The sequence below is a fragment of the Aythya marila genome (assembly GCF_965140915.1).
Source record: "Aythya marila genome assembly, contig: HAP1_HAP1_SCAFFOLD_153, whole genome shotgun sequence".
NCBI classification, from domain to species: Eukaryota; Metazoa; Chordata; class Aves; order Anseriformes; family Anatidae; genus Aythya; species Aythya marila.
In genome coordinates, this window is record NW_028137334.1 from 3,119,870 (window position 1) to 3,190,067 (window position 70,198).

The window sequence follows — 70,198 nt, forward strand, 5'->3', positions numbered from 1 at the left end:
GACATTCCTTGGGCATGATGAGGATGTGTAGGAAAAAAAATAAATTAAAAAATCCTAGAAGTCCTTTCAGCCCTCCACATTTCTTTAGGCCTGTTAGGACACCAGCCTATATGCCCTTCTGCATTTTTAGTGATTTTATCTGACAAATTCTGAAAATATAACTTGGAGCCCCTGCCATGTTCTGATGTACCCAATGCAGAGGGACAAGACTGCTTCCTCCTGAGCCAATAGGCAGAGGTCCCTGATCCTTAAGGATCACATTGAACATCATTAAATATCACTCATGTAGCTGAATGAAAAGTGAGGGAGTGTGGCAGGGAGAGGGTCAAAGAGCAATGGAGTCAATTTCAGACTGGGAAGCCAGTACTAACTTGTCACTGTTTTTTCCATCTTGAAAGCTCCCCAGGCCCAGAGGCAGCAGATGTCCAACAGCAGCTCCATCACTGAGTTCCTCCTCCTGCCATTTGCAGACACACGGGATCTGCAGCTCCTGCACTTTGCGCTCTTCCTGGGCATCTACCTGGCTGCCCTCCTGGGCAACGGCCTCATCCTCACCGCCGTAGCCTGCAACCACCGCCTCCACACCCCCATGTACTTCTTCCTTCTCAACCTCTCCATAATTGACCTAGGCTCCATTTCTACCACTCTCCCCAAGGCCATGGCCAATTCCCTCTGGGATACCAGGGACATTTCCTATGAAGGATGTGCTGCACAGGTCTTTCTGATTGTTTTCTTCTGTTCAGCAGAGTATTTTCTTCTCACCATCATGGCCTGTGACCGCTACGTTGCCATCTGCAAGCCCCTGCACTACAGGACCCTCCTGGGCAGCAGAGCTTGTGCCCAGATGGCAGCAGCTGCCTGGGGCAGTGGGGTTCTCTATGCTGTGCTGCATACTGCCAATACATTTTCCCTGCCCCTCTGCCAAGGCAATGCTGTGGACCAGTTCTTCTGTGAAATCCCTCAGATTCTCAAGCTTTCCTGCTCAGATGCCTACCTCAGGGAACTTAGACTTCTCACATTTAGTGGGTTTGTGTTTCTGGGGAGCTTTGTTGTAATTGTGCTCTCCTACTTGCAGATCTTCAGGGCTGTGCTGAGGATCCCTTCTGAGCAGGGCCGACACAAAGCCTTTTCCACGTGCCTCCCTCACCTAGCTGTTGTCTCGATATATATTAGCACTGCTATGTTTACTTACCTTAAGCCCCCCTCCATCTCTTTCCCCACCCTAAATCTAGTGATGGCAGTTATGTACTCAGTGGTGCCTCCAACACTGAACCCTCTCATCTACAGCATGAGGAACCAGGAGCTCAAGGATGTCATTTGGAAAGTGTTTTCATAAATGTTTTTTAGTGCTCATGAAGTTCTTGTCTCAATTCCCAAATGACTCCCAATATATCTTGTTCCAGGTTTGTGTGGTATTGCTTCCTTAACAATATTTGCGTATTTGATATTATTTATTGTTTTATTCTTTATTTTAGTATTTATTCTTTTGCTGTTCCTAGAAAAATACATGGTTTCCTCCCACTGATACTGAGGAATGACTTTGTATTGTCTCACCTGAAGCCTGTATCAAAGTCTGTCTTAAAGCCTTTCTCTGACTGGACTCTCCCAGAACAGCTGTGTAATAAAATGGGATGTCCTCAGTGTCCTGCCTGAAGTCTGGGCTCTTCCTCCAAAGATGGTGCCAGCAATAGGCCTAAATACTTGCTGTTTCTCCCTGGGTACAAGACCATTGTCTGCAGTGACAGCAGAGATGGTGAATGGTCACTGCATTACATAGCCACATGTGACTTCCAGATGATATTCTTCAGAAGAAGAATCTGAATTTGCTTCGAGATCCCATGGGGATCTTTATGGACAGTGTGTGCATGGGGTGGGCAGTGACTGGGCCCCAACAGAGTGAGAGGTCACAATAGGTGGGGTCACCAAAGGGAGAGTACTAAATCCAGGTATCTTTGTGAATAAAGTGAGTTCTAATCTGAGGTATTTAGAAGTAAACAAGGACTATGCAGCCCCAGAGGAGAAAGTGGGAACCCAGCAGGTACAGGGAAGGAGGACTGGCAGTAACTCATGTCATTGTTAGTGAAGTACCAACTGGCCACACCTAGAGACACTGAATCATAGAATCATAGAATCACAGAATCACAGAATCACAGAATGGCCTGTGTTGAAAAGGACCTTAAAGATCATCTAGTTTCAACCTCCCTGCTTTGAGCAGGGTTGCCAAACACTAGAGCAGGCTGCCCAGAGCCACATCCAGCAAGGCCTTGAATGCCTCCAGGGATGGGGCATCCACAACCTCTCTGGGCAACCTGTTCCAGTGCCCCACTGAGTGTAAAGAGTAAAGAGTAAAGGGTGTTTTACACCCTCTGAGTGTAAAACTTTCTCCTAATTTCCAACCTAAATCTCCCATTTTACTCTAAAACCATTCCCCCTTGTCCTATCACTACCAACACCTGTAAACAGGCATTCCCCTCCTGTTTATATGCTCCCTTCAAGTACAGGAAGGCTGCAATGAGGACTCTGTGGAGCCTTGTCTTCTCCAGGCTAAACAAGCCCAGTTTCCTCAACCTTTCTGCATAGGAAAGGTGCACCATCATCCTTTCAGTCTCCTGCCACATCCACAGGTCTTGGGGAAGGGGATTAACAGCAGGGACCCCCAGCTGGCAGGGTCTGCTTCCCATCCGGACCAGCACAGCCATGCACAGTCACCCCATGGGCACCACAGCAGAGCAGCACTGCCAGCTCCGGGCCTGCAGGGAGCACAGGGAGGGCATTCACCACTGCCCAGTTGGGAGCTGGTCCTGGAAATGTGCCTGGCTCCTTCTTCCTGCTGGGATCTGTGCCTGCACTGGGGAATGACCTGCTGTGTCACCCATGCCCAGACCCCAGCAGACCCTAGAGTGGGGCAGTCCATGAGCCCCTGTGTGAGACATGTCAGGGGCTGGTCAGGGGGCTGGCACTGGGGGAAGCAGCCAGACCAGGAGGGCTGTGGGAGGACAAGGCACCAAGCTCTGTTATGGGGACCATGCCAGGGGGACATTTCCCAGCCCTGATGCCCACTGCCCCAAGCAGTGCCTACACAGAAGGGCCGTGGGACTGTGTGTGGGGCAGTGGTGCTGGGCCAGCCCAGAGTCAGGCATGTGGACAAGAGCCACAGCACTGCAGCAAGTTCTCATACGGCCACCACTGCAAAACTATTGCCAGGCCCCAGCCAGGCCGGCCTCTCCCCTCAGTCACAGTTTTGGCCGCAGGGACCAAGAGACACCTGGAGCAGGATGTGCGGGTGGGCAGCACCAGCCCCAGCATTCCTGGCAGCCCCTCTGCAGCCAGAACAACTCTCAAAGGTCAGGACAGGACCCAGTGCCGCCCACAGGGCTGGGGGACTCTGGTGGCTGCAGGCACTGGCAGCACCTGCTGGGAGACCCCAAAGCCAGGGCTGAGCGTCAGCGCTTGGCACCACAGCTCACAGTGGCTCACAGTGGCCCCAATTCTGGGCTCTCCAGTACAAGAGGGACATGGAACTGCTGGAGCTAGTCCAGAGGAGGTCTACAAAGAAGATGAGGAGCACCTGTCATACGAGGACAGGTCGACAGTGCTGGGCCTGTTTGGCCTGGAAAAGAGAAGACTGAGGGGAGACCTCATCAATGTGTATAAATATCTGAGGGGAGGGTGTCGAGAGGATGGAACCAGATGCTTTCAGTTGTGCCCAGCAACAGGACTTCAGGCAACGTGGCACTAACTGAAACACAGGAAGTTCTGTCTGAATATGAGAGGGCAGTTCTCAACTGAGAGGGTGACAAAGCATTGGAACAGGTTGCCCAGAGAGGTTGTGGAGTCTCCCTCACTGGAGATATTCAGAATCCACCTGAATGTCATCCTGCACAATGTGCTCTAGGTGATCCTGCTTGGCAGGGAGATTAGACTAAATGATCTTCAGAGGTTCCTTCCAACCTTGGCCATTCTGTGATTCTTTGATAAAAACCTCCCCCTTGCCTTCTCTTCTCCAGGCTGAACACTCCAGCTCTCTCAGCCTCTCCTCATCTGAAGACTTTCCAGTCTCTAAATGATCTTTGTGTCATTTACTGGACTTACTGCACTACATCCAGGTCTTTCGTGCACAGGGAAGCCCAGAACTGGACACTACACACAGGGTTTGGTCTCAGCAGAGGTCAGTAGAGAGGAAGGACCAACTCCCTGAATGTACTGGCAACGTTTGTAATAATGAAGCCCAAGGTGCTGGTGGCCTTCTTTGATGTAATTCCACATGGCTGGCACCTGCTCATCTTGTTGACCACCAGAAAACCCAGGTCCTTCTCTACCAAGCTGATTTCTAGCTGGTTGGCCCCAAGCAATGTCTTTGTGCATAATGTTATTCCTGCAGGAGCATTTCACTTTGTTGAATTTCATGTGATTCATCTTTGCCCAGTTTTGGCTGCGAGGTCCCTCAGAATGACGGCAAAACCATCTTGTGTGTTAGCCACTGCTCTCAGATTCATATCATTTGCCAACTTGCCCCATTGTACAAGTCATGAATAAACTTGTTAAATAACATTGGTCTAGTATTGACTCCCTGTTTGCACAGTACTGAAAGACCTCCAGCTAGAATGTGTATATCTGGTAACTACCCTCTGAACCCAGATGTTTAGCAAAATTCCAGTCCATATCATCCACACAGGATCACAACATTAAAGAATGGCTGAGGTTTGAATGGACAGGATAGGTCCCAATATTGCCCCTACAGTGTCCTCCTTGTGACTGACCTCCAACTAGACTACATGCCACAGGACTATGAGCCCAGCTGTGCAGGAACTTTCCAGTCCACCTCACTTCCTCCTCATTCTGCCTGGACTTCATCAACTTCTCTATCAGAATCTTATGGGAAACGTGAAAAACCTTTCTGAAGACAAGGCAGACAGCATCCCCTGCTCTCCCCTCATTTACCAAGGCAGTTTTTTCATTGGAGAATATTATCAAGTGGTTAAGTCTCAACAAACCCATGTTGAATCCATGCTGACCACTCCTGATCACTTTGTTATCCTCCATGTGCTTGGAAATGGTTTCCAGGATTAGCTGCTCCATCACCTTCCCACAATCTGAGGAAAGGCTTTCTGGCCTCTAGTTCCCTGGGACCTCTGTCTTGCCTTTATGCAAGATAGGAGTCACATTTGCCTTCCTCAGTTGTGCTCTGGGCCTCTTTCTAAGGCTGTGCTCTGGGTTTCTGGGTATTGCTTGGAGTCTGGCACATGGAGAGCCATGGTGCTATGCAACTGTACACCCCATAAAGATTTGGCCAGCTCATAAAGAGAAAGGATGAAAGGGAGGTCCTAGCAGGTATGACCATGGGTCGACAGCAAAGAGCTAAAGGCAGGACCTATCCAACCCCTCTAAGCTTCATTGCTTTCTGCTCAATTTAGATCTGAGGTGGAGATGTGCAATGTGCCAATGCATGCATGTCCTGGGAATACAGTTTCACTATTTAAGGTTTTGGGAAGGAACATGTTTGGGAAAACGTGTGCAAATTTGGGTGAGAATTCATAGACAAGCCTAAAAATTCTGAAAATTAGTGCATTTCATTTGTTTTGTCTCTTGGCTTCCTTCCGTAAATCAATAGAGCTGAATAGAGGGCTTAATATAGAGCTGAAGAGTGTCTTTTATTTTTTACTGGACTGTGTCTTTTATTTTTCAATGCTGTCAATTAAGATGTTACCTTTAGTGCCTGCATGTAGCTCATTCTCTGAGGAAAGCAGATGGGAATTGGTGCCAAGGGGCTGGAAAACATTCCGATGCAATGCTAGTGGAAAAATCTCAGAGCTTATCGCAGCTGTGTCAGTCCCAGGAGGTTGATGAGAGAAAGGGTGAGGCTGAGGAGTAGGGATGAAGACTGTGCATAGAGTGCCTGGCAGAAAAGGTCTTGATTTCCCTGCATGCTCAGAGTCCCTTAGCAGACATTCAGGATCAAAACCAGATGGAGATTGTTGATATCACTTTAACTGTAGGCAGACAACTAAAGAAACAGCAGAAAGAAGAAATCCTTTCCTATAGTTTGTATTATTCTTGAAGTCTGTCCCTTTAAGGAGACTCCTGGCATCTCCCTGATGAACCCCCTAAGAATTGAAGACTTAGAAGAATTATGCCCGGAGCCTTGGCTTGTGAGGGAGTTTTGCATGTACATTCGCCCTCTGCTGCCAGGTTCCTGAACTGCAGATCCTGAAAGCTTGAGCAAGGCTCTCAAGAAGTAAAAGACAGAAGCAAGCCTGCAAACGTCTGAAGGTCTTGGCCAGCCCCACTGAGGGCCATCCCAGAAGAGGCTGCGAGGGCAACAAGGAGACAAGGTGCCCATCCCTGGGAGATGGTGGAGGAGGAAATCAGAGGCACTGGTTACAGGTGGAAAATCAAGTGGGGAGGTGGATCTGAAAGCCCTTGATGTGTTCAACCAAGGGGGATGGCCAAGGCCTGAGTACATCCCCTGGGAAGGGGGATCCTGCATTTCCTGGGCTGCTCGGGGCTCTGTCAGGGGCAGTGTGATGTGGGGTGTGCAATTCCGAGTGTAGGACACTGGTAGGACACTTGCCAGGCTCTGTGGGATTGAGGAGGTAACAGGGTCCTGGGGCTGTAAGGGACCAGTGTCCTCTGGTGGGCCTTAGTGGAAGAGGCTGCAGCTGTAGCCCTGAGGCCATCCACTGAGGGGCCTCCAGCCCCACTATGGCCCTTTGTCATCCCCCTCCACAGCCTGTCCTACATTTTCCCATACCTGTGCTTGCATCCCTGCAGATTTTTACCATACACTCACTTTTCCAGCTCATTCTTGTCTGATGATTGCCAAAGATGTCCTAATTTCTATGACAAAGTGACATGCTTGGTGGATGAGGGAAAGGCTGTGGATGTGGTCTACCTGGACTTCAGCAAGGCTTTTGACACCATCTCCCACAGCATTCTCCTCAAGAAACTGGCTGCTCTTGGCTTGGACTGGTGCACGCTTCGTTGGGCTAGAAACTGGCTGGATAGCTGGGCCCAAAGAGTCGTGGTGAATGGAGTCAAATCCAGTTGGAGGCCGGTTACTAGTGGCGTTCCTCAGGGCTCGGTGCTGGGGCCGGTGCTCTTTAATATCTTCATTGATGATCTGGATGAGGGCATTGAGTGCACCCTCAGTAAGTTTGCAGATGACACCAAGTTAGGTGCGTGTCGATCTGCTCGCGGGTAGGAAGGCTCTGCAGGAGGATCTGCATAGGCTGGACCGATGGGCTGAGGTCAACTGCATGAAGTTCAACAAGGCCAAGTGCCGGGTCCTGCACCTGGGGTGCAATAACCCCAAACAAAGCTACAGGCTGGGAGATGAGTGGTTGGAGAGCTGCCAGGCGGAGAAGGACCTGGGAGTGATGGTTGATAGTCGGCTGAATAGGAGCCAGCAGTGTGCTCAGGTGGCCAAGAAGGCCAACAGCATCCTGGCTTGCATAAGAAACAGTGTGGCCAGCAGGGCTAGGGAGGTGATCGTCCCCCTGGACTCAGCTCTGGTGAGGCCGCACCTCGAGTACTGTGTTCAGTTTTGGGCCCTCACTACAAGAAGGACATGGAGGTGCTCGAGAGAGTCCAGAGGAGGGCAACAAAGCTGGTGAGGGGCCTGGAGAACAAGTCCTACGAGGAGCGGCTGAGGGAGCTGGCCTTGTTCAGCCTGGAGAAAAGGAGGCTCAGGGGCGACCTTATTGCTCTTTACAGGTACCTCAAAGGAGGCTGTAGAGAGGTGGGGGTTGGTCTGTTCTCCCACGTGCCTGGTGACAGGATGAGAGGGAATGGGCTTAAGTTGAGCCAGGGCAGTTTTAGGTTGGATGTTAGGAAGAACTTCCTTACCGAAAGGGTTGTTAGACATTGGAACAGGCTGCCCAGGGAAGTGGTGGAGTCACCATCCCTGGAGGTCTTTAAAAGCCTTTTAGATGTAGAGCTTAGGGATATGGTTTAGTGGGGACTGTTAGTCAGAGGTTGGACTCGATGATCTTGAGGTCTCTTCCAACCTAGAAATTCTGTGATTCTGTGATCCTTATGAGTCCTGCCCAACTTGAGATATAGTATGATTCTATGATTTTTGCACCAACTCCTGCCTCCCTTCCTCAGACATCTGGCTGCACATAGTTTTTTGTTATTATTTTTGTGTGGGGGTGTCTTTTTTTTTAATATTTACAAAAAAAGTATATTAAAAAGAAACAAACACCAACAAAAATAAAAAAAAAGCAACCAAACAAAACCCACAGTCCATAACTGTGAGTCAACTCTAACTTGCCTCTAATGAGGTGCACCATCCACAAGGGATAACTGTACAAGAAATTTTTGACACAGATATAGGAAATGGTAAAAGAGAAATACAGAATTGGCTACAGGGATGATGAGAGGGACGACTGAAATACAGGCAAGTTCAACCTCCCCAAACTCTAGAAGCAACTGCATATATGAGAAGTATCTAAATGAACAAAGAGCAAGAGCAAGTGGAGGGGAACTCTGCAAAAGAGTGGAAAATGCACATGTCCACACACTCTGCTGGAAAGGTGATTTCCAGCATGGGCTGTTTCGTAAGGTCAGATGGAAATACCTCAAAGACTGAGGAGATGAAGTGCAGTGCATAAGAGAAATTCTGGCAATGCAAGTGCAGGGGAAGATATATATACATATATATCTATATATACATATTTGTATTATCTGCCTTTCTTGGTGGGAATATTCACATCTTTCTGTCTGTATAGTGAAATATATTTGTATAGCCCCAGCTGTATTTGTGTAGCTACAGCTATATGTGCAAGTAAAGGTAAATGTATATACAGAGTTAGATGTGTACACATAGATAACTGGGAGAGAGACGGGCAAGTGGCTGGGAATCATGGGTTTTACATCATCTGAACTATCAGGAAACCAACCCAGCAGTGCTGGGAGCTGGGGAGAGGGGAGAGGTGGAGGAAGGTCCCAGTGACACGGCTGGGAGGTGGGTTGTGATGCCATTCCTACTGCAGTGACCTGACTGCCTGGTGGCAGGCAGGCAGACACAGTGATGTCATCGAGTGCATCACAAACCCCATGGGACACGGGGCAGCTCAGGCAGGGGACAGCTCTGTCAAGCCACCATGTCTGGGCTGCTGCTGATGAGGTCACCTCCTCACAACATTGTGATGGGCCAGGAGCAGGCAGGCCTCAGGAGGCCATCAAGAACAGCAGCTGTGGAAGCTGCAGACAGATGCCTGGGCCCTGGGGAGGGCTGTCCTGCAGTGATGCCAGCTGGACATGGGGTGGGAGCCTGTGGGACAAGGCATGGGAAAGTGCTGGATATGACAGAGCACAGTGTGAGAAGGGAGAGAGTACAGGCAGGGCTGTGAGGGACAGCAGCATCTCATATGCCCTTGGTGGGCAGAGATATGAGCAATTGCCTAACAGCCATTCCAGCCTTTCCCAGCTTCCCCCCAATTCTCCCAACTCCCTGCTCTCTGCCCACCTCCCTGTCCTCTGCCCAGCCCAGCCCAGCAGCCCAGGCTGGGGTGACCCCAAGACAGTGCCCACCACAGGTTGCTGCAGGGCTCTGGGCACTGCCACCACAGCCCCAGCCCCTCTGAAGGACACAGCAGCTCCTGGGGGCACAGAGGGCTCCGCCTCACAGAGGGGAACATCCAAAGCAGAAGCATACAGAGGTCAGTGTCCCCTGCTGTGTCCCCTGCTCTCCTCAACAGCAGATCCCCAAGAGGCCTGCAGACCCTCTGTGCCATCCCTGGGGGTCCTCAGGAATTCCCTTCTGCCCCAGGGCCACGGCAGCATGCCCCGAGCTGCTGCAGCCAGAAAGGGGTTTGCTTCCGGATCAGCTGAGAGTGGGTCTCAGACAAAAAAGTTGCTGTAGGTTCATTTATTTCATTTAAATACACAGACAATCTGGCTCCTCATTTATGCAAAGCCTCAGGGTCACAAAACATATGTTGGTACAAGGGGATGAAGAACAGCATTTCTTTGTGGAAAATAATATCACAAGGGGAAAATGAAAAACAGGATAAAATCCCTCCAGAAGTTAAGCTTGTCCTATCATTACATAAACTGAAATTCATCTGAGGAAGAAGAAAAGAAGCAGTTTATAGCTGCAGAAAGGTCCAGTCAGTTTCCTCAGCACATCCTTAAATATCTCCATGAAATCACTTTCCTAATGGCATTCTTCAGCTCCTGGTTCCTCATGCTGTAGATGAGGGGGTTCACTGCTGGAGGAACTACTGAGTACAGAACTGCCATCACCAGGTTCAGGGATGGTGAGGAGATGGAGGGGGGCTTCAGGTAGGCAAACATGGCAGTGCTGAGAAACAGGAAGACCACGACCAGGTGAGGGAGGCACATGGAAAAGGCTTTGTGTTGTCCGTGCTCAGAGGGCATCCTCAACACGGCCCTGAAGATCTGCACATAGGAGAAAAGAATGAAAACAAAACACCCCAGAAAGAGAAAAACACTAAATGTGAGAAGCTCAATTTCCCTGAGGTAAGAGTCTGAGCAGGAAAGCTTGAGGATTGAGGGGATTTCACAGAAGAACTGGTCCACAGCATTACCTTGGCAGAGGGGCAGGGAAAATGTATTGGTAGTGTGCAGCAGAGCATAGAGAACCCCACTGCCCCAGGCAGCTGCTGCCATCTGGGCACAAGCTCTGCTGTCCAGGAAGCTCCCATAGTGCAGGGGCTTGCAGATGGCAACGTAGCGGTCGTAGGCCATGATGGTGAGAAGAGAATTGTCTGCAGAAAACAAGAAGAGGAAAAAAAAGAACTGTATGGCACATCCTGTGTAGGAGATGGACCTGGTGTCCCAGAGGGCATTGGCCATGGCTTTGGGGACAGTGGTGGAGATGCAGCCCAGGTCGAGGAGGGCGAGGTTGAGGAGGAAGAAGTACATGGGGGTGTGGAAGCAGTCGTCGCAGGCTACGGCGGTGAGGATGAGGCCGTTGCCCAGGAGGGCAGCCAGGTAGATGCCCAGGAAGAGCGTGAAGTGCAGGAGCTGCAGCTCCCGCGTGTCTGCGAATGGCAGGAGAAGGAACTCGGTGATGGAGCTGCTGTTGGACATTTGATGTCTCTTGACCTTGAGGCCGGTCTAAAAGGAAATAAAAACAACATTTGTGGAGACATAATATATAAAGGAACTTTTCATCATTGTTGCAGAAATTCACTCAACTGCAGAATAGCGCTTGGTGTATGGTGTATGTTTTGTGTATTTTTTTGTACTTGTCCTACACACCTGAGAAGTTTTTAAGGTAGAAATCCTTGGTGTACTGCCCACCAAGTAAAATCTTGGGGATCCTGCAAGGCAAAGGGACTGTCTCTCAGGGCAGAGTGAGGACAGAAGTTGTATCAATCAGTCCTGGTCTCAGCTGCCGAGTGCAGGCACCTCAGGAGGTTGGTCACACTTAGGTGTTGCTCTGACTTGACCCTTAATGCTACTGATAGCAGAGGAATCCAGGTTCAAAGTGCGCATCTCCAAACCCCTCACCCAACTCATCTGAGGAGGATCTCAGCACTCTGTTTTTCCCCAGGGACACACAGGGATCACAGCAGCTGCCCATATACAACCATTCAGCAGCATTTCTATGGCCTCAGGACTGACGTGTCTTCTCCATGGCACTGCTAGATAACACAGATCTGCTAGGGCAGAGCTGTGCCCTTCTGCATGGCAGCCTGAAGCCCAGCAGAAGCCCCACGTAAAGAGTCAAATTTCCTTAGATGCGGTGTCCTGAAGGGAGAGTCAGCTCATTCCCAGCCACACAAACACTTCCCAGAGGCCCAAACTTTTAGAAGAAACATCGATGCTTTTTTCATGGACATACCTGAGCAACAGGAACATCATCAGTATTTGAGCTGCACCTGAATTCTCATCCCCAAAACTGCAGTGAGTACAAAGCAGCTAATAAAATTTCAATGACATTATGGCTGGAGATCTATGCTCGATGAGAAAGGAGACCAGGGGATTGCTAAAGGGAAGGTTTCTGCACTGCAGGGATGGCAGGGAGGTGCCCAAATCCCCCCTCCCATCTTGCTGCTGGGAGCAGCTCCCTCTCACTCTCTGCCCATGGCTGTGCTGATTGCAGCTGTCCCTGCCTGCAGGTGGGTCTCTGTCCCCACGCCTCCTGCCTTCAGCTCACAGCCCCCATCCCACCGCTGGGTGCTCAGCTCTGCCCTGCAGACACCTCCTGGCAGCAGAGCTCTGCCCAGGGGCAGCTCGCTGGGGGCACGTCCTAGAGCCCAGGGCACACCTATCCTGCTGACACTGCCCATGTGGTGTTGGAGCTTTCTATGAGCTGAGGGGCAGGAAAGGGACTTGCTAGGGTTGCTTGTAACCTTCCATGGGATGGATTAGGAGTGTCAGACTCATCTTGGAAATAACGGTATTTCTATTTTCCACAGAGCCAGATAAGACAAAATTGAAAGGTCAGGAGTCTCAGGAAAGCTGAGACTGACGCTGAAATCCCTTCCCTTAATACAGCTCTTGCTAAGTCCCCTTTTATACACCCAGTTGTGCTGTGTAGCTGTGAGCAGGCTGCCCCAGGCAGCAGCCTCCCACCAGCAGCAGGACCCTGCCCTGCCGGGGGGGCTCCTTCCACCCAAAGCTTCTCCCCACAGCGCCCTGGGCAGCTCCCCGGGCAGGCTGAGTGCTGAGCCTGGCAGGTGGCAGAGGCCCTGCCCCACCACACAGCCCCTGGGGCACAGCAGGGACCCTGTGCTGCACCACAGCCCTTGGACACCCCTGCCTGCACCCCTGGCTTCTCCTTCTTCCAGGAACTGCGGCTGCATTGCCCTCCAGCCAGAGACTTACCGGGTGCAGGGCTGGGAAGTCTTCTCCGGCAGGGAGCTCCATGCATCCTGCCACTTCTGCCTACCTTTAAGCACTGTGTCTCTGCAGGCAGTGCCCCCAGCCCTGCTGCGCTGTGCAGAGGAGCTGCTCCTGGGCAGAGCTGTCTCTGCAGCGTTGCCCACTTGCCAGGAGCTCCCCTTGGGCCCAGGAGCCCGGCTCAGCTCAGCAGCAGAGGCCCAGCCCAAGGCCTCCCTTGCTCTGCCCTCCACCAGGCTCCCTGCACACGGCCCTGTGGCTCCAGGGCTCACAGCTCCTGGAAGGCAGCAGGGTATCTCCTGGGGAACACACTTGGAAGTAGACCACACAAAACACTGACTGGCCCTCTCTGAACACTGTGCTGACTTATTCCTGAGGCAGCATTTGCCCTACTTGGGTGTGCACAGCTACAGGACGTGCCAAATTCCCTCTTTCCTGTTCAAATTATTCATCAATGAAGTGGATGATGTGCACCCTCAGTAACTTTGGTGATGACACAAAGCTGGGAGGAGTGGCTGATACCCCAGAGGGCTGTGCTGCCATTCAGAGGGACCTTGGCAGGGTGGAGAGATGAGGCTGGGCATGGACCAGCAGGAGAGCAGCTCTGCAGAGAGAGACCTGGGTGTCCTAGGGGACAGTATGCTGAGTATGAGCCAGCACTGTGCCCTTGTGGCCAAGAAGGTCAATGGGATCCTGGGTGCATTCGGAAAAGTGTTGCCAGCAGGCCAAGAGAGGTGCCTCTACTCAGCCTACACGGGTGCTTGGGGTTATTCCTCAATATCCCTAGGAAGGAGACACCACCTTTTCTTTGTGATGTCACATGCATGAGAAGCCTGACAGAGTCAGAAAAGTGGCCATTTAGTTGCAGAAGAAGCAATAGGGCTGGATTCTCCAGAAATGATAGTTGGTGCTTGACAGAGCGGCACGCTGCCACAGTCATGGTGACAGCCTGGCAGCCTTGTGCCTTGGTATTCCTGTGAGATCATCCAAATAGGATGAAGGCTTTGTTCCTTGTTCCTTCTCTTGACAGAGGGATTTTGCCTCTCAGCAAAGCATATCGCTGTTGCCTGGGCTCCTTCTGTGAGTGGCATCTGCCATTGGGGCCCAGAGATGTGCAAAGTCCTGGTTCTCTTGCTTTCCAATATCGTCTGGCATTCAGTCAACGTTAAACAACCCAAGGTCTTCACCACAGCTGGTCATCATGGAAAGGCTATTCTCAGGCTCCTTGAAACTGGCTTCAGTAATTCTGCCATTGCTTATGTCAATCATGATTGCCTACATTATTTCAGACTCTTCTAGAGGTGAATTTGGAGTATGGAAATGCTCTATACAAACACAAAAGAGCTTTGATATTTTAGCTTTTGCTCAGTGACTTCTGTCCTAGAGCATGGCAGGTTATTGAATCAAAGCCTGGAATATCCTAGAGCCACTCACACACAGGCCTACACTGACTTGGTTAGTAAAAATAGTCTGGTGGGGGACTTCAACTTCCCAGATGCCTGCTGGAAAGACAACACAGCAGAGAGGAAACAGTCTAGGAGGTCTCTGGAGTGGGTGGGAGATAACTTCCTGATTGAGCTGGTGAGTGAGGCAACCAGGGAAGGTGCCCTGCTGGACCTTTTGCTTGTGAACAGAGAAGGACTTGTGGAGGATGTAGGGGTTGGAAGGCAAATCTTGGGCATAGTGATCACGAATTAGTAGAGGTTTTGATAGGTAAGGAGCAGGGTTAGCAGTATTGCCTCCCTGTATTTCTGGAGGGTTGAATTTGGCTTGTTAAGGAGACTGATTGGCAGAGACCCTCGGGAGGCAGTCCAGAAGGTTAAAGGAGTCCAGGAAGGCTGGACACACTTCAAGAACGAAATCCTAAAGGCACAGGAAAAGGTCATCCCCATGTGCTGAAAGATGAGCCAGCGGAGAAGATCGGCCTGGCTGAACAAAGAGCTTTGGCTAGAGCTGAGGAAGAAAAAGAGAGTTTATGACCTTTGGAAGAAGGAGCAGGACATTCAGGAGGACTACAAAGATCTTGTGAGGTTGTGTGGGCAGAAAATTAGAAGGTTTAAAGCTCAGCTGGAACTCAGTCTGGCTGCAGCCATAATGGAGAATAAAAAAATGTTTTTATAAATGCCTTATCAAGAAAAGGAGGACTAAGGAGAATCTCCATCCTTAATTGTATGTGGGGGGGAACATAGTGACAAGAGATGATGAAAAGGCAGAGGTGCTTAATGCCTTCTTTGCCTCAGTCTTTAGTACAAAGTCCAGTTAAATCCAACTGGCAGCAGGTCACAAGTGGTGTCCCCCATGGCTCAGTACAGGGGCCAGCAAAAGTACAAGAGGAAATGGCCTCAAGTTGCACCAGGGGAGGTTTAGGCTGGATATTGGGGAAAATGTCTTCCCTGAAAGGGTTGTGATGCATTGGAACAGGCTGCCCAGGGATGTGGTGGAGTGGTCATCCCTGGAGGTATTCCCAAGACATGTAGATGTGGTGCCTAGGGACATGGTTTAGTGGTAGATGTGGCAGTATAAGGTTAACGGACTTGATGATTTGTGAGGTCTTTTCCAATCTACATGGCTCTATGCTTCTATGCTTCTATGAGTCTAACAAAAGTCACAATCATTGGAAGGCAGCCACTGCATTCTTGGAACTCGAGACTGTGGCCTGGACAAGACCATTGTTTCTGCAAGGGATTCCTGTGTGCTGGCACCACACGTCCTGGAAGACTTGGCAGTGGATTGCTGGAGTTCACTACACTTGAAATGGCCATTGAAACCTGAAGATATTCGTGTTGGGTCACGTGTGATAAACTCAGGTGGAAAGACTCAAGAGCAGGTGACTTTGGGAGGCTGTGGCAGAGTTCAGCAGCTTGCCCCAGTTTGGGAATATGTTCCCTTCTAACTAGGGGAATTAAAAGGCATTACTATGACTAGACTCATTAGGTCAATCTGCACAGTAAGGGAAAGTAACAGTTACTGTGCTGTAGGTGCAGCAGGCAATAGGGCTTGGACTGAGCCTCAGAAGACCCAAGCAGATTTAATCCAGTTCATCGAAGAACTAAGACAAACACTGTGAGCAGAGTGAAGGACACTTTGAGCAGAGGAGGTGGGCAACCGGCATGGCTGAGCAAGGACCTGCTGCTTAAACTGAGGGAAAAATAGGAAAATGTACAGGGAGTGGAAGCAGGGTTGTATAGCCTGCGAGGAATACAGAGGTGTCATTCGGGGGTGTAGAGATGGTATCAGGAAAGCCAAGGCACAGATGGAGCTGAACTTGGCAAGGGACATGAAGAATAACAAGAAGGGGTTCCACGGATACATAGGCAGGAGACAGCCACAGGAGAGTGTTCCCTCTCTGATAAACAAGATGGGAGAACTGGCTTCCTCAGACATGGAAAAAGCTCAGGTACTCAGTAAGTGCTTTGCCTCAGTCTTCAATCCTGGTCAAGTTTCCTGTGTCTGTCAGGACCCTGAACCTCGAGGAGAGGGTGAGAGGAGCGGATTCTGTCCCACTGTGACAGTGGAACAAGTCCGGGACTGCCTAATGAAACTGGATGTGTACAAGTCCATGGGGCCAGAGGGTATATATCCCAGGGTGCTGAGAGAGATGGCAGATGTGGTTGCTGAGCCGCTCTCCATCATATTTGAAAAATCATGGCTGTCGGGTGACTGGAAAAAGGGAAACATGACTCCCATTTTTAAGAAACTGAGAACAGAAGAGCAAGGAACTACAGGCTGGTGATCCTCAACTCTGTGCCTGGGATGATCATGGAGCCTCCTGGAACACATCTTAAGGCATACATGAGATAAAGAAGTGATTCGAGACAGCCAGCATGGCTTCACCAAAGGCAGATCTTTCCTAACCAATCTGGTGGCCTTCTGTGATGGAGTGATGGCATTGGTGGACAAAGGAAGGACGATGGATATCATCTACCTGGACTTGAGAAAAACCTGGTATCCCTCAGGGGTCAGTCTGGGGGCCGGTGCTCTTCAACATCTTTATCAATGACATAGATGATGGAATCGAGTGCTTGCTCAGCAAGTTTGCAGATGACACTGTGCTAAGTGGTGCAGTCGATACAATAGAGGGAAGGGATGTCATCCAGAGGGACCTGGACAGGCTGGAGAAGTGGGCCCATGACAACCTAATGAGGCTCAACAAGGCCAAGTGCAAGGTGTTGCACTTGGACTTGGGCAATCCCAGGTCTTTATATAGACTGGGCAAAGAAGAATTTGAGAGCAGCCCTGTGGAGAAGGACTCGGGGGTCCTGCTGGACGAGAAGCTGCACATGAGCCAGCAGCATGTGGTTGTTGCCTGGAAGGCCAACTCTGTCCTGGGCTGCATTAAAAAGGAGAGGCCAGGAGGGAGAGGGACCTGACTGTCCCCCTCTACTCTGCTCTTGTGAGACCCCACCTGTAATACTGCGTACAGGCCTGAGGCCCCCAGCACAAGAAGGATGTGGAGCTCTTGGAACGGATCCAGAGGAGGGCCACTCAGATGATCAGAGGGTTAAAGCATCTCCCCTATGCAGAAAGGTTGAAGGAAGTGGTCTTGTTTAGCTTGGAGAAGAGAAGGCTCCGTCGAGACCTCATTGTGGCCTTCCAGTACTTGAAGGGAGTGTATAAACAGGAGGGGGAAATGCCTGTTCATATGTGTTGGTAGTGATTGGACAAGGGGGAATGGTTTTAAAGTAAGACAGGGGAGGTTTAGACTAGAAATTAGGAGATCTTTTTTCACTCAGAGGGTGATGAGGCACTGGAATATGTTGCCCAGAGAGGTTGTGGATGCCCCATCCCTGGAGGCATTCAAGGCCTTGCTGGAGGCAGCTCTAGGCATCCTGCTCGAGTGGTTGGCAACCCTGTACAGAGCAGGGTGGTTGAAAGTAGATGATCTTTAAGGTCCTTTTCAACCCAGGACATTCCATGATTCTATGATTCTATGTCTTTTCTCCTAGAGACAGATCCCAAAGAGGCACCACCTCCCAGGGAAACTTGGTCCTGGATTGTCCCCCATAGCAAGAAGGCATGCCTGGAGAAGGCCTAGGGATAAGGGCCTAGCGTCAGGACCAAGCAGTCCTGGCTGCCACATTGTCCCCTCAGGTCAGAGGGACACTCAGGCAGGGCTCTCACAGCAGCCAACAGCCTTCTCCAGCCTCCCACCAAAGCCCAGAAATTGCAGCTTTGGACAGCTGACAGCTCTTGAGACACATCTTGGAAAGGGGCTCCTGACACCCTCACCTTTGGAGTAGAGCTGCAGGAGCACTGGGAACAGGGAAGTCAGGTCAGAGGCGACGGTCACGCTCCAGCAGCCCTCCATTTCACTTGCTGCTGGCCCACAGCTCAGGACAAGGGATGCCCGCCCTGGCTCCTCAACCACAGCTCCTCTGCAAGGTGCCCCTGTTTCTCCACCTGTCAGCAAGGGTCGCCCAGTGCAAGCTTGCTGCCTGCTGACCCCACTCCTGGCCACAGAAGGACAGCAGTGGGGAGCACCCAAGCAGTGCCCAGCACGGACCAGGCCTTGCAGGGAATTGCCGGCACTGCTGCTGCTCCAGTGACGATATCCTGGTGATGCAGTGCACCCCCTGTGACATCAGCACGTGTCATTTGAAGGCCTGTGAGGTCAGCAGCATGGAGATGGCACAGCTCAGGAGAGGTATGAGAGATTTCCCTTCTTGTCCTGAGAAACAGTCACCTCCCTTCTGCCCAGTTCTTTTTGGGATCAGGAACAGATCAGGGACATCTCCAAATGGTGGGAAAGGGCATGGAGTAAAGTAAGTGGAGCCCTGGAGAAATCACTACTGCCCCCTTATACCAACATGCTTCTGCTGTTGGGAGCCCTTCCATGATGGTTGGGTTTGAGGCTTGTCCTGGGGCCTGGATTTTTCAAAAGATGGGAGCAAAGGCACCTGGGATGGAACAGCCCCTCAGTGTGCCTGAACTCTTCACTGCATAGAACTCACTTCTGAAAGAAGGATGGGTTTTACAGAGTGAATTGGAGTACATGCCAGGGCCTCCGCACCATCCCCCAGTCTGCCATGCAGGAGCCAGAGGTGGTACACGAGGGAAGGGCAGACATTCATGTACGCTCACCATGTCATGATGAGAGAGAGGAGTAGGGCAGCGCTGCAGACAAAAAGGGGAGTGGGGAGAATGGTCTAGGATGGATGCCATGCTCTCCTGTAGGCTGCCACGCATGGCCCACGGCTTTGGGCCTTCAGAGGAGGTGGAGACCACATAAGGGGCTGAGGTGGAGTGGCAGCCTGCCCCTTGCAGCTGGGCTGCCAGATCTGCCTGCAGGAGACCACTTGTGTCTCAGTGTCCACAATGGAGGAGGAACCCATCCTGATTTAGGATCTAAGCTCTCTCATTTCAGGAGACATGTGGCATGCTGAAGGCAGGACTACAACCCCTGACTGTACTGCACACAGATGTACCTGGTCCCGTGTCAGCTGGACCATTTCAAGTGGGCTGCAGGGATACAGAAGGCTGAGCCTGTGCAGCGCTGGGTATAGGCATGTACCTGAAACCTCATCTCTTTCCATGTGCTGAAAAGCAGCTGGACTACAACATGCCTTGTGCAAGAGGAGTGTCAAGACACAGGTTTTCCTGTTTGCAAGTCCCAGATCCTGGTGAACATCACCTAGGCTGGCCCATCTGGCAGCTGTGCACAGAAGCTGTCTCCAAGAACCCATAGAAAACATGGGGAATGTTTGCACCGAGCACTGTCACTGTCCTGTGACTCTCTGTGATTAAAGTCCCCCACGGTGACATGGAGTCATTGAACACAACTTACTCCAATGGCTTCCACAAGACTTTGCCCACTTCTTCAGCCTGGCTGCAGACATATACCTCCTGCCATGCTGTCACCCTGACTGGCTTTAGTCCCTAAACCATAAGGGCTCCCACAGTCTGCTGCCCAATCCATAGAAGACATCCATGCATCCAGACATTCTTCACGTGGAGGGCAACCTCTCATTGATCATCCCCAATTGTCTCTTCTGAAGAATCCGCAACCATTCAGCGCACGATCATGCTGTCCCCCTGACTGTCTACTCTGACCTTCACCCAAAAGGGCTCCCCCAGCCTGCTGCCAATTCCGTGGACAGGACAAAGGAAGGTGAATCTTATACAGATTTTATTAACTTTATTTTTATTTTAGGAGAAGTGATTCTGCTGTCAAGAAGTGTGTGTGCCAAGTGAGAGAAGGAACCCCAGGGATTCCTTCAGGCTGTTTGCCAGCCGGTTCCCCTGCGGCCCCAGAGCCATGTGCAGGGAGCCTGGTAGGGGGCAGAGCAAGGGAGGCCTTGGGCTGGGCCTCTGCTGCTGAGCTGGGCCAGGCTCCTGGGCCCAAGGGGAGCTCGTGGCAAGCGGGCAGCGCTGCAGAGAGACAGCTCTGCCCAGGAGCAGCTCCTCTGCACAGCGCAGCAGGCCTGGGGGCACTGCCTGCAGCTGGCACTGGGAGGACAGAGAAGGGAGAGTTGTTAAAGACTGTGTGGAATGTTAGAAATCTGAGAGCATATGGAAAAGCAATGCTTGCAACCCTTAACACGGTAAGTCGGAGTGCATTGCAATGCACTGGAGTATCCTGGATGTGCCCTAGACCTGGATTGTTCCAGAGCAGATGAGGCTGTAGGCAGAGCGTGTCTATATCTTGTAGAGAAGGACATACTCCAGTTCAGGGGTTCCCTGCCATACGGTCATTGTCCAGGCCCGAAGGGCTCCCCTGTCGTGGGCCAGCTGCACGCTGTGAAGCCAGGGGTGCAAGCAGGGGTATCCAGGGCTGTGGTGCAGAGCAGGGTCCCTGCTGTGCCCCAGGGGCTGTGTGCCGGGCCAGGGCCTCTGCCGCCTGCCAGGCTCAGCACTCAGCCTGCCCGGGGAGCTGCCCAGGGCGCTGCGGGGAGAAGCTGTGGGTGGAAGGAGCCCCCCCGGCAGGGCAGGGTCCTGCTGCTGGAGGGGGGCTGCTGCCTGGGGAAGCTTGCTCACAGCTCCACATCAAACCAAAGGAATTTCAAAGGGAACTTCACTCTCCTATTTCCTTAGCCTCTGCTTTCAGTTTTCTCTTCTTTTGGCTCACTGGGAATAGAAATAGAAGCTGTTTTTTCCAAGAAGTGACTGAGATTTATATGTCATAAGAAGGAAGTTTACAAGGACCCCCAGCAAGTCCCTTTCCTGCCCCTCAGCCCATAGAAAGCTCCAACACCCCTTGCACGATGTCATCAGTGTCTGTGTGCCCTGGGCTCTAGGACGTGGCCCCAGCAAGCCGCCCCTGGACAGAGCCCTGCTGCCAGGAGGTGTCTGCAGGGCAGAGCTGAGCACCCAGCGGGTGGGATGGGGGCTGTGAGCTGCAGGCAGGAGGTGTGGGGACAGAGACCCAGTTGCAGGCAGGGACAGAGGAAGGCAGCAGAGCAATGGGCAGGGAATTGTAGGACAGTGCTAACGGAGTAGTCTCGCACCTCTCTGTCTGCCCTCTAGCCCACAGGATTCAGGACGTGACTCATAACCTCCGTAGCAGGACCTCATTCACAGCAGGCCCTTCTGAGTTCCTGTTGGTCCCTGGCCTTGCCTCCCCCGGCATAAGCCCTGTGCTATTCCTCTTTCTTCTTTGACCTGCAGCTGCTGTTCTTGCTTTATGGCTCCCTGCAGATGCTGAGATGGGGCTTTCAGCTGCAGCTCAAGCACTGACCCTCTGTGTCCCGCCACGCAGATGTGTCCATAGGAGGAAGGTGCCCAGAGTTCCCCTTCTAACCTGTGGGGCTCTTGGCATTGCAGTCTGTGGGGCAGGGACAAAGCTGTATCTCCTTCCAGGGACTTTCTGAGGCCACAATCATTGAGCAGCTCAATGTGGGTAACGTGACTGAGCCCTAGAGGAGTCTGAATGAGACCAGGGTAGATGGGCAGACTGGCTATCCTCACTGCACTAAGGACAGTCACTTTGCTTGTCAAGAGCTCACCTGGTACACCTTACAAATGCCAGTGTTTTCTACCCTCTAAAAATGCTTCTGAGGGAGACACAACTGGAACAAAGTAAATCACAAGTACTGTTCATCAGTAAAGAGTGTTGACAGTGATAATGCTGTGAAGTCTAATACATCAGAGAGAGAGATTTAATCAGAGATCTCTCCTGGTTTCTTTTTATGTAGAGCTGTATGACAGGTCTGAATCCTCCAGCACCCACAGCAGAGACTGCTGCTCCCAGGGCCACATTCCTCCAGAACCAACCAGACCTCAAACAAGGGAGCAGCACAAAGGTCTCTCAAAGGGGAAAGTCACTGTAGGGGAGTTTGGATGGGAAGATTTTTTTTTTTCTTTTGATTTGTTCTATTTTATTTCAGAGATGTCTCTCCTAATTATCACTGTCTTTTCTTCCTTGGGTAGTCCCATTTGTCCAGGAGGATCAGATGACCAACAGCAGCTCCATCACCGAGTTCCTCCTCCTGCCATTCGCAGACACGCGGGAGCTGCAGCTCCTGCACTTCGCGCTCTTCCTGGGCATCTACCTGGCTGCCCTCCTGGGCAACGGCCTCATCCTCACCGCCGTAGCCTGCGACCACCGCCTCCACACCCCCATGTACTTCTTCCTCTTCAACCTCGCCCTCCTCGACCTGGGCTGCATCTCCACCACTCTGCCCAAAGCCATGGCCAATTCTCTGTGGGACACCAGGGCCATTTCCTATGCAGGATGTGCTGTACAGGTCTTTTTCTTTTTCTTTTTCTTTTTAGCAGAGTTTTCTATTCTCACCATCATGTCCTATGACCGCTACGTTGCCATCTGCAAGCCCCTGCACTATGGAACCCTCCTGAGTAGCAGAGCTTGTGCCCAGATGGCAGCAGCTGCCTGGGGCAGTGGGGTTCTCTATGCTCTGCTGCATACAGCCAATACATTTTCCCTGCCCTTCTGCAGAGGCAATGCTGTGGACCAGTTCTTCTGTGAAATCCCCCAGATCCTCAAGCTCTCCTGTTCGTCCTTATACCACAGCGAAACTGGGCTTCTCACATTTAGTGTTTTTGTGTTTTTGGGGTGTTTTGTGTTCATTGTGCTCTCCTATGTGCAGATTTTCAGGTCTGTGCTGAGGATCCCCTCTGTGCAGGGACGGCACAAAGCCTTTTCCACATGCGTCCCTCACCTGGCTGTGGTCTGCTTGTTTCTCAGTACTGGCATATTTGCCTACCTGAAGCCCCCCTCAATCTCCTCACCATCCCTGAACCTGTCAGTGGCAGTTCTCTACTCGGTGCTGCCTCAAGTATTAAACCCCTTCATCTACAGCATGAGGAATCAGGAGCTCAAGAATTCTATTAGAAAAGTGATGTCATGGATATTTTTCAGGATGTTCTGAGGAAATTGATGGGATCTTTCAGCAGCTATAGACTCCTTCGTTTCTTGTGCAAGTAAAGTGTAGTTTTTCTCATGACAGGGCAAGGCTCGATTTACTTCTACAGTAATATTGCTGTTTTTTGTTTGTTTGTTTGTTTTGTTTTGTTTTCCTTGTGATGTTTTCCACAGAGAAATACTGTTCTTCATCCCCTTCTGCTCAAGTAGCAACATTTCTTGTGTGACACTGAGGCTCTGCATAAATGAGGAGCCAGCCTCTCTGTATTTAAAAAATAGAAATCAAGCTACAATAACTTCTTTGTCTGGACTCCACTCTCAGCAGATCAGGAAGTAATGGGAACACTTGTCTGGCTGCAGCAGGTCTGGGCAGGCTGCCCGGGCCCTGGGTTTGTCAGGAGCTGCCTGAGGACCCCCAGGGATGGCATGGAGGGGCTGCAGCCCTCTGAGGATGTGCTGCAGAGGAGAGCTGGGGACACAGCAGGGGACACTGACCTCTATTTGCTGGTGCCATGGCTGTCCCATCTCTGGGGCTGAGCCCTTTGTATCCCAAGGAGTTGCTGTGCCCTTCAGCTGAACCTGCAATAATTGTGGCACAACAGAAACCTCTTACAGGTTCACTTTGCATCCTCCATCATGGTAGGGCACCACTCCGTGTCCTTCGCTCTGCTCACGATGTTTGTCTTAGCTCATGGATGAACAAGACTTCATCTACTTGAGTCTTCTGAGGCCTAAACCAATGCCTATTGCCTGCTGCACCTACAGCACAGTAACTATTACTTCCCCTTACTATGCTGACTGACCTGATGGGTCTGTTCATATTAATCCTTTTTAATTTCCCTAGATGGAAGGGGACATATTCCCAGACTGCTGGGCTCTGCCACAGCCACTCAAAGTCACCCTCTCTGGAGTCTTCCAGCCTGAATTTTTCACAATGACCCCGCATGAGTTTCTCAGGGTCCCAATGGTCATTTCAAGTGTAGGTCATCTTCAAGGATCCATGGGCAAGTGTGCAAGGATGCATGGTGCCAGCCTACAGGAATTCCGGCCTCCCTCGCAGAACCTATGGACTTGTCCAAGCTGTAGTCTTGAGTTCCCAGACTGCAGTGGCTCTTTGAGATTAATTAGAGTTGTGTTAGTGACTTTTCATTGCTCTGCTAGAAACTGAGCTGCTGTTCTGGTTTCCTTTAGTTCCTTTTTTAGAACTTTTACTAATGTTTCTAGGACTTATGTTTTTGTGATTTCCAACTACATCTGTTTGATTTGTAACCAGAGTTACAAACCAGAGTTAATCTCTGGGCTCTAAGATCATCATGGAATCATATCATAGCATCATAGAATGGCTTGGGTTGGAAGGGACCTTAAAGATCATTTAACTCCAAATACCCTACCATAGGCAGGGATGCCACCCACTGGATCAGGTTGGCCAAGGCCCCATCCAACCTGGCCTTGAACACCTCCAGGGATGGGGAATTCACATCTTCTCTTGGCAACCTGTTCCAGTGCCTCACTACCCTCTGAGTGAAGAATTTCTTTCTAATGTCTAGTCTAAATTTATCCTCTTTTAGTTTAAGACCATTCCATCTTGTCCTATCATTATCTGCCCGAGTAAAGAGTCCTTCTCCATCTTTTTTGTAAGACCCCTTTAAGTACTGAAATGCCATGATAAGGTCTACCTGGAGCCTTCTCTTCTACAGGCTAAACAGCCCCAGCTCTCTGTCCTAGTTCAGATCAGAGCCAGTTCCTCCATCTTGAAAAGGGACCTGATGGCTGCTGGTCAAAGCTGAGCCAATGAGGGACACTAGTTGTGCATCTTTGATAACATTTTTTAGAAAGCATAAAAAATGTTTGTGCATCTGCAGCTGGCAGAGGAGTGAAAAAAATGTGAGAGAAGCAGCCCTGCAGACACCACAGTCAGTGAAGAAGTTCCAGGTGCCAGAGTAGAAGTTCCCCACAGCCTGCTGAGAGGCCCATGGTGGAGCAGGCTGTCCCCCTGCAGCCCATGGGCACCACGGCAGAGCAGATCTCCATGCTGCAGCCTGTGGAGGGGCACCGCGATGGAGAAGGTGGATGTGCAGCCACTGGAGAGGAGCAACCACAGGAGCAAGATTTGTGTGTGAGCTGCAGCCCATGGAGAGGAGCCCTCTGCAGCAGTCTGATCCTGAAGGACTTTCTGCAACTTGGTACAGATCCATGCTGAATAACTTCTTGAAGAACTGCTGTCTGTGGGGAGGTCATGTAGGATCAGTTTGGGAAGGATGGCATCCCATGGGAGTGACCACTCACTTGAAGGGGGGGAGAGTAACCCTGCACTTGAAAGGGGGAGACGGGGAAGAGAGAAACATGGAAGGAGCAGCAGAGACGAAGCATCATGGACTGATGCCCCCATTCCTTATCACTCTGCACCTCTTGGTGGGAGGAGGTAGAAGAAGTAGGGTGGTGGTAAAGTTGCTTCTAGTTGTCTTTTAGTTGTCACTGCTCTGCACTGCTATGTGCTGGCAATAAATAATGTTAATCTTCCCCAAGTCTGTCCTGTCTGCGACAGTAGTTGTGAGCCATTTCTTGGTCCTTACCTCAGCCCATAAGTTGTTTCTTTGTATTTTCTCCCTGTATCCTGCTGAGGAGGGGTGTTGAGAGAGCAGCGTGGTGGGCACCTGGGAGACAGCCTAGGTTAACACACCAAAGCTGGGCATTGAGTTTGGGAGTAATTTGGGGGTCCTGGCACAGTGGAAGCTTCCTGTACTATTATTGCTTTACGTGCATTCCCCTCTGCAGGACAACCAAACCCCACTGCCCCTCCTGTGGCTCTCTGGGACCTCTCTGCAGTCACCGCATGAGGCAGCATGCATTCAGGGGTAAGGAAATGTTCCCCCAGCACAGCCCCCTGCCAGCCCTCACTGCCCCGGCCCCCACTGCCCTTCTGCTTTAGCAGCCTCCCCCCTTCATCCAGCCCTGCCCCAGCCCTAGCATGTCCCTCACAGGGGTTCACAGACAGCCCTGTCTTGGGGCCTGCTGGGCTCTGGGCCCGGAGAGGGACCAGGCTGGGCTGGCTGTTCCCCTGGTACAGGCCCTGAGCCCAGCAGGATGATGGAGGTGCTCACCTTTCAGTGATCGGCCATCCCCAAACCATGGTGGAAGGCTAGTGCTGGGAACTGCTGCCATGAGGGGCTGGGCCTGGTGGTAATTTTCCTGGGCAGTTTCTCCTTCTTTCGTACTACAAGAAGCAGAGCAAATCATTTCTGACCAAGCATAAGCAAAGGATAATGGTAGGACAAGGGGGATTGTTTTTAAAGAAGAAGAGGGGAGATTTAGATTAGAGCTTAGGATGTAATGCTTCACTCAGAGGGTGGTGATCTACTAGATCCACCTGATCTAGTTGGCGGCATCCCTACCCATGGCAGTGTAGTGGGTTTACGTGGCAAGGTTTTGGTAGCAGGGGGCCATAGGGGTGGTTTCTGTGAGAAGGATCTAGAAGCTGCCCCATGTTTGGGAAGGGCCCCACTGGTGACCAGAGTCGAGCCAATAAGCGATGTTGTTTTGCATCTCTGTGAGAGCATATTTAAGACAAGGAAAAAAACCCTGTGCCACACACAACAGCTGGGAGAGAGAGAGGAGTGAGGAACAGCCTTGCAGGGGCCAAGGTCAGTGAAGAAGGAGGGGGAGAGGTGTTCCAGGCACCAGAGCAGAAGTCCCCTGAGGTCTGTGGTGAGCACCCTGGTGAAGCAGGCTGTTCCCCTGCAGCCCATGGAGTACCATGGGGGAGCAGGGTTCCACACTGCAGCCCATGAAGGAGACCACGGTGGAGCAGGTGGACCTGCACTGATGGAGGCTGCAGCCTGTGGAAGACCCCTGCCGGAGCAGATTCCAGACCGGACCTGTAGCCCGTGGAGAGGAGCCCATGCAGGAGCAGGTGACCTGGCAGGAGCTGCTGCCCATGGGGGACCCAGGTTGGAGCAGTTTTCTCCTGAGGGATGGACCCCGTGGTACGGACCCATATCTGGAGCAGTTCTGGAAGAGCTGCTGCCTGTGGGAAGCCCACGCCGGATCAGTTCATCAAGAACTGCGTCCCGTGGGTGGGACCCCGCAGCACAGGGGACAAGAGTGACCAAGAAGGAGCGGCAGAGAAAAAGCACTGTAGACTGACCATGATCCCCATTCCCCTGTTTCCCTGCGTCGCTCGGGGGGAGGAGGTGGAAGAGGGTGGATGGGGGGGAAGGTGCTTTTGGTTTCTTTCCTTTGTATCTCACTTCCCTAGCTTGTTAGAAATAAGCAATAAATCTTACTGTCTCCCTATGCTGAGTCTGTTTTGCCCGTTACAATAATTACTGCGTGATCTCCTTGTCCTTATCTCAACCTTTGAGCACTTTTCATCATATTTTCTCCCCATTCCTCTTTGAGGAGGGGGAGTGAGAGAGCAGCTGTGGTGGAGCTCGGCTGCCCACTCGAGCGGAACCACCACAGGCAGGAGGGTTGGAACTAGATGATCTTTAAGGTCTCTTCCAACCCAAGCTGTTCTATGATTCTGTGATTCTATGATCTCTGCCTTGAGGTACGCTGCTTGAGAGCCCCTTGGGCATGGGGATGGTTGGCAGGGCCCCAGGACCTCCTCTGCCTGCTCCCTTCTCCCGTGGGGCTCACAGAGGCTTCCAGCCCTGTAGAGGACCCAGAAGAGGGCTTGTCTTACCCATGGTCACAACTGGACCATGGCCCTCCAGATTCACCCCAGTACCTCCAGCCTTGCCCAAGGGTTATGTTTGGGGTACTGGCAAGCACTCAGGGTGAGGAGATTGTCTCAGGGACATCTGCTAGGGACAGGGACTGAGGAACAGCAGCAGACTGATATGGCTCCTGGGTCATGCTTGCCTCTCCAAGGCACTTTCCAGCCCAGATCACCCCTTCAGTTCCCATCCCTCCTCAGATCTTTTTGGATACTCCTGGTTGACCCTGTTCTTGGCTTGCTGGTCAGGGTGGGAAAAAGACCCAGATGGATGGGAACGAGTGCTGCCAAAACTCCTTTCCCAGGGGTCTTTAGATATGCAAGGTGCTTGGAAGGATTATGGAGCATTTCCAAAGGCACTAGGTATGTTCAGATACACCTGAGGACGACCTGAATCCCCCCGCAGTCTCCCTTGCCTGTGCCTGCTGCATCCCCATTGCCTCCACAGAGACTGCAGACACCTCCTTTACCTCAGATGCAGAGATATCACACAGAGGCTATGAGAGAGTCAGCTCACACCCAGATACATACTTTATGTGGGCTCCAGGAGAAAGACAGCAGGTTGATGCCTCAGCAGAAGTGGAAGGAAACCAAACAGTTATGAAGGAACATGTAACCACTTACAACAAAAGCAACAGAAAAAACTCTATTCATGTATATTAATAAATCATACATATTATATGCATTAAAAAAAAAAAAAAAAAAAAAAAAAAAACAGTAACAGCAACTAAAAACAAACAGATCTGTGAGTCATTTGTGGAGAGAGAGGAAAAATTTATCTTCTGAAAAATGTCCATGAAATCACTTTCCCTAGAGCATCCTTCAGCTCCTGGTTCCTCATGCTGTAGATGAGGGGGTTCACTGCTGGAGGCATCACTGAGTACAGAACTGTCACCACTACATTCAAGGATGGGGAGGACAGGGAGGGCGGCTTCAGGTAGGAAAAAGTTCCTGTGCTAAGGAAAAGGGAGACCACAAAGAGGTGTGGAAGGCACGTGGAAAAGGCTTTGTGCCTTCCCAGCTGAGAGGGGATCCTCAGCACAGCCCTGAGGATCTGCACATAGGAGAGCACAATGAATACAAAACACCCCGAAAACAGAAAACCACTCAATATGAGGAGTGCAACTTCCCTGAGGTAGGAATTTGAGCAGGAGAGCTTGAGGATCTGAGGGATTTCACAGAAGAACTGTTCCAGGGAATTTCCTCCACAGACGGGCAGGGAAAATGTATTGGCAGTGTGCAGCAGAGCATAGAGAACCCCACTGCCCCAGGCAGCTGCTGCCATCTGGGCACAAGCTCTGCTGCCGAGGAGGGTCCCGTAGTGCAGGGGCTTGCAGATGGCAACATAGCGGTCATAGGACATGATGGTAAGGACATTAATTTCTGCTGATACCAAGAAGAGAAACAGAAAGACCTGTGCAGCACATCCGGAGTAGGAAATGGCCCTGGTGTCCCAGAGGGAACTGGCCATGGCTTTGGGGACAGTGGTGGAGATGGATCCCAGGTCAATTAGGGCGAGGTTGAGGAGGAAGATGTACATGGGGGTGTGGAGGCGGTGGTCACAGGCTACAGCGGTGAGGATGAGGCTGTTGCCCAGGAGGGCAGCCAGGTAGATGCCCAGGAAGAGCGCGAAGTACAACAGCTGCAGCTCCCGTGTGTCTGCAAATTGCAGGAGGAAGAGGAACTCAGTGATAGAGCTTCTGTTGGACATCTGATCCTCCTGGACAAATGGGACTACCCAAGGAAGAAAAGACAAGGAGATATTAAGACAGACATCAGAGGACACATTCCTGCTCACACTGGACTCATGGAGCTTTTTGATAGTCTCCTCTATGTTAAAGGAGATGTTTTCAGTGGTTGGGTCCCTGCATTGCATGAGTGGCATTTGGTCCAGTGAGGGTTTTCCCTATTTACCACCAAGAGAGATGATGGCATATTGGCCATCAGCCAGTGTAACGTAAGAAAGATAGATTCATTGCATCCTTCTTTACCTGCCTTCACAGGTGATATCAGAATCAGAAACAAGCTCACAAAGGCACAAATGGCACACTTATCTGCATACCTCTTTGTTTTGATAAGGTAGACTCTGTCTTCACATCAATTTCCCTTTATCACACCCTTTACTCAGGTACTGCATAGGTAATGAAATTTTAAAAGCTTGGAAGTACCCTTTCTGCCTTAGATGAAAGTAAACCTTCACACTCTGCTCTCCGGAAGACAAGGTGCTACAGAAATGTCTGCTTCTGTACCTTTTTAGGATTTAGATTCCCCTGTAGCTTCTGGGAAATGGTAAAAACTTTTTTCCGTTGTTCTCAGTGTCAACACAAGCCAGTGCTTGGAGGCAAAATGCTCAGCTGGAGGGTGACTGCCCCCACAGGTTGCTCTGAAAAAGAGCCTGGACTGTGCTGAGTGTGAATGCACAACTCCTCTCTTTCCCTGCCCAGCTATGGGGAGAAGGTGAAGAGGGACAGGACAGGGTTCTTGATTCATGTGGCTGAAATAAGAGTTCTGAGAAATGCAAAAGGGCACAAAGAAGCAGTGCCCTTCTTGGGGCCTGTTGTAGCTTTCCAGGGATAACCTCAAGCTGACATCTCAGGAGAATCACCTCATTGCCCAAACTGAAAGGACTGCATTGCACAGAACATGAAATTTTCAAAGGGGACTTGGGCACCTGTGTCCAACGAAAACACCTCCAGGACAGGGGCAGTGCCAGAACAGGAGCTTAACATCCCCCATCAGCACTGTTCCTGCCAAAGAGTGCCACAGCGAGAACAAGAGCAGTGCACACAAATGGAGAAAGAAGGAAATGTACCGTCTTCCTCCTGCTGAGAGGAGAGACAGCCAGACACTCAAGAAAGCCTTCTACCTCCGCAGCTGTTCACACCACCCCCAGACAGCAAAGTCACAGGGCTGTAACTCCCAGACTCCCCACAGCCTTGAAGGCAGAGGCTCTGCTGGGGGGAGAGGAGAACGAGGGGGCTTCCTCAGAGAACAGCATCTGCATGGGAGGGACAGACAGGGAGCAGCCACAGCCCACCCACCAAAGCATTTCTGTCACAAGATCCCTCACCTTCTCTGCCAGTGTCTCTGCTGCCCGCAGCTGTCCCTTCCAGTAGCTGCTTCCCACGTCTCCTTCTTGTCATCACTCACAGACCCCAGTGCAGCCCCTGTTCACACAGCTTTGCCCTGCATACACCCCCTGGCAGCAGGGGAGTGATCAAAAGCATCTCCCTGCTTGCAGGTGCACAAGAGCAGGTCAGACAAAGCCAGATGTGTCTAGCAAAGGCGATGCTGGTGCGGTCTTGAGGCAGCACAGTGTGTAATAGACCATTATGAGGTACCTGGCAGATGTACTGATTTCTCCTGCTGAGGATCTTAGTGCTGTATTTACACCTGACAGTGTCATTTCATTTTCCCTTTGGAGGCAACAAAAACGACTGACTTTACAAAGTCCTCATCTGAAAGCTGTCAGCCCTTGCCTGTATTCTTAGTAACACCCTCTTGGAAGTCTCTTTGGTGTGCTGTGGAGCTGTGAGCAGGCTGCCCCAGGGAATCAGCCTCCCGCCAGCAGCAGGACACTGCCCTGCCGGGGGGGCTCCTTCCACCCGCAGCTTCTCCCCGCAGCGTCCTGGGCAGCTCCCCGGGCAGGCTGAGTGCTGAGCCTGGCAGGCGGCAGAGGCCCTGGCCCAGCACAGAGCCCCTGGGGCACAGCAGGGACCCTGCTCTGCACCACAACCCTGGCCACCCCTGCCTGCAGCCCCGGCTTCACAGCCTGCAGCCAGCCCATGATGAGGGACCCCTTACGGCCTTCACGCTGACCCTGCAGCTAAGAAACACCTGCTCTGGAGCTTGTGCTTGTCCACATTGAAAAACCACCGAGTGCATCCTGCCTGAACTTCTATAGGAAGTTCTGGGTCTGGGAAACCTCCATGATACCTCTGTGCATTGCACTGTAGAAAGAGACTTACCCTGTTATGTGCCAGGAAGATTTCTCCTCCTCTGAGCTCTCAATATTCTCATATTCCACACAGCCAGTAAACTCTATCTCCCTTCTCTGTCCTCACAGTGCCAGCTGACGGCAGTGCCCCCAGCCCTGCTGTGCTGTGCACAGGAGCTGCTCCTGGGCAGAGCTGTCTCTCTGCAGCGCTGCCCGCTTGCCACGAGCTCCCCTTGGGCCCAGGAGCCCGGCCCAGCTCAGCAGCAGAGGCCCAGCCCAAGGCCTCCCTTGCTCTGCCCCCCAAAAGGCTCCCTGCACATGGCCCTGGGGCTGCAGGGGAACCTTCTGGCAAACAGCTTGAAGGAATCCCTGGGGCTCCAGCCCTCACCTGTCACACACAGCACTTGACAGCAGGCTCATTTATTCTTGCAGAAAACCAATTAAGTGTAACAAACACGTCTTTTCCCAGCATCAGTTTGGACATGAAGCTATGGTCAGGGACTGATATTTTTCATCCCCACTTCAGGATGGAATTCAGCAGAGTCAGTCGAGGCAGCTCATGCAGGTTGTTATTCCTAGGGCTGGAAAAGGATCTCAGCTCCCTCCCATATCTGCCACAGACCCACAGCAGCTGGGATTCCTCAGGCCTCAGTTCAGGTGTCCACAACATAGGCACTTTAATGCGAATTACTGAGCCACAGTAGCTCCTTAGTGGAGATGGAGGACAGGCAGGAGCTGTTCAGATGGAAATACCTGGTGAAATTTGAGGTTGATCCTCTGGTCTGATGGGGCATTCCTCAGGCCAACTGAAATGGCAGCAGATGCCACATGTAGGACAACTGAACCTGTCCCTGCTCCGTATATGCAGGGCAGCCTGCAGAGGCTGTCAGCAGAGCAAAAGGAGTCATGTGTCACAGGGAGAGCTAAACCTATTCTGTTCTCTTTTAAATGTTCTCTTTTTCCTTTCTGTTCTACACGACCCTTGGCTGTAATGGCTGTTGTGTCTCAGACATCTCCACAGGGCCTCAGCTCTCACCAGCAAGGTCTCCCTGCCCTTTGTGCCTTGAGGCAGGACTCTGCAGGGGTACAACAGGTGGTGGGTGGGGATAAAATCAGTGGTTACTTTGCAAACTACACCCTCAACAGTCCATGGGACCTAAGGGCCTGCATCCAAAGGTACAGGGAGAGTGTCCTGGCCTGGAGGTACTGGCTCCTTATGATCCCAGGAAGGGATCAGACAACAGCATTCAGGTGCTGTAAGAGATCATTTAAATGCTCTTAGAGCTAAGACTATAAGGAGAGAAGACTATAGACGATCTATTGAATTTGGTGTGACTTCATTCTAGACACAATACTCCACCGTTAGTCTCAGATCTCCATTACATGTTTGCACTGACCCTATGGGATTATTAAAGGGTGAACAAATTTTGCTGATCAGTCCTTGGCTCTGCAGTTGATGAATCAGCATATATATGGGAATCTGGGAATCTTGGGTGGTGCCATATTGCCACTGGTGCACCATTTGGGTAGCTACTGGCACTTCGACCCTCAGCAACCCCACAACTGAAGTATCCTGTGAAGGACCGGGCAAGGTAGAAAACAGTTGAATGTGCATAAATCACCATAAATCACCTCCAGCATGGCCAATTCCATCAGATGTGGGCTGCCTCTCTCCCTGGTGGTCCATTTGCCTGGGTGACATACAACATCTTCCTTGAAGGGATACCTTTCCTTTACACCTGACAGGAGTTACCTCAAAAGAGGGAGGATTTGTGCCCCCTTTCCAATAGCTTTGTCAATGCCCCCTTCCCTGGAGAGGGATCCCAGCTGCTTGGCTTCCCTGCCCTCTAATTCGAGGCTACCGGCCCTGTTATCCCAGTATCGGAGCAGCCAAGAGACAATGTGCTGGCCTAGATGATGGCTGAAATCTTTTCACACATCTCACAGGTCACCAAGGACTAGTGATCAGATGCTTACTGCTGCTTTTATGTTATCTCTGTCTTCATCCACACATTCTCTGATGGCTTTACTTGGGAGTAGCCTGCCTCATCTTCTTCTTCCTCCTTCCCTCTAGGAGTAGGAGCTTCTTTCCTGATTTGATTTTATTCTCATGTATATATTTGACTGATACAGGCACAGGTTGGTTCCCTGGTCCAGTCACAAGGATTGGAGTTGTGTAGATTTTTTTTTTTTTTTTTTTTTTTTTTGTAGGATTCTGCACTTCTTCAGGGGTGAAGTTAGAAAGCATTGGAGGTGCCCACAGTTCTAGGTGCCTGCCCATATCCTCCCACACACCCTGCCCCTCATAATTATCCTGCCTCAGGGCAGATCATTGTGTGACATTCTGAAATAATTTACTCTGACCTTAAACAAAACCTGAAACACATTCAGGACACATAACAATACGTACAGGCTGGTTTGAACATTCCAAGGATTCCAAGTTTTGAAGAGCTATTGTAACTAGCTGTGGGGAGAAGAAGTGTCCCCCCTCATCCCTTCCATAGGTTGGCTCCCCGAGGAGAAAAGTAAAGACTGTTAATTATAAATAGTTTCTGAGAGAAAGTTCCTCAAGCATGGAGGTGACGGCAATGCTCAGTACAACTACCAGATTTGTCTCATGACCAGTAATTTTATCACAACAGAAGGCAGTGTTAGGCCGTAAACTAATAACCATAAACCAGCCCCCACAAAGGATAAACAGCACAACAGGGAACACACACAGTATGTATTGTGCTACCCAACACAGTTCTGAGACCAAACACAACTACTACACCAACAAAAAATGAACATTGTGATCAGCAACTATGAAGCTGATATATTGCTTATAATAACTTTATTTTAACATGATCCGGTCATATCTGTCATTATCTGAGCCCTTTATGGCCCCACGCAGGATTCATTTGGGAAGTAGAGCATCTCACAGGAGGCACCCAGAGACGGCAGAGATTGACCATCAAGGAGCAGTGGAAACAATGTCATGGACTGACAGCAATTCCCAATTCTCCTGTTCCACCCAGGAGAAGGAGTTACAAGAGGCTTGATGAGGGGAATGGTGTTTTTAGTTTGCTTGTAGTTCCTCAAGGTTGTAGTCCGCCACTGATAGTCAATACATTATACTAATCTGCCTATGCTAAGTCTGTCTTGCCTGTGATGATAATTGGTACCCATGAGGATATTTGGTGGGTGACCTCCTGTTCTACCTCAAGCCTTGAGCTATTTTCATCATATTTTTCCCCCCTTTTCCTTGTAAAGTAAAGGAGCGGTGGCCATGGAGTTCACCTGTGTACCTGTGTAAAACCACCACAGTAGGGACATTGGAAGGGTCCAGCACCAGAGCTGTGGCCATCCAGGGACGGCATCTCAGCACCCAGAACACGCTCTGCCAGCCTGGTGGCACAGGAGGGGCTGGTTTCCCTGAAGGAGATCAGTACAAGGGGAAGGCTTGATTTCCAACACAGGCATTTCTGGCACATTCCTGAAAAGCCTATGGAGCTGCAGGACACACCAGTCTCTGGGACAGCGGACGTCTTTCCTCCCAAAGCCAGATCCCGAAGAGGCACCAGCTCCCAGGGAAACCTGGCCATGGACTGTCCCTATCACGAGGAAGCTCAGCCATGCCCAGAGGAGCCCTGGGGCTTAGGGCACCCCTAGCATCAGGACGCAGGAGTCCTGGCTACTACATACTCCCGTGAGCCCAGAGGGACACTCAGGCACGACTCTTGCAGCAGCCACCAGTCATTTCCAGCCCCCCGCAAAGCTTTGGACAGCTGAGAGCCCTTGTGACACATCTTGGAAAGGGACTCCTGACACCCTTACCTTTGGGGGAGAGATGCAGGAGCACTGGGAACAGAGAAGTCATATCAGAGGCAATGGTCACGCTCCAGCAGCCCTCCATCTCGCTTGCTGCTGGCCCTCAGTTCAGGACAAGGGATGCCCGCCCTGGCTCCTCAACCACAGCTCCTCTGCAAGGTGCCCCTGCTCATCCGCCCATCAGTGAGGGTCACCCAGTGCAAGCTTGCTGCCTGCTGACCCCACTCCTGGCCACAGAAGGGCAGCAGTGGGGAGCACCCAAGCAGTGCCCAGCAGGGACCAGGCCTTGCAGGGAAGTGCCAGCACTGCCACTGCTCCAGTGACAATATCCTGGTGATGCAGTGCACCCCCTGTGACATCAGCCTTGTCATCTGAAGACCTGTGAGGTCAGCAGCATGGAGATGGCACAGCTCAGAAGAGGTATGAGAGATTTCCCTTCTTGTCCTGAGAAACAGTCACCTCCTTTCCGCCCAGTTCTTTTCCACAGGATCCTGACAAATCCACCAGGAACATCTCCAAATGGTGACAAAGGCCACAGAATTAAGGAAGTGGAGCGCTGGAGAAGTCCCTGCTGTGTTCCTGCCCCAACACGCCTCTGCTGTTGGGAGTCCTTCCAGGAAGGTGTGGTTTGAGGCTTCTTCTGGGGCTGGGCTTTTTTCAAACGATGGGAGTGAAGGCACCTGGGATGCAGCAGCCCCTCAGTGTGCCTGAACTCCTCTTCACTGCATGTCGCTCACCTGGAGAATTAGGATCTGTTATATGGATGGAATTGCAGCACATTCCTGGGCCTTCCTCCCCTCATGTCCCACAAGGCTCTGTGCTCTGAGAAGGCCTCAGCACCCTCGCCCAGGACATCCCCCCTGCCATGCCACAGGCAGAGGTGGCACACAAGGGAACGGCAAACTTACCTTCAGCACCTCATGGTAAGGGAGAGGGGTAGTGCAGAACTGCAGATGAAGGGGAGAGTAGGGAGAACAGCTTAGGACAGATGCAGTGCACTCCTTAATGCTGACACAGCTTCCTTTCAGTGGGGATTCAGCTCCTCCTGCCTGTGCCCCAGGCTGAAGGCATTGGGGCACATCTGGGCTGCAGCACCTCAGCTGTGGCACAAGGGCCAAACTCAGGCTTGTCCCAGACCTTCTGCCCAAGACCCAGGACATGCAAAGGCTTTCCTGCAGGGTAGAGACCTGCTGCAGTGAATTGCTAATGACCACAGGAGGATGAAATGAGGGACCCCAAGGAGGGCAAGCCCTGGTGTTCCCAAGGCCAGAAGGAAACAGGCCTGGGCTGTGCTGCCCTGACAGCAGAGGGCCTTTGTGGTGTTGGTGCAGCCCTGAGGGCCAGTGCTGGAGATGAGGCCAATCTCCAGGCAGGAGAAGGGGCTGCTGAAAATGTCCTTGGTATGGGCAACCTGTGATTCAGGGACACAGACAAAAAATCATTGGGTTGTGTCTGGATGGTACCATCAAAGGGGTGAATGAAGGATGGAGGTGAGAAGCAGTAGCAGTGTTTGCGAGCTGAATAACACAAGTGAAAACTCCAGTGTTATGTGCCTCATATCCATGCATTGCCTGCTTCTGATGAATAGAGGTGGGACAGACCTTGGCTCTCTGAGAAGCAGTCACTTGCTCATAAGCACCAGGTCTGTCAGAGATGCCCTCAGGGGTGCCCGTTAAGTACCAGCTGTGAATGGCCAGAGCTGTCCTGTGGGTCCTGTGCTGCCCATGTCAGCTGCATGCTCTAGTGGTGCTGGGCACTGCTGGCATCTCGGGTAGCACTGCAGGCCTGGAATTGGCTATTACATGGAGCGGCTGCCCTCGATTTCATTAGGGAATGTAGGGATGTCCATGAGACAAGTGCCGTTACAGTCCCTGGAGATCGAGGGAAAACTAGAGGGAGAGAGACTCAGCTCTCCCTGTGGCACAGTTCTACACTGGGTCAGGTGGATGCCTCTACAGGCTGCCCTGAGCCTACTGAGGAGGGACAGGTTTAGTTGTCCTAAATGGGTGCATTTGCTGTCATTTCAGCTGGCCAAAGGCATTCCTCACCATCCTCCAAGGGGATGTCCCCAGGTGCTGCCCTGTCCCTCAGGGTTCCTCCATGAGAGCTCGCAGATGCCTGCACGTACCTCTGCCCCCTGACATGTCACCAGGTGTTTGCAACCCTCTGATTTCTTCCATCTCCATTAATAATTCTTGAGCTGAGACAAGGAGCTTACCTGCAGGAGCCCATGTTATGCACACCTAAACTGAGTGCAGAGGAATCCCAGGTCCCGTGGGTTTGTGGCAGGCATGGGAGGGATCTGAGTCCCATTCCAGCCCCAGGACAAAAACCCAGCATGAGATGTTGGGTTAACTGGCTCTGCTGAATCCCTTCCTTAAGCAGGGAGTTAAAGGAGTTACTTCTATGACCATGTCTGGGTGTCCCACCATCAGCTGGAATGAGAAGAGAAGACTGCTACAGATAATTATTTTTTTGTGAAGAGAAATGAGCCTACTGTCAAGAAGTGTGTCTACCCAGGGGAGGGAGAGAAGAAACGCCAGGGATTCCTTCAGGCTGTTTGCCAAAAGGTTCCCCTGCAGCCCCAGGGCCATGTGCAGGGAGCCTGGTGGGGGGCAGAGCAAGGGAGGCCTTGGGCTGGGCCTCTGCTGCTGAGCTGGGCCGGGCTCCTGGGCCCAAGGGGAGCTCGTGGCAAGCGGGCAGCGCTGCAGAGAGACAGCTCTGCCCAGGAGCAGCTCCTCTGCACAGCGCAGCAGGGCTGCGGGCACTGCCTGCAGAGACACAGTGCTTAAAGGCAGGCAGAAGTGGCAGGATGCCCAGAGCTCAATGCAGGAGAAGACTTCCCAGCCCTGCACCCGGTAAGTGTCTGGCTAGAGGGCAATGCAGCCGTAGTTCCTGGAGGTAGGAGAAGTCGGGGGTGCAGGCAGGGGTGTCCAGGGCTGTGGTGCAGAGCAGGGTCCCTGCTGTGCCCCAGGGGCTGTGTGCTGGGCCAGGGCCTCTGCCGCCTGCCAGGCTCAGCACTCAGCCTGCCCGGGGAGCTGCCCAGGGCGCTGTGGGGTGAAGCTGCAGGTGGAAGGAGCCCCCCCGGCAGGGCAGGGTCCTGCTGCTGGTGGGAGGCTGCTGCCTGCGGCAGCCTGCTCACAGATCTACAGCACAACCAGGATGTATCCAGGGGACTTTGCAAAAGCTGGGTCAAGGTAAGGGATTTCAGCTTCAGTCTCAGCTTTTGTGAGCCTCCTGAGCTTCCAGTTTTGTGTTCTTTGGCTCGGTGGGTATAAAATGAGATAGCATTTTTTCCAAGATGATGCTGACGCTTCTAAGCCATACCACTGAGGGTTAGAAAGACCCCCATCAAGTCCCCTTCCTGCCCCTCAGCCCCTAGAAATCTCCACCACCACATGTGTAGGATCAGCAGGGTCTGTGTGACCTGGGCTCTAGGACGTGCCCCCAGCAAGCTGCCCCTGGGCAGAGCCCTGCTGCCAGGAGGTGTCTGCAGGGCAGAGCTGAGCACCCAGTGGGTGGGATGGAGGCTGTGAGCTGCAGGCAGGAGGTGTGGGGACAGAGACCCAGCTGCAGGCAGGGACAGCTTCAGGCAGAAGAGCCATGGGCAGGGAACAACAGGACAGTGCTAACAGCATAGTCTGCCACTTCCCTGCTTCCCCCTAAGCCCACAGGATTCAGGGCATGAGTCATGATGATTCTCTGTCAACAGAGTTCCTGAGGCCACAATAATTGGGCAGCTCAATTTGGGAACTGTATTGAGATGTAGATGATACTGACTGAGACCAGGACAGATGGAGTGGCTGGCTGTCCTCAACGCACTAAGGACAGTCGCTTTGCTTCTCAGGGTTCACAAGGTCTCACCTGGAATACATTACAAATGCCAGGGGTTTCTACCATCTAAAAATGCTCCTGAGTGTGACACAGGCAGCGGGAACAAAGTAAACCACAAATTCTTTTTTTGCAGTCAGGAGTGTTGAGAGTGGTAATGCTGTTAAGTTCACATACATCAGAGGTAGATTTAATCAGAGATCATTCCTGGTTCTTATTTACCTTGAGCTACAGGGCAGGTTCTTGAAGAGCCCACAGCAGAAACCTTTGGTCCCAGCGGCACCCTCAGCTAGCACTAACCAGAACTCAAGCAAGAGAGCAGCAGAAAGTTCTCAGAAAGGGAAAAGTCACTGGGGGCGTTTCAATGAGAAGTGGAGCAGTTTTTCTCAGACATGTCTCTCCTAATTATCACTGTCTTTTCTTTCTTGGGTATTCCCCTTTGTCCAGGAAGATCAGATGTCCAACAGCAGCTCCATCACCGAGTTCCTTCTCCTGCCATTCGCAGACACACGGGAGCTGCAGCTCCTCCACTTCGTGCTCTTCCTGGGCATCTACCTGGCTGCCCTCCTGGGCAACAGCTTCACCCTCACCACTGTAGCCTGCGACCACCGCCTTCATACCCCCATGTACTTCTTCCTCCTCAACCTCGCCCTCCTTGACCTGGGCTGCATCTCCACCACTGTCACCAAAGCCATGGCCAATTCCCTCTGGGACACCAGTGCCATTTCCTATGCAGGATGTGCTGCACAGGTCTTTCTTTTCCCCTTTCTCATGTCGGCAGAGTATTTTCTTTTCACTGTCATGTCCTACAACCGCTACATTGCCATCTGCAAGCCCCTGCACTACGGGACTCTCCTGAGCAGCAGAGCTTGTGCCCAGATGGCAGCAGCTGCCTGGGGCAGTGGCTTTCTCAATGCTGTCCTGCACACGGCCAGTACATTTTCCCTGCCCTTCTGCCAAGGCAATGCTGTGGACCAGTTCTTCTGTGAAATCCCCCAGATCCTCAAGCTCTCCTGCTCAGATTCCTACCTCAGGGAAATTTGGGTACTTATGGTTGCTATCTGTTTTGCATCTGGCTGTTTTGTTTTCATTCTTTTTTCCTATGTGAAGATTTTCAGTGCTGTGTTGAGAATGCCCTCAGAGCAGGGACGGCACAAAGCCTTCTCCATGTGCCTCCCTCACCTGTTTGTGGTCTCCCTCTTTCTCAGCACTGGCTTTTTTGCCTACCTGAAGCCCCTTTCCCTATCCTCCCCAACCTTAAATCTCGTGGTGGCAGGTCTATACTCAGTAGTGCCCCCAACATTCAATCCCCTCATCTACAGCATGAGAAACAAGGAGCTCAAGTGTGCTATTAGGAAAGGAATTTCACAGATATTTCTGAATGGTGATAAACTTCCCCTCTTTCTCCACAAATGACTTTCTGGGTATGCTTTGAAGGCCTGCTCCTTGTTTCATTAAGAGTATTGTTATTTTTATCTTTATCCTCAGTTTCCTTTCCATTTATTACTTTCTTATAAAAAAAAAAAAAAAAAAAAAAAGCTTATTTATCCAGCATCTCCTGAGGTATTAAACTGCTCTGTTTACTCTGCACAGTTTTTCCCTCCCTGCATGTCAGCATCAACTCTCCATTAGCATCTGCTTAATAAAACAGCATCTCTCCAATGCACTGCCTGAAATCCTGCCTCTTCTTTCAAAGCTGGTGTCAGCAATAAGTCTGAGCATTGTGATGGTTTCACACTGATGGGCAGCTGAACTCCACCACACCACCCTTTCACCCCTGCTCCTGAAAGGTACAAATGAAGAAAATAGAGTTGGAAAGGGCTGCTGGGTTGAGTTAAGGGAAGGGGAGATGACTCATCAGTTGCAGTCATGGTATAAGCAGACTCCGTAGGGAGATTAATATATTTACTAACATTACTAACATACTGGACTAACATTACTAACATACAGAGTGGAGCAGTGAGAAATAAAAAGTGATCTAAAAAGATATCCACCCTCCTCTACTCCTCTACCTCCTGTCAGCTGTCCAAAGCTGCAAGTCCTGGGCTGGGATGGTGGCTGTGTCTCTGGACAGAGCTGGTGGCTGCTGTGAGAGCCCTTCCTGAGGGTCTCGCTGGGCTTAGGGGACAATGGGGGAGCCAGGACTCCTCGGTCCTGATGCTAGGGCTGCCCTGAGCCCTAAGGCTTCTTCGGTCACTGTTCTGCATGTCCTCATAAAGAGGGACAATGCAGGGACAGATTTCCCTGGGAGATATCAGATCATGTCCTGGGTGCTGAGGTGCCATCCCTGGATGGCCACAGCTCTGGTGCTGAACCCTTCCCATGTCCCTGCTCTGGTGGTTTTACTCTGCTAAGCAGCTGAACTCCTTTACAACCTGCATCTAACTCCTCCTTCTCAAAGGAAAAAGGGATGAAAATGTGATGAAAAGAGCTCGGGTAGTTTCTGGGTGTGCCCAGATGGCAGCAGCTGCCTGGGGCAGTGGCTTTCTCCATGCTGTCCTGCACATGGCCAATACATTTTCCCTGCCCCTCTGCCAAGGCAATGCTGTGGACCAGTTCTTCTGTGAAATCCCCCACATCCTCAAGCTCTCCTGCTCAGAGTCATTTCTCAGGGTGGTTGGGCTCATCGTAGTCAGTGTCTGTTTATCATTTGGGTGTTTCATTTTCATTGTTGTTTCCTATGTGCAGATTTTCAGGGCTGTGCTGAGGATACCCTCTCAGCAGGGCCAACACAAAGCCTTTCCAAATGCCTCCCTCACCTGGCCATCGTTTCCCTGTTTATCAGCACAGGCATGTTTGCCTACCTGAAGCCCCCCTCCCTTTCCTCGCCATCCCTGGACCTGATGATGGCAGTTTTGTACTCAGTGTTGCCTCCAGCAGTGAACCCCATCATCTACAGCATGAGGGACCAGGAGCTCAAGGATGCAGTGAGAAAACTAATTGGATACATGCTTCTTCATCATTAATAATGGATTCACAATCCTAACAGGACTCAGAGCTTTTGGAAACCTATTAGGACCATAATAGTTTCTTTTATATGATTTTCTGAAAGTTTTGATTTTGATTTAATGATTATATTTGATAACGATATACATTTTTTGTTTGTTTGTGTCTAATCTATTCATATCATATAGAACTGAACTTCATGTGTAGATAAAGACAATAAATAATCCAGTAGAACTTCATTTATTCTCAGTTGCCATCTCTTCCCATCTACTCTGAAGCTGGGGGAGCAGCCCCAGCATGCTGGAGGAGCTCATGGCCAAGAGCCCTGCTGTCACATGGAGGAGTAGCCCCAGTGGCCCTTTGGGGCTGCCCCTCACTGCCCACCGGGCTCTGCCTCTCTGCTGCCTTCAGGTTGGGGCTGCTGCTTCCCTGGAGCCATGGCCATGGCTAGCAGCAGGACGTGGCCTTTTCACTGCTGCTCTCTTTTGGCTTCCACAGTGTGCTTCTTGTGTGCTTGCTTGGGTAAGCCCTGAGATCTTGTGCACCTTGGTGGCTGTCCAGTTTTCTCTGCAGTGACATCTCCACCACATCTCTTCACACCTCTTCCAAAGCTGATGTCAGGAATACACCCAAGGAGCTTCTCCATTGATAGGCCTCTTGCTTTTCTGGGCTTCACCATGGTTCAGAGCCCCAGAGTCATCACTGCAGGACCGAGGGCTAGACTGGGAGTACGTCCTGCTTGCACATGGCTCAGCAAACAGTAACTGGCCTTTGACTTACCTGCCAGGAACTGTCCCACTAGACCTGAAGCTGATTGAAAATGGCATCCTGTAGAGGAATCTGGAACTGCCAGGAGTTGTCAGGGGAACTCTAGGGACAGTGTGTAAGTCTGGGTGGGCAGTGAGTGGTTCCTTGTCTAATGAGTGACCATCTAAGGTAGAGTGTCCCAAAGAGAAAGGAGAACCTGAGGAGCCCACGGGTTAAGGAGGGCTCTGCAATGCCCAGAATGGCTGGGAAGAGCCAGCAGGCAAAGGTACCCAAGAGTTCAGTGTGGTACCGGAAAGCTTCTATGAAAAAACATGATGTGGATCTAGTTCTGCACTCACCTCCCCTTTGTGCCCTCAGGGAACACTGATGGTCCTGCCAAGCAATGCCCTGTGCTGCTGAGCCATCAGGGCAGATGGAAAGGGGCTCAGCAGCACAGATCCTCACAGAGTTGGGTCTGCTGCCCAATTGGAGTAGCAGGTGCAGTGGGGAGCTGCCAGGGGGTCCCAGGACACCACAGCCCCTGGATCTGCAGAGCATCACCACCAGCTCAGGGCCCTGTGGTGAGCACAGGAAGGGTGAGCACCTTGCTGCTAGCAATGGCCAGCCAGTCCATCATGGGCACACCACTTGGGCAAGGCTCTCTGGGAGCAGGGATGGCCCCAGGGAAGAGCAGGGCAGCATTTCTGGGCCTGCAGTAAGGTGTAAAGGAGAAATAGAAAGCTCTTTGTGCAGGTCCCTGCTCAGGGCAGCCTGCTCTGTGGCTGAGCCAGGCCTCTTGTGCTGGCCTGGGGAGTGGGGCTGGTCCTGTGGGGCACAGGCACTCTGTGCTGGGGATCTCCCAGGCAAGAGAGCAGGGCTCCTGCAGCTTCATGGATCTCCATTTCCTGAGCCATGACTGGCCCCAGCCTGGGAGCTGCTGGAGAGGCCCAGAGCCGCCTTTGTCTCAGCAGGTGCAGTGCCTTGTGAGGGGCTGGGGCTGTGGTGGCTGTGCCCAGAGCCCTGCAACAGCCTGTGGTGAGCACTGCCCTAGGGCCAGCCCAGCTGTGCTGGGCTGGGCTGGGGAGAGAACAGGGAGGTGGGGAGAGGTGGGCAGGGGCTGGTCTGGTCTTGGCAGTGCCAGGCAGAGGGCAACAGCAGTGCCAGGGAGCAGTGGGAACATGCAGGGGAGGGCTTCTAGCGGGGTTTGGTGCTGCAGAGTCAGTACTGCATGAAAGGAGCCCAGAGCTGCAGGCGTGGGGGAGAGGAGGCCGCTCTGGGCCCTTGCTGGCCTGGTGTCGTGGTTCCGCTCGAGTGGGCAGCCGAGCTCCACCACAGCCGCTCTCTCACTCCCCCTCCTCAAAAAGGAATGGGGAGAAAATATGTGAAAAGGGCTCAAGGATTGAGATAAGGACGAGAAAATCACGCAATAATTATTGTAACGGGCAAAACAGACTCGGCATAAGGAGATAGTAAGATTTATTGCCTACAACTAACAAGCAAGAGAAGTGAGAAAACAAAGGAAAAAAAAAACAAAAGCACCTTCCCCCCCCATCCACCCTTTTCCACCTCCTCCCCCCGAGCGGCACAGGGGAACGGGGAATGGGGGTTATGGTCAGTCTACAGCACTTCTTCTCTGCCGCTCCTTCTCGGTCACTCTCGTCCCCTGTGCTGTGGGGTCCCACCCACGGGATGCAGTCCTTGATGAACTGATCCGGCGTGGGCTTCCCACAGGCAGCAGCTCTTCCAGAACTGCTCCAGATATGGGTCCGTACCACGGGGTCCATCCCTCAGGAGAAAACTGCTCCAACCTGGCTCCCCTACGGGCAGCAGCTCCTGCCAGATCACCTGCTCCTGCGTGGTCTCCTCTCCACGGGCTACAGGTCCGGCCCGGAATCTGCTCCGGCAGGGGTCTTCCACAGGCGGCAGCCTCCGTCGGTGCAGGGCCACCTGCTCCACCGTGGTCTCCTCCACGGGCTGCAGCGTGGAACCCTGCTCCACCGTGGTACTCCATGGGCTGCAGGGGGACATCCTGCTTCACCATGGTCCTCACCACAGGCCGCAGGGGACTTCTGCTCCGGCGCCTGGAGCACCTCTCCCCCTCCTTCTACACTGACCTTGGTGCAAGGCTGTTCTCCCACTCCCTTGACTCTCCCGGCTGCTGTGTGGCGCAGCGTTTTTTCCCTGTCTTAAATATGCTCTCATGGAGGCGCAAACAACATCGCTTATTGGCTCGGATCTGGAAAACAATGGGGCCCTTCCCAAACATGGGGCAGCTTCTAGATCTTTCTCACAGAAACCACCCCTATAGCCCCCTGCTACCAAAACCTTGCCACGTAAACCCACTACATTCCACCCCTCGCCTCTGTTAATAGCATATTTAAGACTACTCACAACATACTCTTACTTTACAATTATCACGACAACCTTCACAAAATTCACTTAAATCAAAACGAAAAAGAATTCACCACACCAAAATAAACATAACATCATCACAGCACCGACAAGGTGGACATTTTACACACACACCACCCCTCGTCCCTTCACCACACTAACATATCACAGTTACTGCTTTCTTAATTCTTCACAACTTGTACATTCCTAACAATCATCCTGCACATATTTTTGCCCGTTACTTCTACTAACTATCATCTTATCTCAAATTCCTTGAGCCCCACGTTGGGCGCCAAAAAAGACTGTCGTGGTTCCGCTCGAGTGGGCAGCCGAGCTCCACCACAGCCGCTCTCTCACTCCCCCTCCTCAAAGAGGAATGGGGAGAAAATATGTGAAAAGGGCTCAAGGATTGAGATAAGGACGAGAAAATCACGCAATAATTATTGTAACGGGCAAAACAGACTCGGCATAAGGAGATAGTAAGATTTATTGCCTACAACTAACAAGCAAGAGAAGTGAGAAAACAAAGGAAAAAAAAAACAAAAGCACCTTCCCCCCCCATCCACCCTTTTCCACCTCCTCCCCCCGAGCGGCACAGGGGAACGGGGAATGGGGGTTATGGTCAGTCTACAGCACTTCTTCTCTGCCGCTCCTTCTCGGTCACTCTCGTCCCCTGTGCTGTGGGGTCCCACCCACGGGATGCAGTCCTTGATGAACTGATCCGGCGTGGGCTTCCCACAGGCAGCAGCTCTTCCAGAACTGCTCCAGATATGGGTCCGTACCACGGGGTCCATCCCTCAGGAGAAAACTGCTCCAACCTGGCTCCCCTACGGGCAGCAGCTCCTGCCAGATCACCTGCTCCTGCGTGGTCTCCTCTCCACGGGCTACAGGTCCGGCCCGGAATCTGCTCCGGCAGGGGTCTTCCACAGGCGGCAGCCTCCGTCGGTGCAGGGCCACCTGCTCCACCGTGGTCTCCTCCACGGGCTGCAGCGTGGAACCCTGCTCCACCGTGGTACTCCATGGGCTGCAGGGGGACATCCTGCTTCACCATGGTCCTCACCACAGGCCGCAGGGGACTTCTGCTCCGGCGCCTGGAGCACCTCTCCCCCTCCTTCTACACTGACCTTGGTGCAAGGCTGTTCTCCCACTCCCTTGACTCTCCCGGCTGCTGTGTGGCGCAGCGTTTTTTCCCTGTCTTAAATATGCTCTCATGGAGGCGCAAACAACATCGCTTATTGGCTCGGATCTGGAAAACAATGGGGCCCTTCCCAAACATGGGGCAGCTTCTAGATCTTTCTCACAGAAACCACCCCTATAGCCCCCTGCTACCAAAACCTTGCCACGTAAACCCACTACACCTGGGCAGAGCAGGAAGGGGGCCCAGGGCATTTGTCCCCTCACCGCAGCCTGCCAGGACCTGCAAGGCACTCATGGAGCATCCAGAGCCAAGCTCTGCACTGTGGCCACGAGCCCTGCCTGCCTTCCTCCTGCCATGCTCTGTGCGCTGACTGCAGTAGAGGGGACCCCAAGCCAGCCCCTGCATGGGGTTCTGCCACCCACCTCGCCCTGGTCCTCTCCAGTGCCCTCCTTGCTGCTCTTTGATGCAATCCAGGACCTCCCAGTGCATGCCAGCTGGCACATCTGCTGAGGGCCAGCACAGGGCAGGGAGCTCAGCATGGCCCTTGCAGCCCCCTGCCCTGGGCCTGCCTCTCCCCTTGGCCTCAGCCCTGGCCTTGTCTCTGCTGGCAGGAGCGCTCTTGCCAAGCGCTTCCTGGCCTCCCCTTGCCTGCGCACAGCTGCTGCCCACTCAGGCTGCTGGCACAAACATGTCCTCACAAGCGGCAACACTCCTTGGGCTGCTTCTCCTGGCCTCCCTCACCACAGTGCCTTGACTCCTTGTCTCTGCTGGGCCCCACCATCCACACCCAAATGTGTCCCTTGGCTGGCAGCTCCTTCCCCCTGTCCCGTGTGATGACAGAGCCATAGGACATACTGCCTTTAGGTGTTGTAGTGTTTGTAAATCCACATTGGTGATGGCACAAGAAGTCAGTTCCTTCACCAGTGGTCTACATCCTTCTTCATGTTAGGCCACAACCAAATGCCCTTCACTATTTTTAGTGTGTTTTCTCTATCTCACAGTTAAAATGGATTAGGTCTCCCTGATTAGTATGATTAGTCTGATTAGTTGATTAGTCTTCTGCCACTACAGCACAATACTTATGACTCACTCTGTGCTTTGACCTGATGGGTCATTTCACATTTTTTTCTTTCATACCCATAATTTGAAGGGGACGATTACCCGAAGTGGGGCAAGCTGATGGGTTCTGTCTCAGCTATTTGAAGTGTCCCGTTCTTGAGACTTGCAGCCTGAATTTGCCACAGATGACCCAGAATGGTAAATGGATGTTCAGCTGTCTACTAGGAACAAAAGAGAGTATCTTGGGTTCCCAATGGCCATTTCCACTTTAGGTTAATCCCAAGAACCCAGTGGACTGGGCTGTTCTTTCTGAAGGAGTTTCCTGTGCTGGCCTCGGCTGCAGTTACAGGGACAAAGACCACTGCTGGCAGTGGAGGTGACCTGGTATCTCCACCTGGCTCCATCTGAATCCTCCAAAGGGCTCTGGTGTCTTGCATGTCTTGGTTGCTTATGTTCAGAATGCAAAGCTCTGCCTGAATACCCAGTAATTTTTTTAATACTTAAGTAATAGAGTAACTACTCATAACTTCAAATGGTTCAGTTCTTTCCATAAAACATCACACACAAAGTGCAATAACTATTATGAAGAAATGTAATTTTCAGGATGTATATTCATCACAAGAGAGAAAATTCTGAAGTTCACCCATACTCACAAAGATCACCCGTACGCACAAGGATCATTGAGTCCAACTCCTGGTGCCACACAGGAAGTTGCCTTGTTTCCTTGAGAAACAAGCTGACTTTATCTCTCTTGTTCCTTCTCATGTATACCTATGACTGATACAGGCACAGTCTGGTTCTCTGCTCCATTTGCAGGGATTGGAGTTGTGTAGATTGCAACTCAGTAAGCATATGGCCAAGCCCCAGCACATTGCAGTGATTTGTCTCTTTGGAATTGCCAGGGTGATGACACTCCTTTTGCAAGCATTCTGCCATTTTTTTAGGTTTCTGCACTTGTTCATGGGTGAAATAACAAAGCATTGGAAGTGCGCACAGTTCTAGGTGCCTGCCCATATCCTCTCACACTCCCTGCCACTCACAGCTATCCTGCCTCAGAGTGCGTCTTTGTGTGGCATTCTGAAATAGTTTTCCCTAACCTTACACAAAACCTGAAACACATTCAGGAGACATACCAATAGGAACAGACTGGTTTGAACATCCAAAGGATATTTAAAGTTTCAAAGAGCTATTGTAGCTAGCCTGGAGGAGAAAGGGGCAGGTAAAGAGAAAGGGAAAGGGAAGAAGCAGGGAAGTTTCCCCCCTCATCCCTCCAATTCATTGGCTCCCCGAGGAGAAAAGATAGAGACTGTTAATTATGAATAGTTTCTGAGAGAAGGTTCCTCGAGCATGGAGGTGACAGCAATGCTGAGTACAACTACCAGATTAGTCTCATGACCAGTTATTTTATCATAGCATAAGGCAGTGTTAGGCAGTAAACTAATAACTATAAACCAGCCCCCAAAAAGGATAAACAGCACAACAGGGAACACACACAGTATGTAATGTGCTATCCAACACAGTTTTGAGGCCAAACACAACTACTACACTGAGGTTAAAAATAAATAAATAAATAAAATACACATTGTGGTCAGCAATTATGAAGGTGATATAATGCTTGTAACAGTTTTTTTTTGTTGTTGTTGTTGTTGTTGTTTTTCTTTTAACACAACCCAGTCATATCTGTCATTATCTCAATCCTTTGGGCCCCACGCCGGATCCATTCAGGAAGGAGGGCATCCCATGAGAGGGATGCAGAGGCAGAGGTTGACTGTCAAGGAGCAGTGGAAAAAAGTGTCATAGACTGACTGCAATCCCCATTGCCCTGCACTATACAGGGGAAGGAAGAGTGTGGATAGGGGGAATGGTGTTTTTAGTTTGCTTGTAGTTCCTGGCGGTTGTAGCCCACCGGTGATAGGCAATAAATTATATTAATCTGCCTATGCTAAGTCTGTCTTGCCTGTAATGATAATTGGTGCCCATGATGGTATTTGGTGGGTGACCTCCTGTCCTACCTAAACCATTGAGCTCTTTTCATCATATTTTCACCCCCTTTTCCTTGTAGGTGGAGAAGTTTAAGAGCACTTGCCATGGAGTTCACCTGCATAGCTGGGTAAAACCACCACAGTACAGATATGGGAAGGGTTCAGCACCAGGGACTTGCCCTGGAGGACATGCTCTGTCAGCCTGGCTGCACAGCAGGGAAAGAAGAGAGGTTCCCCTGAAGGAGAGCAGTAGAAGAGGAAGTCTTGATTTCCAACTCAGGTATATCTGGAACAGTCCTGAAAGGCCTGTGGGAGCTGCAGGACAGCCCTAGCATCAGGACCCAGGAGTCCTGGCTGCCACATTGTCCCCTGAGCCTAGCAGGACTCTCAGCAGGGCTCTCACAGCAGTCACCAGCTCTGTCCAGCATCACCACCACCCCCCAGCCCAGGACCTGCAGCTTTGGACAGCTGACAGCCACTGGGCCACCCCTTGTGAAGGGGCTCCTGACACGCTGACCTTTGGAGGAGAGCTGCAGGGGCACTGGGAACTGGGAAGTCATGTCAGAGGCAATGGTCACGCTCCAGCAGCCCTCCATCTCGCTTGCTGTTGGCCCTCAGCTCAGGACAAAGGATGCTCGCCCTAGCTCCTCAACCACAGCTCCTCTGCAAGGTGCCCCTGCTCATCCGCCCATCAGCGAGGGTCACCCAGTGCAAGCTTGCTGCCTGCTGACCCCACTCCTGGCCACAGAAGGACAGCAGTGGGGAGCACCCAAGCAGTGCCCAGCACGGACCAGGCCTTGCAGGGAAGTGCCAGCTCTGCTGCTGCTCCAGTGACGATATCCTGGTGATGCAGTGCACCCCCTGTGACATCATCCCATGTCATTTGAAGGCCTGTGAGGTCAGCAGCAAGGACATGGCACAGGTCAGGAGAGACATGAGAGATTTCCCTTCTTGTCCTGAGAAACAGTCACCTCCCTTCTGCCCAGTTCTTTTTGGGATCAGGAACAGATCAGGGACATCTCCAAATGGTGGGAAAGGGCATGGAGTAAAGTAAGTGGAGCCCTGGAGAAATCACTACTGCCCCCTTATACCAACATGCTTCTGCTGTTGGGAGCCCTTCCATGAAGGTTGGGTTTGAGGCTTGTCCTGGGGCTTGGATTTTTCAAAAGATGGGAGCAAAGGCACCTGGGATGGAACAGCCCCTCGGTGTGCCTGAACTCTTCACTGCATAGAACTCACTTCTGAAAGAAAGATGGGTTTTACAGAGTGAATTGGGGTATATGCCAGGGCCTCCGCACCATCCCCCAGTCTGCCATGCAGGAGCCAGAGGTGGTACACGAGGGAAGGGCAGACGTACCCTCAACATGTCATGATGAGAGAGAGGAGTAGGACAGTGCTGCAGACAAAAAGGGGAGTGGGGAGAATGGTCTAGGACGGATGCCTTGCTCTCCTGTAGGCTGCCACAGCCTCCCCATGGCCCATGGCGTTGGGCCTTCAGAGGAGGTGGAGACCACAGAAGAGGCTGAGGTGGAGGGGCAGCCTGCCCCTTGCAGCTGGGCTGCCAGATCTGCCTGCAGGAGACCACTTGTGTCTCAGTGTCCACAGTGGAGGAGGAACCCATCCTGATTTAGGATCTAAGCTCTCTCATTTCAGGAGACCTGTGGCATGCTGAAAGCAAGACTACAACCCCTGACTGTACTGCACACTGATATACCTGATGAAACCTCATCTCTTTCCATGTGCTGAAAAGCAGCTGGACTACAACATACATTTTTCAAGAGGAGTGTCAAGACAAATTTTTTCATGTTTGCAAGTCCCAGATCCTGGTGAACATGAGCTAGGTTGGCCCATCTGGCACCTGTGCACAGAAGCTGTCTCCAAGAACCCATAGAAAACATTTGGAAGGTTTGCACCAAGCACTGTCACTGTCCTGTGACACTCAGTGATTAAAGGCCCCCAATATGACACAGGGTCATTGCTCTCAACTTACTCCAATGGCTTCCATAAGACTTTCCCCTATTCTTCAGCCTGACTGCAGAGATTTACCTCCGACCACACTGCCACCCTGACTGGCTCTGCTCTGACCCTCACCCACAAGGGGTCTCCCACTCTGCCGCCCATCCCATAGAGGAGCTCTATGCATCCAGACAGATCCTTCACATGGAGGGCAACCCCCTGTTGAGATTTACCTTGGGATTACTTTGAGATTTACTGCAGAGATTTACCTTCTGCCATGCTGTCACCCTGACTAACTGACATTTTGACCCTCATCCAAGGGCTCCGCCAACCTGCTGCCCATCCCATAGAGGAGGGGCTCCTTCAAATGGAGGACAATATCCTGTTGTTCATCCCCCCATACATATGTCCCTATCCAGCACAGCACCCCAAGCTGAGGGACCTGTCCCCCCACACCTCAGCAGCTCTTCCATCAATGTCCCAGCCCTGTGACAGCAGGTGGGGATCCAGCTCCTCCTGCCTGTGCCCCAGGGTGAGGGCATTGGGGCACATCTGGGTTATGTGTCCTGCTTGTAAAGAGGACTAAGAAACAGGATAAAGAAAGTTGATACCAAGCCTATAAGGAGAAATTAGCATGCTGTCAAAAAGTGTGTGTGGCAGGGGAGGGAAGAAACTCCAGGGATTACTTCAGGCCGTTTCCCATCAGGTTCCCCTGCAGCCCCAGGGCCATGTGCCAGGGCAGGGCCTCTGCCGCCTGCCAGGCTCAGCACTCAGCCTGCCCGGGGAGCTGCCCAGGACGCTGCGGGGAGAAGCTGTGGGTGGAAGGAGCCCCCCTGGCAGGGCAGGGTCCTGCTGCTGGTGGGAGGCTGCTGCCTGGGGCAGCCTGCTCACAGCTCCACATCAAATCAAGGGAATTTCAAAGGGAACTTCACTCTCATCTTTCCTTAGCCTCTGCTTTCAGTTTTCTTTTTGGCTCAGTAGAAATAGCAAAATATAATATTATTTCCTAGAAAAGACTGACAGTCCTAAGGCATCCTAAGGAGGTTCCAACGACGCCCATCAAGTCTCTGTCCTGCTCCTCAGCCCCTAGAAAGCTCCACCACCACACATGTACTGTTAGCAGGGTCTGACTGACCTGGGCTCTAGGACGTGCCCCCAGTGAGCTGCCCCCGGGCAGAGCCCTGCTGCCAGGAGGTGTCTGCAAGGCAGAGCTGAGCACCCAGCTCTGATGGGGTGGGATGGGGGCTGTGAGCTGCAGGCAGGAGGCATGGGGACAGAGACCCAGCTGCAGGCAGGGACAGCTGCAGGCAGCAGAGCCATGGGCAGGGAGTGAGATGGAGCTGCTCCCAGTATCTCCATGGCAGAAGGGATTTGGGCATCTCCCTGCCATCCTTGCACTGGAGACACCTTCCCTGGAGCAATCCCCTGCTTTTGTTTCTCTTGCACCTTCAACCTTTAGTCATAGTATCATCAGGACTTCTGCTGGGCTGCAGGCTGCCTTGCACAAGGGCACAGCTCTGCCCTAGCAGCTCTGTGTTATCTAGCAGCCCCATGGAGAAGATACATCATTCCTAAGGCCATACTATTGCTACTGGATGCCTGGATGTGGGCAGCTGCTGTGATCCCTCTCTGTCCCTGGAGAAGAGCAGAGAGCAGAGATCCTCCTCAAGTACGATGAGGTGAGGGGTTTGGAGATCTGCCCTTTGAACCTGGATTCCTCTGCTCTCAGCAGCATCCAGGTTTTTTTCAGGAGAACACCTGAGTGTGACCATCCTCCAGAGGTGCCTATAAAGGGCAGCTGAAATCGGAACTAACTGATGCACCAGATTTCCTCACTTTGCACTGCTGGACAGTCCCTTTGCCTCGAGTAGCCCCAGAATTTCTCTTGGTGGCCAGTACACTATGGATTTCTGCCTTAGACCACTTCTTTACAAAAGAAGTACAAACCTTCTTTACAAGAACAAGTACACTACTTCTGTACAAAGCTTTACAAGATGAAGTTCAAAAAATACAGAAAATATCCAACAAGACCTGCTCTGCAGTTGGGTGACTTTGTAGGAACTGTTCTGAAAAACTCCTTGATATACCAAGTGTAGTTGACCTGAGATCACCAAGATACAATTTACTTGCTGCAGGGCAGGAATGTCTCCTCCGGAGTCCTATGCTCCCAGTGTAACCCTCAGCCAGCACTGACCTCAGCTGAAGGAGGGGACCAGGAAAAGTGTTCCTGAAAGGGAAGCAGCAATTTGGGAGCTTTCTGTAAGGAACAGGTTTTGCTCATAGAGGTCTCCCCAAATATTTCTTCTCCATTAACAGGTCTCCATACTGATGGCAGCACATGTCCAATAGTAGCTCCATCACCACGTTCCTCCTCCTGGCATTTGCAGACACGCAGGAGTCGCAGCTCCTGCACTTCGCGCTCTTCCTGGGCATCTACCTGGCTGCCCTCCGGGGCAACGGCCTCATCCTCACTGCCGTAGCCTGCGACCACCACCTCCACACCCCCATGTACTTCTTCCTCCTCAATCTCGCCCTCCTTGACCTAGGCTGCATCTCCACCACTCTCCCCAAAGCCATGGCCAATTCCCTCTGGAACACCAGGGCCATTTCCTATGAAGGATGTGCTGCACAGGTCTTTCTGTTTGTCTTGTTTTCAGCAGAATATTTTCTTCTCACTGTCATGTCCTATGACTGCTACGTTGCCATCTGCAAGCCCCTGCACTACGGGACTCTCCTGGGCAGCAGAGCTTGTGCCCAGATGGCAGCAGCTGCCTGGGGCAGTGGGGTTCTCAATGCTCTGCTTCACACTGTCAATACATTTTCCCTGCCCCTCTGCCAAGGCAATGCCGTGGACCAGTTCTTCTGTGAAGTCCCCCAGATCCTCAAGCTCTCCTGCTCAGACTCCTACCTAAGGGAAATTGGGCTTCTCACATTTAGTGTTTTTGTTTTTTGGGAGTGTTTTGTATTCATTGTGCTCTCCTATATGCAGATCTTCACGGCTGTGCTGAGGATGCCCTCTGAGTTGGGCCAGCACAAAGCCTTTTCCACGTGCGTCCCTCACCTGGCCATGGTCTATGTGTTTCTCAGCACCGGCTTTTTTACGTACCTGCAGCCCCCCACCCTCTCCCTCCTATCCCAGGACCTGGTGATGGCAGTTCTGTACTCAGTGATGCCTCCAGCAGTGAACCCCCTCATCTACAGCATGAGGAACCAGGAACTCAAGGGTGCCATCAGGAAAGTGATGTCATGGAGGGTTTTCAGGATGCGCTGAGGAAACTGACTGACCCTTCAGCAATTATGGACTGCTCCTTTTCTTCTTCTACAGATCTAGTGTATTTTATGTCATGTCAGTCAAAGTCTGGTTTTACTTCGGAGGTGACTGTTTGTTTTCACTTTGTTTTGATTTGTTAATTTTTCTTCTTGTGGAACTGTTTTCTACAAATGTCTTTATTCATCCCTTTCTACATAAGTACCAACACATCTTGCATGAATGTTCATGTAAATGAGGAACCAGCTTCTTTGTGTATATAAACAAAATAAATGAACTTACTGAAATCTCTTTGTTTGAGACCCACCCTCAGCTGATGAGGAACTAATGGGAACCGCAAACCCCTTTCTGGCTGCAGCTGTTCGGGGCAGGCTGCCCTGGCCCCGGGGCTGCAGGAAATGCCTGAGGAGTCCCAGGGATGGCACTGAGGGGCTACAGGTCTCTTGGGGATCTGCTGCTGAGGAGGGCAGGGGACACTGCAGGGGACACTGACCTCTCAATGCTGCTGATATGGATCTCCACATCTGTGCGTCTGAGCCCTCTATGCCCCCAGGAGCTGCTGTGCCCTTCAGAGGGGCTGTGGCTGTGATGGCAGTGCCCAGAGCCCTGCAGCAGACTGCAGTGGGCACTACCCTGAGGACCACTGCCACTGGGCTGGGATGAGGGCAGGGAGCGGGGCAGAGATCAGGGAAGTGGGAGAGCCATGCTCAAGGTCTGTGTTGGGGGAACAGCCAGCTCTGTCAGCCTCTGTCCTGGCCCAGAGCCCTGCAGACCTGGAGCAGGGCTGTTTGCAGAGGCCCCCATGGGAGGTGGCTGGGTCAGGGCAGGTGCAATGGTCTGGAGAAGGCTGCAAAGGCAGGAGGGCCATGGCGGGAAGGGACCCTGAGTGTGCCCTTAGGATTGTAATGGGGGGACCTTGACCAAGCCCTGACTGTGCACTGCCATGTGCGGTGCCTTGGCAGCATGGCATGTGGGGCATTGTGGCTGGGACGATGCAGGGACAGGGCACTGAAAGGAGCCACGAAGGAGCTGGCAGGGGGTGACAGCAAGGACAGGCTCCAAAACAGAAATTTATGGTGGAGACAGAAATATGGTTTTAGCAAGGGCAGAGCTCACCTGGAAGTGGTGTTATCAAGAAAAGTCAAGAGCAAAGAGAAGAGCTTCTGCTGGAGCTGAGCTAAGGCTCAGATTTCTCACCCAGCTCACCCAGGGCTCGTCCTGAGCAAGGCGGCCACAAGCCCTGCCTGCCCTCCTGCCTGCCCCGCTCCGTCAGGTGGCTGTAGCAGAGGGGACCCCCAGCCAGCCCCTCGATTGGGCTCTGCCAGCCCCTCACCCTCCCCTCTGCAGTGATGTCATTGCTGCCCAGGGGGCTCTCTGATGCGAGGGATGATATCACAGTGCCTGGTGGCCAGCCCTTCTGAGGGCCAATCAGGCTGCTGCAGTGGCAGTGACCTCACTCCAGCCCCCTTCCCACGGCCTGCCTCTCCTCTTCCCTCTCCCCTGTCTGGACCCCGGGGACAAAAGTCGGTGTTATGCAGCAGCTTTGCAGTGGTGGCCTCCGTGGTGGTTTTGCCAGGGAGGACATCTGCCCATGTGCCAAAAGGACCTACTACCACCAAGATGCATTTGGTGTTTCAAGCTGTCACTGGCAGAGGTCTTGCAAAGTCTTTCTGCAGTTGTGCCCAGGGACCTTCACTCCATTGGTCCTGGGCTGGGGCTTTCACTTCAGCTGAACCTGTGTTGGTTGTGGCACAAGCAAGACGCCTCTTACAGCTGTGCTCTGCATCCTCCTTCATGGGAGGGCACCACTCAGTGTCCTTCGCTCTGCTCACAGTGTTTGTCTTAGCTCACGGATGAACCAGATTTGATCTGCTTGAGTCTTCTGAGGCCCAATCCGAGGCCTATTGCCAGCTGCACCTACAGCACAATAACTATTACTTCCCCATACTGTGCATATTGACCTGATGGGTCTGGTCATATTAATGCCTTCTAATTTCCCTAGTTGGAAGGGGACATATTCCCAGACTGGAGCAAGATGCTGGGATCTGCCACAGCCACTCAAAGTCACCTGCTCTAGAGTCTTTCAGTCTGAGTTTGTCACACATGACCAAGCATGAGTTTCTCAGGGTCCCAACAGTCATTTTACATGCGGGTGTTGTGGTTTGACCTGTCTGGCAGCTAAGCTCCACAGAACCATTCGCTCACTCACCCCCCTCTGTCTCTGGGATGGGGGAGAGAAGCAGAAAGAAATGAAAGCATGTGGGTTGAGATAAAGACAGTTCATTAGGACAGAAAATGGACCTATTCTAACAGATCCAAACCCTTCTTGTGCTGGGAGCTGCAGTCCTGGAAACAGCACACCAAGTTGGGCCTCACCTGGGCACAGCAGAGCGGGGACCAACACCTCCCTTGATCTGCTGGCCACTCATCTGTTGATGCAGCCCAGGATGCGGTTGGCCTTCTGGGGTACAAGTGCTCACTGCTGGCTCATGTTGGGCCTTGCATACACCCGAACCCCCAGGTCCCTCTCTGCAGGCCTGCTCTCAGTGAGTTCTTCTCCTAGTCTGTACTCACATCCAGGATTTCCCTGACCCAGGTGCAGCACCTTGTTCTTGGGCTTGTTGAACCTCATTAGGTTCACGTGGGCCTACTTCTCAAGCCTGTCCAGGTCCCTTTGGATGGCATCTCTTCCTGCTATTTTATCAACCATACCACTCAGCTTAGTGTCATCAGCAACCTTGCTGAGGGTGCACTCAATCCCACTGTCTATGTTATTGATAAAGGTATTAAACAATACCAGTCCCAGGACAGACCCCTAAGGGATAACACTCATCACCAGCCTCCACTTGGACACAGAGCCATTGATCAATAGTCTGCCGGTGCGACCTTCAAGCCAACACCTTATCCACTGAATGGTCTAGCCATCAAATCCATACCTCTCTGACTTAAGAGATCAGGATGTCATGTAGAACTGTTTTAAGAGCCTTAAAGAGGTCCAGGTAGATGACATTGGTCAGTCTTCCCTTGTCAACTGATACTGTCACTCCATTGTAGGCCACCAGATTGCTCAGGCACCATTCGCCCTTGGTGAAGCCATGCTGGCTGTCCCAGATCACCTCCTTGTCCTGCATGTGCCTTAACACTGCCTGCAAGAGGACCCATTGCATGATCTTGCCAGGCACAGAGGTGAGGCTTACCCTTCTGTAGTTCCCCCAATCTTCCTTTCTAGCCTAATTAAGAGTGATGTTTCCCTCTTTCTTTTTCCCAGTCACCAGGGACTTTGCCTTACTGCCACTACTTTTCAAATATGATGGAGAGTGGCTTGGCAACTACATCAGCCAATTCCCTCAGGACCCTCAGATGCATGTCATCAGGCCCTGTAGACTTGTACTTGTTTAGTTACATCAGGTGGTCTCAAATCTGCTCTTCACTTATTGTGTGTGCAACTTTGTTCCCCAGCCTCCATCTAGAGGTTAAGAGAACAAAAGACTTTGAAAGCCTGACTGGCAGTGAAGACTGAGGCAAAGAAATTGTTGAGTACCTCAGCCTTCTCCATGTCTGTCATTAACAGTTCACCATTCTCATCCATCAGAGGAGATACTCTCTCCTTGTCCTTTCTTTCCAGAGCAAAGTACCTATAGAATCTCTTCTTGTTATTCTTTGCATCCCTCACCAAGCTCAGTTCCATCCGTGCCTTGGCTTTCCTTATGCCATCCCTGCACATCTGGACTGTATCCCTGTACTCTTCCCAGGTGTCCTGGTTTCAGTTAGAACAGAATTAATTTTCTTCCTAGTAGCTGGTGGAATGCTGTGTTTTGGCTTAGGATGAGAAGAGTGCTGATAACACCCCGATGTTTTAATTGTTGCAGAGCAGTGCTTATACCAAGCCAAGGACATCTCAGCCTTTCGCTCTGTCCTGCCAACAGGCAGGCTGGGGGTGCAGGAAGAGCTGGGAAGGGACAGACCCAGGACAGGTGACCCAAACTAGCCAAAGGGGTATTCCATACCATCTGACGTCATGCTAAACAATATATAGGGGTGGCTAGCCAGGGGGAGGGGGCCGGACTGCTCGGGGTTAGGCTGGGCATCGGTCAGCGGGTGGTGAGCAATTGCATTGTGCATCACTTGTTTGTGCATATTATTATTATTTTCCTATTATCACCATTGTATTATTATTATTATTATTATTGTTATTATTATTTTGTTATTATTATTTTCCTGTCTTATTAAACTGTCTTTCTCTCAACTCACGGGCTTCACTTTCCATTTCTCTCCCCCGTCCCAGAGAGGGAGGGGGGAGGGTGAGCGAACGGCTGCGTGGTGTTTAGCTGCCGGCCGGGTTAAACCACGACACCAGGCACTGGAATAGGCTGTCCAGGGAAATGGTTGAGTCACCATCCCTGGATGTCTTTAAAAGACGTTTAGATGTAGAGCTTAGTGATATGGTTTAGTGGAGGATTTGTTAGTGTTAGGTCAGAGGTTGGACTAGGTGATCTTGGAGGTCTCTTCCAATCTAGATGATTCTGTGATTCTGAGATGTCTTTAAAGAGCTCTACCATGTTGGTGAGCACTAGGTCAAGTAACACTTCTCCTCTGGTTGGTTTTTCTAATACCTGGACCAGAAAGTTATGCACTCTAGGAGTCTCCTACATTGCTTACAGCCCGCTGTGTAGGTTTTCCAGGAGACATCCAGGTGGTCGAAGTCCCCCATTACCATGAGAGTGTGCAAGCATGATGCTCCTTATAGCTGAAGCAAGAAAGCCTCATCAGCAGGCTCCCCTTGACCAGGCAGCCTTGAGTAGACCCCAACCACCAGGTATCCTTTATTGGTCCAGTTCTTAGTTTTTACCCACAAGCTCTCAACATGTCTGTGGCTGTTTCTAAGAGGTCTCTCTTAGCAATCAATCCACAGAGAGCAACAACCCCACCCACCCTTTCCGTGGCTATCTCTTCTGAACAGATCGTAGCACTCTATTCCAGTGTTAGAGTTAGTTAATACATCCCACTTCATATGAAGTGAGAAAAATCCCAAAGTGCTCAGGAACAAAAAAAACATACTTACCTATACAAACGAAAACAAGCAAAACACAGGTCTGACATTGGATATGCTGGGAGTCATTTATGGAAAGAGGCAATAATTTTATAACTATTGAAAAAACTCCAGGAAATCACTTTCTTCACAGAATTCAAGAGCTCCTCGTTCCTCAAGCTGTAGATGAGGGGGTTCAGCACTGGAGGCACCACCGAGTACAGAACAGCCACCACCAGGTCCAGGAATGGGAAGGAGATGGAGGGGGGCTTCAGGTAAGAAAAAGCTCCGGTGCTGACAAACAGGCAGACCACGGCCAGGTGAGGAAGGCACGTGGAAAGGCTTTGTGCTGTCCCTGCTCAGAGGGCATCCTCAGCATGGCCCTGATGATCTGTACATAGGAGAGCACAATGAACACAAAACATCCAGAAGCAAAGCATGCACTAACCATGACAAGCCCAACTTCCCTGAAGTAGGAGTGTGAGCAGGAGAGCTTGAGGATCTGGGGGATTTCACAGAAGAACTGTTCCACAGCATTGCCTTGGCAGAGGGGCAGGGAAAATGTGTTACTAGTTTGCAGCAGAGCATAGAGAACCCCACTGCCCCAGGCAGCTGCTGCCATCTGGGCACAAGCTCTGCTGCCCAGGAGAGTCCCGTAGTGTAGGGGCTTGCAGATGGCAATGTAGCGGTCATAGGACATGACAGTGAGAAGAAAATATTCTGCTGAAAACAAGAAGACAAACAGGAAGACCTGTGCAGCACATCCTGCATAGGAAATGGCCCTGGTGTCCCAGAGGGAATTGGCCATGGCTTTGGGGACAGTGGTGGAGATGCAGCCCAGGTCGAGAAGGGCGAGGTTGAGGAGGAAGAAGTACATGGGGGTGTGAAGGCGTTGGTCGCAGGCTATGGTTGTAAGGATGAGGCCGTTGCCCAGGAGGGCAGCCAGGTAGATGCCCAGGAAGAGCACGAAGTGCAGGAGCTGCAGCTCCTGCGTGTCTGCGAATGCCAGGAGGAGAAACTCGGTGATGGAGCTACTGTTGGACATTTGATTCCCCTGGGAATGGGGACCTGTTGAAGAAGGAAAATGCAGTGACAGTTTTGGACAGACATCTTTGAGTGAAACCTACTCAGTTTGTTGCAGAAACCTCTGAAACTTAGTGATACACTGTCTGCATTCCTTGTCACATCAGACGCACATTCATTAAAAGAGGGTGTTGTGGTTTAACCCTGCTGGCCACACAGCCATTTGCTCACCCTCCCCCTTCCCTCTCTGGGATGGGGTAGAGAATTAGAAAGAAATGAAAGCCTGTGAGTTGAGATAAAGACAGTTTATTAGGAGAGAGGAGAGGAGAGGAGAGGAGAGGAGAGGAGAGGAGAGGAGAGGAGAGGAGAGGAGAGGAGAGGAGAGGAGAGGAGAGGAGAGGAGAGGAGAGGAGAGGAGAGGAGAGGAGAGGAGAGGAGAGGAGAGGAGAGGAGAGGAGAGGAGAGGAGAGGAGAGGAGAGGAGAGGAGAGGAGAGGAGAGGAGAGGAGAGGAGAGGAGAGGAGAGGAGAGGAGAGGAGAATAATTATAGTGATTCTAGTACTACTACTGTTAATGTTTACAAAACAAGTGATGCACAATGCAATTACTCACCACCTGCTGACTGATGCCCAGCCTATCCCCGAGCAGCCGGTCCCTCCACCCAGCCAGCCCCCCTATATTAATTGTTCAGCATGATGTCAGATGGTATGGAATACCCCTGTGGCCAGTTTGGGTCAGCTGTCCTGATTTTGTCCCCTCCCTGCTCCCGCTGCACTCCCAGACTGCCTGCTTGCAGGATAGCATGAGAAGCTGAGAAGTCCTTGGCTTAGTGGAAGAACTGCTCTGCAACAATTAAAAATTCAGTGTGATATCAACATTATTCTCATCCTAAATCCCAAACACAGCACCCTACCAGCTACTAGGAGGAAAACTAACTCTATCCTAGCTGAAACCATGACAGAGGGGAAATCCAAAGCACTTGGATTTCTTTCAACCTGAACACTAGTGAGACCCGAGAGCCAGAAGTATACCCTGGGCCTTAGTGCAGCATCAGAAGATCTGGTCTCTCCATTGGTCTTCTTCCTACCTTTGCCCCATCCTTCCTCTCTAAGTGCTAGGATGACCACACTCAGAAGTTTCTCTGAAAAGGAACAGAACATAGCAAGGGGGGTCCAGATCCAAAGTGCAGCTCTCCAATCTCCTCTCTCTCTCCTTCTCAGCCCAGATGTGCAGAGACTAATGGGAGATGGCTCCTCACTCAGACAGCCAGACCAAGTTGCGCCCTTGTGGAGAATAGCTTGACTTGACACTACAAGGAGGCTGATGAGTTTCCTAAGGTGGAAAGCCTGCTTATTTCCCATGCCCTGTCAACTGCACTGCCCAGGTGACACAGATTAGAAAACAGGGAAATGGTAAAAGATGCGGTCTTCTGAAGGGATCGTTGGCATATTACCCACCGTCTTGCACTGCATTGTCTGTGGTCCCAGAAGTCAGATGGGTGATGGAACACCTCATTGCTATGCAGACACATCTGTGGCAGGATGTTCAGGGTCATTTTTGGAACTGCACCTGAAACCCCTATCCCTAGAGAGCCTGAACACGATAGCAGGAGCAGCATGAACGGGTGGAGAAAATGTGGGGAAATATCAGAGTGCTCACTCAGTGGAAGACAAAGAGGCAGAGAACCCCCCCAGAAAGCCTCACCCAGTTGTGAACAGACCCCAGGGATGCTGAGCAGTCACTGGCAACCCCTCTGTCATGCAATAGGAAAGGGGAGCATGCCCACCTATTCAGCTCCAATAAAAATTAATAAAATTATTAGGCCTCCAGAGGCTCTGGTGCATTTACAGTAATTCCCTGGAATGGAAGCTGTATGAAAGGACCTGCAGGAGACCAGAGCCCGTTGGTGGATCAGGTGGAGTCAGACGGAGTTCCTGGGGCACATCCACTGCCAGCAGTGGGCTTTGACCCTGCAACTGCAGCCCAACCCAGCACATCAAACCCCTTTGAAAGACAAACCCCTTCTTCGGTGGGTTCTTGGCGTTGATCTGTAGTTGAAACGCCAGTTAGGATCCCAAGATACTCTCCCTTGTTCGTAGTAGACACCTAAACATCCATTTGCCATCCTGGTTCAACTGTGGAAAACTCAGGCTGAAAGACCCAAGAGCAGAACATTTCAAATGGCTGATGCCGAGCCCATCAGGTTGCCCCACTTTGGGAAATCCTCCTTTTCAAACTGGGAATATGAAAGTGAAAAATGCGAAATGATCTGTCAGGTCAATTCACAGAGTAAGGGAAAGTCATACGTAGTATGCTGGAAAAGGCAAAAGGCATTGCACTGTGCCTAAGACTAATCTTGGAGACCTAAAACAGTTCATCTAAGATAAAGCAGAGTGAAGGACATTATGTCCTAATACGAAGAAGGATGTAAATCACTGGTGAAGGAACTGTCTTTCTGTGCCAATATGGATTACCAATATGGATTACACGAGCACTAAAACACCTAATGGTAACTCATCCCACCCTAGCTCTGTCATCCTGTGGGACAGGGGACACAGAGCTGCCAGCCAAGGGATGCATTTGGGTGTGGAAGGTGGGGCCCAGCAGAGACAAGGCCAGGAAGTTTCCTGGCAATATCCCTGACCTGGACCCCAGTAGGCAGCAGACTTCCCTACGGGTAGGGTCCAGCGTACATACGGGGCCCTCTGTTCCCCTTAGAAGGCTTTGCCCTCTCCCTGCACACCACAGTGCAGAGCCTGGCCCTGGACACTCCATGACTGCCTTGCAGGTCCTGGCAGGCTGCGGTGAGGGGACGAATGCCCTGGGCCCCCTTCCTGCTCTGCCCAGGTCAGCAAGGGCCCAGAGCGGCCTCCTCTCCCCTGCCCCTGCAGCTCTGGGCACCATTTGCGCAGCCCTGGCTCTGCAGTACCAAGCCCTTCTGGGAGCCATCCCCTGCATGCTGCCACCGCTCCCTGGCACTGCTGTTGCCCTCTGCCAGGTACTGCCCAGCCCAGACCAGCCCCTGCCCACCTCTCCCCACCTCCCTGTTCTCTCCCCAGCCCAGCACAGCACAGCAGAGCAGCCCAGGCTGGGCTGGCCCCAGGGCAGCGCCCATCGCAGGCTGCTGCAGGGCTCTGGGCACAGACACCACAGCCCCAGCCCCTCACAAGGCACTGCAGCTGCTGAGACAAAGGCGGCTCTGGGTCTCTCCAGCAGCTCCCAGGCTGGGGCCAGTCATGGCTCAGGAAATGGAGATCCATGAAGCTGCAGGAGCCCTGCTCTCTTGCCTGGGAGATCCCCAGCACAGTGTGCCTTTTTGCCACAGGGTCAGCCCTGCTCTCCCAAGCCAGCACAAGAAGTCTGGCTCAGCCACAGAGCAGGCTGCCCTGAGCAGGGACCTGCACAAAGAGCTTTCTATTTCTCCTTTATACCTCACTGCAGGCCCAGAAATGCTGCCCTGCTCTTCCCCGGGACCATCCCTGCTCCCAGAGAGCCTTGCCCGAGTGGTGTGCCCATGATGGACTGGCTGGCCATTGCTAGCAGCAAGGTGCTCACCCTTCCTGTGCTCACCACAGGGCCCTGAGCTGGTGGTGATGCTCTGCAGATCCAGGGGCTGTGGTGTCCTGGGACCCCCTGGCAGCTCCCCACTGCGCCTGCTACTCCAATTGGGCAGCAGACCCAACTCTGTGGGGATCTGTGCTGCTGAGCCCCTTTCCATCTGCCCTGATGGCTCAGCAGCACAGGGCATTGCTTGGCAGGACCATCAGTGTTCCCTGAGGGCACAAAGGGGAGGTGAGTGCAGAACTAGATCCACATCATGTTTTTTCATAGAAGCTTTCCGGTACCACACTGAACTCTTGGGTACCTTTGCCTGCTGGCTCTTCCCAGCCATTCTGGGCATTGCAGAGCCCTCCTTAACCCGTGGGCTCCTCAGGTTCTCCTTTCTCTTTGGGACACTCTACCTTAGATGGTCACTCATTAGACAAGGAACCACTCACTGCCCACCCAGACTTACACACTGTCCCTAGAGTTCCCCTGACAACTCCTGGCAGTTCCAGATTCCTCTACAGGATGCCATTTTCAATCAGCTTCAGGTCTAGTGGGACAGTTCCTGGCAGGTAAGTCAAAGGCCAGTTACTGTTTGCTGAGCCATGTGCAAGCAGGACGTACTCCCAGTCTAGCCCTCGGTCCTGCAGTGATGACTCTGGGGCTCTGAACCATGGTGAAGCCCAGAAAAGCAAGAGGCCTGTCAATGGAGAAGCTCCTTGGGTGTATTCCTGACAACAGCTTTGGAAGAGGTGTGAAGAGATGTGGTAGAGATGTCACTGCAGAGAAAATTGGACAGCCACCAAGGTGCACAAGATCTCAGGGCTTACCCAAGCAAGCACACAAGAAGCACACTGTGGAAGCCAAAAGAGAGCAGCAGTGAAAAGGCCACGTCCTGCTGCTAGCCATGGCCATGGCTCCAGGGAAGCAGCAGCCCCAACCCGAAGGCAGCAGAGAGGCAGAGCCCAGCAGGCAGTGAGGGGCAGCCCCAAAGGGCCACTGGGGCTACTCCTCCATGTGGCAGCTGGGCTCTTGGCCCTGAGCTGCTCCAGCATGCTGGGGCTTTTCGCCCGGCTTCAGAGTAGATGGGAAGAGATGGCAACTGAGAATAAATGAAGTTCTGCTGGATTATTTATTGTCTTTATCTACACAGGAAGTTCGGTTCTATATGATATGAATAGATTAGACACAAACAAACAAAAAATGTATATCGTTATCAAATATAATCATTAAATCAAAATCAAAACTTTCAGAAAATCATATAAAAGAAACTATTATGGTCCTAATAGGTTTCCAAAAGCTCTGAGTCCTGTTAGGATTGTGAATCCATTATTAATGATGAAGAAGCATGCATTCAATTAGTTTTCTCACTGCATCCTTGAGCTCCTGGTTCCTCATTCTGTAGATGATGGGGTTCACTGCTGGAGGCAACACCGAGTACAAAACTGCCATCATCAGGTCCAGTTTCCTGGAGTGCCCCCTGAGGGCCAGCACTGATATAGTCTCCCTTGGAGCTCTTTAGAGAAGAACTTTGGAGGCAGTGAGGACAAGGAGGCAAAGGCAATGTGAAGGTGACACTGATGTGTAGGAAAAATGGATGTGTTTCACCAAGCACAAAGGACAAGCCTTGACCCTTGGCTCCTAGGAAGGGAGATCCTTTCCCTTCTCACATTTCTCTGGGCTCCTCCTTAGGCATTAGGGGATGGGGATGTGCATGGCCAAGTGCAGGAGAATGATACGACCCCTGCCTGGTTCGTGGGATGGGGAGAATAGGTAATGAGACCCCTGGTGCTTTAACGATAAGCTGTCTCCTAATAAGCCTCAGTGGCAGAGACAACAGCCATAGCCATACGTATAAATATCTTAGTCTTGTTGGGACTTTCAGCCTTGCTAAGTCCTTGTTCCTCTCCAGACCAGGATACCCTAGGGACTCCCAGACATACACCTCTTTCCCTGCTGGCTGTAGACCCTTGTCCGTGTCATGTCACACCAGATCTGAGCTGAGAAAGACTCAGATTTTCTCGGTGGCTGTGTTCCTTGTAAGGCAGTTCTGTAGGAAGCTGGCCTGGTTCCTGGTGAGCAGGCAGCAATGCTCATATGGCATCCCTCATGGTGCCCAGGCCCTCTTCCTCCTGGGCACAGCTCACTCAGCAGGGTCCCATTCTGCCCCGATGTGTGGGGTTCTACTGTTGCAGGACTAGGCTTTTCTCCTTCAAAATGTCAAGAGGTTTCTGTAGGCAAAATCCTGCTGTTTCTCCAGGTTCCCCTGGACAGATGCTCCACGGTGTCAGCTGTTAGTGTCTGTAGGCAGATGGCTTGCCCTGATTGTGCTGTCTCTCGCAAGACAGCAGCATTGGCAGTTGCAGGAGAGTTTGGACAATACAGGAGTAACTAGTTGAATGGAGTTGCAGCACAGACTCACAGAAGGCTCAAGCATGGAAGGCTGCCAGAGTCCAACTTTTCTGTGCTTCCTTCTCATGCCTTCTGTCATTTTGTTTGGAGCTTTGTCTTAAATCTTGGAAGGCTTTGCAGGGAGAAAAATAGAAGGGCCAAAGCCTAACTGGAGATCAGTCTGGCTGTTACCATCAAAGACAATAAAAATGTTTTTAGAAATACACAAGAAGGGGAGGATTAAGGAGAATCTTCATACTTGGATGTGGAGGGAAACATTTTGACAATAGATGAGAAAAAGACTGAGGTATTTAATGCCTTCTTTGCCTCAGTCTTTAGCAGCAAGACCAGTTGTTCCCCTGGTACTCAGCCCCTGAGCTGGTAGATAGGGACAGGGAGATGACAAAGGGGTGACACTTTTCACAACTTCTTCACTCTCTCCTTCTCCTCCCCTTTCTCTTCCAGGCTAGTTACAATAGCTTCAAAGTTTTCAGTATCCTGGGGATGGTCAAACCAGCCTGTTCCTATTGTGATGTCTCCTGAATGTGCTTCAGCTTTTGTTTAAGGTTAAACAAGTACTTGAGAGTGCCATCCATAAGTCTGCCCCAAGGCAGGAGATTTAGTAGAGGCTAGGAGTGTGGGAGGATACTGGCAGGCACCTAGAGCAGTGGGCATATCCAATGCTTTGGAACTTCACCCCTGAGCAAGTGCAGAATCTTAAAAGAAATGGTGAAATGCATGAAAAAAGGTTGTGAAAAGACACAAATCAATGCAACATGATGGGGCTTTTCCTATGTATGGAAGATTCAGCCAATGCTACTCCAAGTCCAGTGACAGGCCCTCCCGCAACTCCACCCTGTGTGATGGTTCCTGCAGCCACTCCAACCCCTGTGACAGGCCCTGCAGCCACTCCAGCCCCTCTGACCCTCTGATGGGCCCCATGGCTGGGCCAGAGAACCAACCTGTGCCACTATTGGTTACACCTATATGCAAGAGAAAAAATAGGTGATTTTTTTTTTCCTTTTTCTTAGAAAGGAAAAAACTCCTATGCAGACAAGAAAGGAGGAAGAAGACAAGGAATGCTTCGACAAAGTTGGGCCATCAAGGAAGAAGGAGGGCAAAGAGGAAGAGATCAGAACAGCATCAGTAACCACAAGACCCCTATCCCAGATTTGTGAAAAAATGTCAGTCATCATCTAGATGAGCACATTGTCAGTTGGCTGCTCCAGTGCTGGGAGAACAGGGCCAATAGCCTGGAATTAGAGGGCAGAGAAGCCAAGCAGCTGGGACCCCCCTCTAGGGAAGGGGTGATTGACAAAGCAATTGGCCCTACCATTTACCATGGACTGACCCAGACTGTCCTGCAATGGGGAAAGCTCCTGAACACCTGCAATACCTTGGTGACATCATCATGTGGGACAACAGAGCAGAAGAAATATTTGAGAAAGGGAAAGAAATAATCCAAATCAAAAACAAATGTCAAGGGACCGCAACACTTGATTCCCATGCAGGCTGGCCAGGCCTGGGGGGACCACTGATCGAGGACAGGCTGGGCATCGGTCATTGGGTGGTGAGCAATTGTATTGTGCATCACTTGCTTTGTACACCTAATTATTATTGTTGTTATTGTTGCTGTTAATATTATTATTAATCTCTTCCTTTTCTGTCCTTTTAAACTGTCTTCATCTCAACCCATGAGCTTTACAAATGTGGAGCTTCAGGGGCAGTGAGCTAACAGCTGTGTGGTGCTGAGCTGCCAGCTGGGTTAAACCACAACGTCATGTTTGACAACTGCACATCAATAGCACAAATCACACTTCTAACATCAGTCTCTCCCATGTTCAGCAAGGAGCAGTCGCTGATGACTTCAGTCTGCTTCAAACACCACACCCCAGGAGAGACCCCGATGACTTCAGGAGCTGTCAGCCCTGAGGCCTTGGGGACACTTTGAGGGAGCCCAATGGCACAGAGCGAGTGATGCCACGGTCGGGTGCTGTGCTGCTGAGCTGGGCCAGGCTCCTGGGCCCAAGGGGAGCTCCTGGCAAGTGGGCAGAGCTGCAGAGAGACAGGAGCAGCTCCTCTGCACAGCACTGCACTGTCTGCAGCTGGTGTGGGGAGAGAAGGAGACATGGGCTGGAGGCAGCGAGGAGTGCAACAACAGAGAGTAGCATGTGGCAGGACAGATCTACAGACTCTTGACACCGTGAGTCTCTGGCAGCAGGGCAATGCAGATGGGGTTTCCAGAGGGGTCTTCTACAGCTGGCACATCTGATGGCTGATAGCTTCTCTCAGGATGGCTCTTTCTGTTTCTCCAGCACAGAGTAGATGTTTTAGAGAATGGCATTGATTTTTCAAGGGGAAGACCAAGGCAGGGGCTACCCGAAGGGTAAGAATTTTTCTGCAGTCTGTGCTTGCAAATTCTTGCAGTGGAAGGCAGGCAGGCTTCATGGTAATGGGTTGTTGGGATTGTACAGGAGACCGAGACTCCTAGAGCATTGCACTGAGAGATCAATGTGTCAATGATGAATTTCATAAAGTCCCTTTCCACACCTCAGCCCACAGACTGCACCAACACCATCTTTGTGGCCCTCTCAGGTTTTATCCTAGCTGATCTTTAGGAGCTGCAAACCCTCTGATGCCCAGTGCCCTGTCTTTGTGTCTTCATGCCAGAACAGAACACACAGGATATGCAACGAGCATGAGCAGTCTCCTCTGCAGGCAGAGCTGCAGCAGAGGACAATCTGCTGAGTGTCCGTCTGTCCCTCCCTGGCCTTGCCTCCCCTGGCAGCAGCATAGTGCCATTGCTCCTGGCTTCTCCACCTGGCCGTGCTGCTGCTGTTCTGGTTTCCAGGCTGGCTGGGGATGGGGGTTTCACATGCACATGGAGTGAGCTTTCGGTGTACATGGGGGAAGGGGTGTATGGGGACAGGTTGAGGGGACTGGAGATGTGCGCTTTGAGCCTGGATTACTCTGCTCTCAGCAGTGTTCAGGTCCTTCTCAGGTGGAACTCTCTCAGGTGAAAATCTGATTGCAATTGTCCTGCAGCTCAAATAAATGCCAGCACAGGGCAGCTCAGACCAGCACTGATGGACAGACTGGCTGGCCTCCCTGAAGGACACTCTGCACTAAAGGGACAGTCCCTTTGCCTCTGAGGATCTACAGGATTTCACTTGGAGTGCAGCAGAAATGTCCAGGATTTCTGGTTTAAAAAAAGACCTTAAGTGCTGGGGGTTGGGAGGGGGTTATGAAGAACAACAACAACAAAAAAAATCCCCAAAGTAGTCCTCGGCAATT

At 51.6% G+C, this 70,198-nt stretch overlaps 5 protein-coding genes and 1 pseudogene across 6 annotated transcripts in view; 4 read left to right on the forward strand and 2 right to left on the reverse strand.

Annotated features, from left to right (window-relative positions):
* Nucleotides 1-421: 421 nt before the first annotated feature.
* On the forward strand, nt 422-1,336 carry LOC309890916 (olfactory receptor 14C36-like; the record flags this gene model as incomplete). The annotated part of the gene is made up of 1 exon (XM_082785306.1): nt 422-1,336. One exon carries the CDS (start codon nt 422-424, stop codon nt 1,334-1,336), a length of 915 nt encoding a protein of 304 aa, XP_082641432.1.
* Nucleotides 1,337-10,122: 8,786 nt separating this feature from the next.
* On the reverse strand, nt 10,123-11,058 carry LOC309890918 (olfactory receptor 14C36-like; the record flags this gene model as incomplete). Its single annotated transcript, XM_082785307.1, has 1 exon — nt 10,123-11,058. The coding sequence occupies one exon, from the start codon at nt 11,056-11,058 to the stop codon at nt 10,123-10,125; it is 936 nt and encodes a 311-aa protein (XP_082641433.1).
* Nucleotides 11,059-22,205: 11,147 nt separating this feature from the next.
* Nucleotides 22,206-23,141, forward strand: LOC309890919 (olfactory receptor 14C36-like; the record flags this gene model as incomplete). The annotated part of the gene is made up of 1 exon (XM_082785308.1): nt 22,206-23,141. The coding sequence occupies one exon, from the start codon at nt 22,206-22,208 to the stop codon at nt 23,139-23,141; it is 936 nt and encodes a 311-aa protein (XP_082641434.1).
* Nucleotides 23,142-28,320: 5,179 nt separating this feature from the next.
* Nucleotides 28,321-29,562, reverse strand: LOC309890898 (olfactory receptor 14A16-like; the record flags this gene model as incomplete). The annotated part of the gene is made up of 1 exon (XM_082785293.1): nt 28,321-29,562. One exon carries the CDS (start codon nt 29,560-29,562, stop codon nt 28,627-28,629), a length of 936 nt encoding a protein of 311 aa, XP_082641419.1. The 3' UTR covers nt 28,321-28,626.
* Nucleotides 29,563-39,885: 10,323 nt separating this feature from the next.
* On the forward strand, nt 39,886-42,395 carry LOC309890920 (olfactory receptor 14A16-like; annotated as a pseudogene). Its single transcript has 2 exons — nt 39,886-40,473; nt 42,052-42,395. The product of its transcript is annotated as an olfactory receptor 14A16-like (transcript).
* Nucleotides 42,396-53,986: 11,591 nt separating this feature from the next.
* The window catches only part of LOC309890921 (olfactory receptor 14C36-like), a gene marked incomplete at both ends in the record, with an annotated part of 17,438 nt that continues 1,226 nt past the window's right edge, over nt 53,987-70,198 (forward strand). Inside the window, 2 exons of the mRNA XM_082785309.1 lie at nt 53,987-54,214; nt 65,919-65,971. Coding sequence (XP_082641435.1) covers nt 53,987-54,214; nt 65,919-65,971 — 281 coding nt within the window. The remainder of the gene's footprint in view (nt 54,215-65,918; nt 65,972-70,198) is intronic.